We start from the raw sequence: 72,089 nt of genomic DNA on the forward strand, positions 1-72,089 counted from the left end.
CCATATTAGCAGTACTAGCATTATGTGAAGATGTGTCTACTGTTTGCGTAGTACATGCTTGTCTAGATCAGAATCATTATGTCGTTAATTCTGCCATTGCCATGCTAGTGATTTATTTATGGATTAAATTAGTCAAAAAATTGCTATTTACTCAACAATCATTGTCACTTGATGGGGTTTGCGAAAGAGGAGATGAGGTCACGAGTACATACGGAATTGACGTTGATTTCGGCGTTGATTTAGGAGAGTAGAGAGGTGAGAGGGAGATCGAGAGGAAATCATAGAGGGATGTGGATGGGAAGAGGAAGGAGATCAAGGGAGATGGACGAAACAGGGGCAGGACGCCGTCCTGTGGTAGGAAAAGGAACCTTACTCATTTTTTAAGTAGTAGAGATCAGAATTTGTATGTCGTTAATTCTGCCAATGCCATGCTAGTGATTTATTTATGGATTAAATTAGTCAAAAAATTGCCTATTTACTCAACAATCACCGTCACTTGATGGGGTTTGGGAGAGAGGAGATGGGGTCACGAGTACAGACGGAATTGACGTTGATTTCGGCCTTGATTTAGGAGAGTAGAGAGGTGAGAGGGGCGTCGAGAGGAAATCGGAGAGTGGATGTGGATGGGAAAAGGAAGGAGAGCTTGATCAAGGGAGGCGGACGAAACGGGGGCAGGATGCAGTCCTGTGGCAGGAAAAGCAACCTTACTCATTTTTTAAGTAGTAGAGATACAGTCAAGAGAAAATAGAAGGAACGAGAGAAACAGGGATATCGCATAATCACGATGCCATCCCAGGATTATTTGTTGCTACACGGACCACCTATGAGAATAACTACCTACAGGATTCTACGGAAATCTCTCCCATTGTTTTCAATCTAATAACATCCATCCATGATTCACGTTGTTGTTACCTTTTACTTTTCAATCTAAATCTCTTCCTTTGTTTCCAATCTAACTCTCTAAATTTGTTTTGTATGGACTCCATACCGTTGTTTCCTTTTAATCGCGACTAACAAAAAAAAAGGTTCGGCCCGAGAATCACGGTGCCATCCCACAGTTAACTCCACGTCCAATTTGATCCACTCATAACGGCGAGGCTGTACACAGATAATCGTGTGGGCTCATGCACGTGATAGATTGCTTGCATGCAACGAAGAAAAGGGCGCTTATAGGCGCTGCCGCACCGGCCGAAACTTTCGGCCGGTCCAGCCCAGGCCATCGGATGTGAGCCAGGCGGCCGTTGGATCCAGGCAAAAAAAACAGATCGCCCCAGCTTCTTCTTCCTCGCGCAGCCGGGCTGGATCCGCATCTCCCGCTTGGGGAGCACGACACCGCGCCTCCTGTCCCCTTCGGTGGTCGTCCCCGTCGTCAGTCCCCACCCTCGCCGGTCTTCCTCGTCGCCCACCGGACCCCGCCCTCGCCGGCCGTCATTGTCAACGGTCCCCCACCCTCCCGGCCTCGTTCTCGCCTCGACCAATGCACCAGCTCCACCTACGGTAGCAGCTCTTGACGATGAAGGTTGTAGCTCCGCCGCCCTCGCCATTGATGCTCGCTGCAGGAAAAATACGTCGACGGCCGCCGTGAGTCAATCAACACCATTTGAATGGATGTAGCAAAAAATTTCACCGATAGTAGCAAAATCAAACTACGGGTGCAGCAAAACGCCGTCGCCACCTTCGCGAGGTCGCAGCTCCGCCTTACATGGATGTAGCAAAAACCTCCAACGGTAGTAGCAAAATCCTGCTACGGTTGCAGCAAAAAAATCATTGTCGTCCTCGCGAGGTCGCAGCTCTGCCTGATGGATGTAGCAAAAAGCTTTGCCGGTAGTAGCAAAATCCAACAACGGTTGCAGCTTTCCCTTGGTGTGCAGTGCCATTGAAGCTTTCTATGTCTATGGTTGAAGCTTTTTTCAACGGCTGTTGAAGCTTTTCTAGATGACGGTTGCAACACTTGTATACGCGGGAGGATCCGGGTATGGGTGCAGGCAGCCATGGCGGTCGGCGAGGGGGCGCTTGGCCGCCGGCGATGGAGCTTGTGGTGGCCCAAACACAGCCCGGGAGGAGGGGGAGGGGATGCGCGCGCGTGAAAACTGTAGGTAGGGGGTGGACGTGTCGTGCGCGTGGGGAAATCGCCGGCCGCGCAGTGGACGGCGGCCTCGCCGGGGAGATTGGGCTGCCGCAGGTAGAGGGTCGATGCGGGGGGTAGACGGCGGCCTTGCCGGTGAGATTGGGCTGCAGCGGGGTAGGGGCACGATGCGGGGGTGCACGGCGGCCTCGCCTGCGAAATTGGGCTGCAGCAGATGGGGTGCGGATGCAGGTCTCATTGACACAGGAGTACGGGGTAGCGGGCGACCGGCCGAAGCTTCGGCCGGCGCACCGTCTCCAAACGTTTCCCCGGAGAAAATGCTAAGTGAAAAACATGAACGTTCGGCACACGAAGATTGCACACCTCTGTTCGTGCACTACTGTTTCTCCCAGCAGCTTTGGATAAAATCCAGGGATTGGACGAGGACAGGCTTTCAGACTCTAGATGATAGCTTTGGTACTACAGAGGATTGGTGGTTGAATACGAGGAAGCAGGTCCCCAAGCCGGAACGGCGTAATTTTGCCACTATCCCAATCCTGCTACACTGGAGGATTTGGAAAAAACGAAATGCTCGGATCTTTGAGCAAGTGCTAGCAACGTGGACAGGGTGCTCGAACTAATCAGATAAGATATTGCAACATGGAGGGCTGTTGGCTGCGTTGGCGATCTTTGCTGACTTGTTTTTCTTCTTCTTGGTTGTTTTCTGCTTGCCTCTTGTGGCTGGGCTTTGCCTCTTTTTATTCAGTGTGTATTGAGAGTTTAAACTCTGACGGCTGACAGTTCTAGATTGCCTATACTGTCTAGCCTTGCTGTATTCTCCCATTTCTACCGATCTAATAAAAGATCGGCCTATGGCCCTTCAAAAAACATGAATGTTCATGCCTAACATCACTTTCCACGTCACGTCGTCTACCTCTGATTTTCTACAATACATAACACATAAATACAACACAGAGTAGCGCAGAAAGAAGAAACCCTATAATCGAGAGAGAGATGGTCATGCATGATCGAGCCACTTTCCTACTGCTCTCCTACACCACGCACACTACATGCATGTACAAGAAGAAGGAAGGAGGAAAGATGAGAAGATTTTTTTTTTGAAACGGAGCCAAAAGATTTGCCTCATCCATTAAATAAGAGGAGAATAGAGTTTGAGAGTTTGCAAGTGACCCACCAAATAAACCGCATGGCAATTACTCTTGTACAACAATACGCCCTAGTTTCTTAGCACCCGCTGTAACCCATAGGTTGGCCTCAAGCAAAATATTTTGAAGAAGAACCGGCGATGGCGCACTCTTGTGGCGAAACACCCCGAGCGTTTCTCTCATTCCAAAGAGTCCAAGAGATGAGCATGATGAGGGAGGCCATCGCTTGTCTGTCTGGATTTCGATGAGAGAGATAGATGAAGCCAAAAGAAATAGATTTGTGGATTTGGCAATTGTGTGTTTAGATCGGTGATACCTCTGATTTGACAATAGTAGATGGCATATTGATTATCGGAGAAAAGAATAACTACATTACAATGGTTATTTATGTTTAACGGTTTTCAAATATTATAATCTTCATGTCTATTATGTTTATGCATATGCAGTTAAAAATACATGAGGGACGTAGCAAAGCACGTGCATTATGTTAGCACTACTAGGGAAAACCCTAGCAGTAGTGCGGGTATTTTGCCTATCAATAGCGCGGGACGTCGCGCTACTGATAAGGCGCTACAGCTAACGTGTAGCAGTAGCGCATATCGTCCCACGCTACTGCTATACATGGCTAGCAGTAGTGCGCTTTAGGTAAGAGCATTGCTACTAATATCTACAGCGCTTTTTAAAAGTAAGCGCTACTGATAAGGGAGCGCTACTGCTAACTTTGTTCCCCTCGCTACTGCTAGTTTTATTAGTTTCTGTTTTTTATGCATATTTGTTTTGTATTTGAATAGGCTTTATACAATAATCTTTAGCATATCATACACATATAGATGTAATCATAGCATATACATACAAATAGTCTCATCAAATGATGTCATCATCATAATCATCATCCAACACAAAGTGGTCTCTCGTCATCATCTCGAAAATAGCGATACCAGTCTCGATTACTTGCAACTACATCGTCATCCATCTAAACAATGATATACGCGAGAAGAGCTACACTGTGAGTGAGAGCGGAACTATGAAGTACATGAGTTTGTATCCCTCTCTCTCATTAGCGTGAACCAAACTAACTACTGTCTGTCGCTCGGAAACCGAAAACCGGTACACCTAGGTCTGACACTCCGGCCACTCGTCATATACTCCTGGCGTAGCACTTCTTCTCCATCGATGATCTATGCACATGCATCATCACATGAGTCGATGATATGCAACATATATAGTTGAGCAACAGAAAGAGACAGACTTGGCAAAAATAGAAGCAACATATCATAAGCATAAATAACAAAGTTCATTGTATCCAAAATGCCCTAACTAGAGTGATCTTCGCTAGTCGATGAGGAAGACGATTTAATTACATCACAAATAAAGATTAGCCGTGCATAACTCAAAGTTTTGTCATACAGAAAGTATGGACTAAACAGACACACATTGTCATATATCGACAATCACTCCAACATGTCGTGCCATCCATCCATGTCAGGGAGAAAGTCCCTGACCTTAGTGATAGGCTTCATGTCGAGACGCTAAGAGGCTAGGCGTGTTCGAACGTCTTCCCGCGATATTTCTCCTTCTTCGTAGAACATCCCTGTTTTTTCCAGGACCTCCTTCATGATGATTTGTGCAAGTTCGCGCTGGATGTGATAGAACTCAGCTCGAAGTCGATGATCCTCGATATCTCCTATGTGCTTTGCCCATTGCAGAATATGGGCATCGCTAGATTTAGGTGACATGCGAAGTTTCTGGTGATCCCGTCTGTACTCCAGCATGTGGGGTAGGACATAGAATCCATCATTAAGAGAATCACTCGGTTGCTGGATGCAGCAGAAGTTGGTCTTATGGCTGAAGGCGGGCCTGCCGTGCCTTCTCTTCTTGTCGTTGACCTCTCCACCCCCTTTTCCGTAGTAAAAGATAGCACTGTCGGGAACAGACTTGATGTGGGTGTCATACTTTTTGGTAATGTTCTCCGATGAGTCCAAGTAAAGAGCGTGGGAGTATCGGGGGTAGAGGATGATGAGGACGACACGCCCGCCACTGCGCAAAATAAGTACACCTCAAATTAATTAGCCTCCACCGTGCAAATGAATGATTGAAATCGAAGGAAGGATATCCGCGCGGATGACTTACAGGGGATGATAAGGCACGAGAATCGCCTCCTTGTCCTTATTGGCGAGCATGAAATTGACGAGGTAGTCCCTCACGAATTCACGGTGCTTTGTGCAGACTGCCAAGAAGCTCTCGTACATGAAGTACGGGTCAGCGACACAGATAAAAGGTATCTGCTCAACCCCGATGAGGTAGTTCATGTGCAAGGCATAAAGGCGTATGTCGGGGGGATGGACCCGGGCAGGCAATGGAACCCGGATCCTCTTTAAAAAAACGGGGCTGGCACCGCCCATCAATACCGGCACGCGCTTGGCCGGGTCGCTCGACCCGGCCAAGTCCCGCAAGCCGGCCAGACTCGCCGACCCGGCAAGACACGTCGACTCGGCCCCAACGACTAGCGCAAGACAGCCGAACCCGGCACGACCAAAGCTTCCTCGACAAGCTAGTGCCACCCGTGGCGTGCTACGCAATCCAGCCGCGGGTCAGCTCCCGTCCCATCCAGGCCGTACGATGGGGACGAGTCTTCAATCAACGATGACCGAGGCAACAGTGCCCCGCCCATGCCTCTGGTCAGCGGGAACATGGCAACAGTGCCCCTCACCTACCCGCTGACCAGGGCTGGCGTGGCTACAGTGCCCCCGCCCTCACCGCTGATGACAGCAAGCGGCAACCTGATGGAGAGCACTGTACGCGACTCGACTCCGCCATGCCCTAACGATTGAAAAGACGGCGCACAGTCCCCCTAGGCACGTGGGGCCCGCACCTAAGGGAACCCGGCGAACCACAAGCCCTCAGCGGGACCCAGCCCGGGTCCCCGGACACCGACAATACGGACCCATCGACTTGTAACATTACCATTGTACCCCCGGGGGGTTGGTCTATAAAATCCCCCAGGAGACCATGATAATACGGGCAAGCAGAAAACATATACAAGAGAAAAGCAAGTAAGCATAGGACTAGCCACCAAACAGCGACACCGAAGAGAAGGAGCAGCCCAACCCTCGGCCAGCTTCCTTCCTCCTCCATACAGCTCCAGGAGCAACATTGTACTATTGATCATCCAACTACACTCGGCAGGACTAGGGGTATTATCTCTCCGGAGAGCCCCGAACCTGGGTATGTCCGGCATCCCGCGCCTGCTCATGCCAACCTCGCCTTTGTAGCCCACCAGCGCCCTCGAGCCTCCTCCTCTCATTAGCCATCCCTTGGCATCTGCCGTGTGCCCACCACGACAGTTGGCGCCCACCGTGGGGCAGCTCGAGGAGCTGGCCGGGAGCATGCTTCAGATGGGGCCCTTCTCCTACACTGACGAGTCCATCGCGTTGGCAGACGACGTCGTTGGCGCGCTTGCCGCCTCCTTCATCGCGCTGCGCATCTCCGATGCGTTCGTGGCCGACGAGTACCCTAGTGAGGTGCTCAGCTACTCTGACTCCCCCCTCTCGCTCGGCGGTGGCGTTTCTGCCGGGGCAATGGACATCCATGTGGAGGTCTTCGTCACCAGCGATGGCGCATCCTCCTCCTCAAGCAAGACGAGGAAGGCCGCTGAAGCCAGGGCCGCAGCGGAACGGACCGACCATCCGATCCGTTGCACCCTGCGATGCATAGCCTCCGCATCCCCATCGGCACCGACGTCAACGCCACCAACATCGGTGAGGCCCGAACCCAGCTCGAGGAAAGGCGCAAGCAGATGCTGGACCTGTCCGAGATGCTCGCCTCTACTCAGCGTCGCCTGCACGCCGCTCAGCTGGAGCGCAATGCCGCCTATGGATTCATGCCCGCCGCGGCCGAGCCAAGCCAGGTCGCCGATGTGCGTGCCTGGGGAGGAGCGATCGGCCGGGCCCTCAGTGCCGTCCCAACCGTCTACAAGCCCCTAGCGAAGAACATGCGCGCCGCCCAGGCAGCCGCAGCCGGCCTGGACCAGCTCACGGGTGAGGAGCTGAAAGAGCACATTGGGCGGATGCGCGAACTCCTCCATGCCGCCAACACCCAGCAGGACCGCCTCAACCAGCTCGCCAAGCCGGCGGGATCCGGCTCCGCCCACCTTGGCGGGCCCGGCGAGCTTCTGCACACCGCTTCCTCGCCACCCGGTGAGGCACACTCCGGCCGAGCCCAGACTCGGCGCGACCTGGCCGCTACAGCCGCCGGCAGATTGGGCGACAAGCCCGTCCCAGAGATCCAGCGTGAACCCGGCCAGCATGGCCGGCGTCCGGCTCCATCGACCTGGCCCCCCGTGGCCTGGTCGCAAGTCGACTCGGCCCGCGCGCCATCAACGACGCTGATGCTCGCCACCGCCTCGATCATCTCATTCACTCCTTGGAGGTGGAGGAGAGCGGCGCTATCAGGTCGGCGTGCTTCGGCCCGCGCATCCAGGAGGAGCCCTTCCCCAAGGGGTTCATGCTCCCCCGCGACACCCCCAAGTACAATGGGACAGTGAAGGCAGAAGACTGGCTCACCGACTACAGCACGGCCATTGGCACAACCGATACCAATCGTTGTCTCACCGTGCGCTACGCACCGCTCATGCTCCAAGGGATGGCCCGCACGTGGATGAACAGCCTGCCGATGGGCAGCATCAAGACGTGGGTGGACTTTGAGGAAGCCTTCGTCCGCAACTTCACGGGGACCTACAAGCGGCCTGGCCGCCCTAGCCAGCTCGCCATGTTCGTGCAAGGGCCTACGGAGACCGGTCACGAGTACCTTGCACGCTGGACCGAGCTTCGGAACAGCTGTGAGGGCGTCCATGAAGTCCAGGCGATCCAGTACTTCGTCAGCGGGTGCCGAGACGGCACCCTCCTCAAGCACAAGCTCTTACGCTCTGAGTCGGCCACCATGGCCGCGCTCATGGTGACGGCGGACAAGTACGCCAACGCCGACTCCACCATGAAGATCCAGGTGGCGCTGGATGAAGCCGGCAAGGCGAAGCCGTTTCCCCCCTGAAGCCGGCCGGCGAAAGCAGCCGGCAACAGCATCACCAGAACAACAAGTGCAAGGCCGACCAGCTGGCGCAGCGTCACGACAACCGGCTCGTCGCGGCCACCGAGCCCGCGGCAGACCCGGCGGCGAAGCGCCGGCAAACCGACAAGACAGCATGGCAACCCGCCATGAGCTTCGAGCAGATGCTCGACGCCCCCTGCAAGCACCACAGCGGCGCAAGACCCTCCACGCACACGCTTTGGCAGTGTGCCATCACCAAGCGCATTATGAGGGGCGATGTCCCGCCTCCTCTGGCTCCGGCTCCAGGCGCGGGGCAGCCACCTCCGCCTCCACCGCCGCCTCCAGCTGGCGGCACGATGCACGATGACGCCTACCCGGACCAGAACGCGGCCTACGTCATCTTCACCAGCCTCGGCAACGACAAGCGCAGCGAGCGCCTCCTTCGGCAGGAGGTGAACACCGTCATCCCGGCCAAGCCGGAGTTCATGCATTGGTCGGACTGCCCGATAACCTAGACCCGGGAGGATCATCCGGCAGTCATGCCGAGTCCGGGTGATTACGCCCTCGTCCTCAACCCAACCATCATCGCGCGACGCACATGCAAGTTCTCCCGGGTCCTCATCAACGGCGGCAGCAACATCACGATGACCAAGATCGGCCTCAAGGCCGAGGACCTGGAGCCGACCCAAACAATCTTCCACGGCATCCACTACAAGGATTCCGGTCTATTGAAACAAAAAATATTGCTACAACCATCTTTTGTTGCAATAAAATGCTATATTACCACAAAATTCTAGTTTGTGGTAATAGGATCTACATATTGCCACAATTTTGTTTCATCGCGCTAAGTACTTGTTTTGTTGCAATAGAAGCCATGTATTGCCACAAGCTACACCGGCGTTGTAATACGGTAGTGATATTGCAACAATTATGTCCCGTTGCATGAATTGGCCATCTTGTTGCAATAATGGCTAGGTATTGCAACAAAGTACATCTTTGTGGTGATATTTAGACATATATTGCAACAACTCTGACATGTGGCGCTAGTCATAGATACTATTGCAACAAAGCATGTATTGGTTGTAATAGGGTGACTATTTGCCTCACCTTCCTTGTGTTGCAATAACTATTACATATTGCGACAAATTGAGCATGGTAATACATACAACATAATTCAACAATCCTCTAGTGTTGCCAAAAAGGGAGCAGGATATTGCAACGATATTCTCTATAGTGCTCCTGATTTTTCCTTTATTTATTATACTATTTCACAGGATCTGATTAAAGTCACGTACTAGTTTACAGAGGTATTAACACATTAGGCCCCACAACTTGCACCTAAGTTGCATTTTAGTCACATACGTTGCAAAGTGGACATCGGTGGTACCAAAACTTGGAGGAACGCTCGCTTACGCGCGTGCGAAGCGTTGCACACTCGTGGACGCCCTTCACTTTAGTGTTTCTTGCACCACCAAGGTCTCCTCCACTCACCCTACTGACCTACTCCGGTAGCAAGGTTGTCTTCGGCACCCAAAAGACGCCAAGCTCAGTGCCCTTCTCACAAAGGTGAGTCGTGAGAACTGAGCAGCAAATCCTCACGTTCTCTTCCTAACTTTTCTCTATCTTGCTTGATGTGATTGTATGTGTTTATGTGTGTTGTTAATAAAAAAGGAGATTCAATATAAAATTATGTGTTAAACAGAGAAATTGAGCAAGGCTACATACTATCTATTTTTAAACACTCCTAGGCTCCATTTAAACAGCTCTTCAGCCACCAATTGAGCAGCATAACAACTAACTACATCAAGATATATATAAGGACATATGACACACGATTTTAGTAGGATATAACAAACCATCTTAGCAAGATATATACCACATGTTTCAAAATGACAACACACAAATTTCAGCACCCATACTAGTATAGATTGTTCACACAAAAGACCATAAATTCAAGGCAAAGTACTGAAAATAGCAACAACACTAAAACACCACAAGTTCATAGCAACATTGTGTACATAGCATCACTGTCAAAAGGAAAATAGCAACAATACTAAAAGAACAGCAACTACTCTTCTCTTCCCTTCTCTTCATCACCAAATTGTTAGTGTTGGGCACTAGCTTCTGTTCCCATTTGCCACAACATATGACACTATGCAGGCATGCCTTGTTTCAACCTATTTCGTATCAGATTAAACTTCTGAGAGATACTACTCGTAGGTAACCATCAAACAGTTCAAGAACTTATACTCATGGCTTAAACATGTGAAAAGCACCTTACCAAGAGATTAAAATCTATACAAAGAACCCATGGTCATCATCCAATTCTTCTTGTCCCAAAGGAGCAACATGGCCATCATTACGTAAGCCTCATCATCATTCGTATCATCATCAGGTTCGAGTCTCTTTATCACTAAAAGAACAACAACTACTCTTCTCTTCTCTTCATCACCAAACTGTTAGTGTTGGGCACTAGCTTTTGTTCTCATTTGCCACAACAGATGACACTATGCAGGGGTGCCTTGTTTGAACCTGTTTCACATCAGATTAAACTTCAGGAGAGATACTACTCGTAGGTAACCATAAAAAAAGTTCAGGGTATTATATTCATGGCTTAAACATGTGAAAAGCACCTTACCAAGAGATTAAAAACTATACAAAGAACCCCTGGTCATCATCCGATTCTTCTTGTCCCAAAGGAGCAACATGGCCATCATTTACGTAAGCCTCATCATCATCTGTATCATCATCAGATTTGAACTAGACATCTTCAAACTCAATAGGTTTTATATTTTCTATGACCGAAACATCAACGCTGGATCCTTCGTCATCATTTCTACACCAACTAGTGATCTCTTCAGGTACTGTAATTTCTAGCACTGGTAGGAGTAGATTTCCATCGAGACGCATGACAAACAGGGCATTCTTCTGCATCAGCATGTTCATTATGGAATAGCACGCAATCATTAACACACACGTGTATCTTCTTGCAGTCCAGCCCAAGATCTTGAATCACCTTCCTTACTTTTGCGAGATTAGTAGGAATGCAGTGACCCTTTGGCAGCACCTGCGTGAACATCTGCAGAACTAAGTCACATGCTCTATTGGTCATCGCGGACACGCACTTGATTTGGTAAAGCTTCACAATGAAAGATAGCTTCATGAAATCCTTGCAACCTGGGTACAAATCATTTTATGCCTCTTTCAATAGTTCGAAGAAGACCTTGGTTGTTACATTTGGCTCCTGGTTCCTTTCATCACCGCTCGAAGCATCCACATGAATGTCTCCCGCACCTTCACCAATGTCTGCATTACTTCCATGTTTGCGCCCTTTATGAGAGTATTGAGCATGTCACATACCCCAGAACCATCATCTACAGCGTCTTCATTATCAGAATCTTCAGACATGCTTCCCTCATTGGATTGTTCACCATGGTATATCCATCGAGTGTAGGTTGGATCCATCCCATTGAACAACAAGTCGGTATGAACATGCTTTTTATTTTTCGGAGCAATATTGAGACATCTCCTACATGGGCATGGGACTGTTGAGTCTGGGTGAGCACCATCAAAGTCAAAATTCAAGAAATCCTTCATGCCAGTTTGCCACTCAACGGAACCTCTTTCCCTGTCCATCCAACTCCTATCTCGTGTCATTTTTGCCTTATCTCCGTAAAGCCAGTCCTATTAAAAAAACATAATAGCTGCATTAGTAGATGTATTACAGTCAATAGCATCACTAGCTGCATTACAAGACAAGACAACAGGGATACATACATACCAGTATTACTGTCACATGGTAAAGCCAAATTTATCTATACGCTGTAAAGCAAAATTTGGTTGATGGAACAAGAAATAGTATTGTTGTCACATGGTAGTACATGTGACATGAGGGTAAATAAGTTCAGTTTAGTAGTTGGCTATACCGCATCCCTTCCTCTCCCGCCTCGCAGTCAGACCCTCCCGACCTCCTCTACCTCGCGGCCTCTACCCCAGCCGGACGGGATGGCAAGGTCGTCCGCAGCCCAACCCCGACCCCAAGGCGCCTGATGTGTCAATCTTGGTGCCCAAGGTGTCGGATCTGTCGTCGGCAGCAGGTGATCCATCAGATTCAAGATACTTGCTTGATTCTTTACTTGATTCAGTGTATGATACTTGTCATGCAATTTAATCTTTAGGAGTTTCGGTTGAATGGTTGCAGCCTTAGATGAGTTTTTATAGATGGTTTGATTTGAATGATTCACTCAATTAAAGCTCCTATGTGTTTCTGCTTATGTTCCATGACTTCTCATTCAGTGTGTTTTTTTTTAATTTCTCTTTGGTTTGAGGTTCAGTATTAAGAATCATAGTTCTGACTAAAATGTTAGGAAAAGCTCCTGTACTGTTTGCTAATGCATAAATAGCTCAGTCAATGCTACTTTGATTTCTTTGAGACAATTTCTTTGTTTTTAATTTAAGGGATCATTTGATCAGGACAGGGATGGCCAAATCAAAGCCAGAGCAATATTACACTAATCGCATGGCCTGAAAATTATTCCAGATCTATTTTTACCTCTGTCACCCGTTCTTTAGAAGATCTTCTGTCACTTGCATTATTTTTCTAAAGCTTGTCATGTGAAAATCTTGTTCTTATGCCTTCCACATTGTAGTCAAACTGAATCTGATATAGTAATTCTAAGAAGCATTATATTAAAAATATAGAAGTTTAACAGATTTTGGTAGAAGATAATTGATTACCAAAGTCATGACAGCCAAAGAAGAGACCACGTGTGCCTGAATTTAGTGAAGAGGGGCATACTGAACGGTGTGAAGCAACCTAAAATGTTTTGGAGCAACATCACTAAGAAGACACCATCTTAAGCCAAGGAGCCCGAGACAGCAGCTTTGCGATTATACAAGCACATGAGCAGGGAACAAATTGAACTGAACTGAAGTATATTAACGGCATTCATGTTCATCAGATTTAGTTTTGAAATTTGCCTGGGTTTTCTATCTTATTATTTCCCTGAACCATCTTATTATTGAAGATGTGGAAGAGCATGAAAATAGCTACCAATAAAACAGCAAGCAAGAGAAAATTAGTCTGCTACTTTCAGACTAAAATCAGCATACTTATGTTGTATGTATATCACAGCACTAATGCCCATGTGATGTATTTTGAATCTAAATTTGCTGCAGTTGCAATGAAAAATACAGAGGGAAACATGAGGGGAAAATCATACTATTGTTGTTCACGTTGTTGGTCGCAAGGGAGACAGGCGAGCCAGTCCGGGCAGCGCTGAGCAGAGGGACGGCTGACCAGGGGAGAGCTGCTGCAGGGCGTTGCACTAAAGCGCATGGGAGACCCGGGCAGGTGAGCAGGATGGCAGGTCTGTTGGCGCCGGAGATGAGGTGTCGGGCGGTCCAGCCACGCGCCCACGGGCAGGATCAACCAGCCGAGATCCAGGGAGGAGGAGGCCGACGGGCAGAAGGCACCGAGCGGCGGGTGGCGAAGAAACATTAGAGGGAGAGGGGAGCGGCAGGGAGACGTCGGCGTGGACTGCTTCGTCGCGCCGCCATGATGTGTCTGCTGGATGCGGCCAGCGCTCGGGTCGCGCGGCGGCGGAACAGGGGATCGAGGTATTACTTGGGTCGCTCTGGGTAGTTTGACCAGGGTCCGACACGTGAAAAGGAAAGAGGAAAAGGATCGTGGGAAAGATGGAGCGAAGGAAACAGCGGCGCAACCGACCAGACGCGCGTCTGATCCATCACGCGAGTGGGGATTGTCCTTAAATTGGACTTTGAAAAAGCTTATGACAAGGTGAATTTGGACTTTCTCCTGGAGTGTCACAAGATGCGAGGCTTTGATGATACATGGTGCAGATGGATTGAGCAGATCCTGCATAATGGGACAGTCAGCATTAAGCTTAACGGTAGTGTTGGGCCGTATTTTCAAAGCAAAAAGGGTGTGAGGCAGGGGGACCCGCACTCTCCTTTTTTGTTCAATCTAGCTGTTAATGTCTCACTAAAATGATTAAAAATGCCTAGAAAAACAAACTGATTGTAGGCTTAGCTGCCGACCTGATTCCTGATGGGGTGGCGATCCTACAATATGCGGATGATACAATCATTTGTATTGAAGATGATGTGGATAAGGCTGTCAACCTGAAGTTGTTGTTGTATATGTTCGAAATGATGTCTGGTCTGAAAGTTAACTTTCAGAAAAGTGAGATCCTCACTGTGGGGGGAGATGAAAATGTGGTGAATAAATATGCAGAAATCTTCAACTGTGAGGTTGGCAACTTCCCACTCAAATATTTGGGGATGCCTGTGAGTTATGCCAATCTAAAAACCTCGGATTAGGAGTTTATTGTTGATAAATACCTAAAGAGGTTTGATGCCTGGATCGGAAACGCTACCTCAATGGGCGGGAGACACACTCTGCTTGACTCTGTTGTCACTCAGATTTCTCTCTACCATATGTCTATGTGGCTTATGAACAAGACTTTCATCGAGAGGCTAGATAAACACAGACGCAGGTTCTTTTGGCAAGGGTGCAACAAAAAAGGAGATATTATCTTGTTAAGTGGAGCAAGATTTGTAGATCCAAAGACAAAGGGGGTTTGGGCATTAAAGACCTTAGAAAACAAAATATTAGTCTCATGGTTAAATGGTGGTGGAAATTAGAGACACAAAACGGGCTCTGGCAGGATATAGTCCGGGCTAGGTATCTTCGCAAAATCTCTGTTGCTGAAGTTTCTCCCAAATTCTCCGACTCGCCCTGTTGGAAGGCCTTGCTCAAAATCAAGAACATATATATGATAGGCAAGAAAATTGAAACGGGTGCTGGGAACCTGATTAGATTGTGGAAAGATCCGATTAATGGGCTGACCCCATTTCAGAATCAATACCCACGTTTGTTTGAGATATGCAACTACCCAACGAGTACCTTGAATAGAAAAGATAGACTTGATGACACCGATATGTTCAGACGTAGGCTTACCCCTGAGCTATCCAAGCAATGGGAGGATATGCATGCTGCGGTTAATGGAATCCACCTCGATGGGAGGAGCGTGTCTTTTGGGGACTCAATCAGAATGGCAAGTTCACCACTAAATCGGTGTATAAGATGTTGGAGGAGCCTCTTAGTGGATGTCACTATAGATAGATTTGGAAAGCCAAAATCCCTCTTAAAATCAAAATCTTTCTATGGCAGATGTCGCAAAACGCAATTCTCACTAGGCAAGTTATGAGAAAAAAGAAATGGCTGGGGAATCCCTGTTGCTCTTTCTGCAAACAGTTTGAAACGGTACAACACCTGTTCTTCAATTGTCCCGTGGCGAGAATTGTCTGGCGATCGATTGGGGTTGCTCTTGGTACTGATAGATGTTCGTCGAATTACTGGCAATACTTTGTGTGGTGCAATAAATTCCTTCCTGGGAAGCAAAAGTTTTACACAGTAGGTCTAGAGGCTGTGTGTTGGGCCATTTGGTTGGCACGCAACCGAGCTACCTTTGAAAAAAAACATATCAAGACTCCTTTTGAGATTGTGTTTTCTCTGTGTTCCTTTCTGCTTTACTGGACAGGGCTACAACAAGGAGAGGACGCCAAAGAGCTTCGTTCTGGAGCTGAGATGATCAGGACTGGCACGATGCAGCTGATGAAGATGTGTGGCACTATCAAGCAACCAATCCAGGGTGCTTGACGTCTCTCTGAAGATGCGTTGGACTAAAGGAAGACGGGCGCGCGACCTCGATGCTGTTCTTACCATCCGTCTACTTGACTTTGCAGCTGTGTTCTGATACTTGATTCTGAGCTTTTGAGATTGTAATAGGATAGATGTTATGTCGTGCTATCTAGGTTTTCGCCCCATGATACTCGTTTCGACGGCGAGCGAGTATGGTGGGTTTCCTGGTAGTGCTGGAACTCACTTTACTTCTTTCCCTTCCCCTGTCCTTCTCGTTTGAACTGGTTGTATTTCCGTTCTTTGCAATGGAAAGGGGTAAAGCCCGGTTCTTAAAATGTGGAATGGGAGGCCGATGTACCAGCCCTTATGGCTGCATGTGCTTTGGGTGATTCAGCCCAGCATCGTTAAGTTATAAAGTAATGTTTTTTCTCAAAAGAGAAGCTTTTAGTAGATGGACTTGTGCTTATGTTTTACACATTTACACTTGTATAATTGTTCTGATCCCTCAGTTACATGCTTGCTGACATAGTATTAGTCCAGTTAGTTTGGCAATAGTTCTTCTTAACAATGGGGCTGGAATAATTGTATGGCATATGTTATGTTCGACTCATTAACTGGATTTTTTTTATTTCTTGATTGTAGGATCCAAAGAACTAGCTGGACTAGACTCTAGATCACGGGCATTCTACTCTTCACAGTTAATTAGGATGGCGAAATTACATTTGAGTTTCATTTGATGGATATTTGCTATGAGAATTATGAATTTACATATTATACGTATGGTTTTGAATATTGTAATTGAAAGCCTGTATTTTTTTACGGTTGCAATAGGCTATTACCACAACCCACTTTCAGTTGCCACATGCTAGCAGCTCTGCAAATATATTGTTGCGTCATATCTTTGTTGCTACGCCTACTTGTTTTGTTGCACTAGGATGTTGCAACGGAGCACTTTATATTGTCGCAATAGCTTGTCACCACAATTTTTTCACGACGTGATAACTGTTTGGCCACCAAAGCAAGTTTTGTTGAAATAGAGTATCGCCACGGAAAGTTTAAATTGTCGCAATAATTTCTTGCTACAAATATTTTACTTGTTGTGACACCTATTTATCACCACCAAAACAAGTATGTTGCAATTTACTGTTACGACGACTAGAATATTTGTTGTCATAAGTTAATGCCACAAGTGTAGTGGGTCGTGGCAACATGTCTAATGCCAGGAAAAAATGATTGTTGCCATAGTTTATTGCCACAAGTGTGGTGGATCGTGGCAACATGCCTAATGCCACGAAAACAAGGATTGTGGCCATAGTTTATTGCCACAATTGACTATTGCCCCGGAAGAGTATTACGCCACGAAACGGCCGTCGTTGGAATAGGTTGTTGCCACAAATCTCTATCGCTACGAGATATCAGTCACCACGATTCATTACATGTTGCATTAAACCTATCTCCACAAATTAAATTGTGGCATCAGGTGAGTGTTGCGACGGGAAAACATGTGGCAACTTCCCGCCTAGATGTAGCGATAGCACGCTTTATTGCCACAATTGCTTTTTCGTGGTAATAAGCTATTACCATGTGTTCAGTCGCAACGACTGCCAACGAATGTCGTTTCGTGGCAATAGGTACTTATCGCCATGAAACAACATGTATTACAACAAACGGGTTTGTTATAATAGACCTGGATCCTTGTAGTGATCGTGCCCGGCCTCTCCTGCTCCCCCATTGGCCAGCTCTGGCTCGATGTCCTGTTTGGTGACAGCAGCCACTTCCGACGCGAACTGATCTGGTTTGAGGTGGTGGACCTATCCAGCGCGTATCACGCGTTGCTGGGCCGACCCGCGCTCGCCAAGTTCATGGCGGTTCCCCACTATGCGTATCTGAAGATGAAGATGTCGGGTCCCAAGGGCCTCGTCACCATCACTGGAGATTACCGCAAGTCCCTGGAGTGCGCTCGAGACGGTGCCAAGTTGGCTGAGTCACTGGTCATTGCCGAGGAGTGGTGCCAGCTCGACCGGATCGTCGCCCTGGCAGGCGAGGCCTCCACTGCATCGATCCCGACCCCGGACCCGGCCGACGAGGCCGCCTTCAAGCCCTCCAAGGAGACCAAGAAAGTGAAGCTCAACCCGGAAGACCCCAGCTGCAACAAGTATGTTCTCGTAGGCGCACGCCTCGACAACAAATAGGAAGGCAAGCTCGTCGATTTCCTTCGTGAGAATCGGGATATCTTCGCATGGACCCCCAAGGACATGTCGGGTATCCCGAGGAAGTACACCGAGCACAAACTTCACGTCTGCAAGGACGCCAAGCCTGTTCGTCAACCCCTACGATGATTTTCCAAAGAGAAGAGAAGAACCATTGGTGAAGAGGTCGCCAAGCTTTTGGCGGCCGGCTTCATAATGGAAGTATTTCACCCCGAGTGGCTGGCCAATCCAGTCCTCGTCCTGAAGAAGAACAAGACTTGGCGCATGTGTATCAACTACACCGGCCTCAACAAGGCCTGTCCCAAGGATCCGTTCGCGGGTGTGAGCTCCTATCCTTCCTGGACGCTTACTGCGGCTACCACTAGATCAAGCTGGACCCGGCCGACGCCTTGATGACGTCCTTCATCATGCCCTTTGGGGTGTGTTGCTACATCACCATGTTGTTCAGCTTGAAGAACGCCGGCGCCACCTTCCAATGCTGCATGCAGAAATGCCTGCTGCCGTAACTCGACCACAATATCCACGTGTACGTGGACGACATCATGGTGAAGACCAAGCAGCACCTCACGCTCCTCGACGATTTAAAGGAAACATTCGCCAACCTCCGCGAATACAAGGTCAAGCTGAACCCGGAAAAATGCGTCTTCGGCGTCCCGGCCGGAAAGCTACTCGGCTTCCTCGTCTCGGAACGCGGCATTGAGGCGAACCCGGAGAAGATCAAGGCCATTGAGAGCATGCGCAAGCCGGCTCGGCTGCCCGATGTCAAGAAGTTTACCGAATGCTTGGCCTCGGTCAGTCAGTTTCTAAGCCGGCTGGGCGAGAGGGCGCTACCCCTGTACCGGCTGATGAAGAAGACGAGCCCGTTCGAATGGAATGGCAAGGCAGACAAGGCTTTCCAAGACCTCAAGCGCATGCTCTCCACCGCACCAGTCCTGGTTGCGCCGACCGACAAGGAGCCACTGCTGCTCTACACAGTCGCGACCTCGCGGGCGGTCAGCACAGTGCTGGTGGTCGAGCGACCAGAGAAGGGCAAGATCCAGGCCGTCCAGCGCCCAGTCTACTACATGAGCGAGGTGCTCTCCATCTCCAAGAAAAACTACCCGCACTACAAAAGTTGTGTTACAGCGTGTACTTCACCGCCAAGAAGCTGAAGCAGTATTTCCAAGAGCACGTTGTCACCGTGGTCAGCACGGCGCCTATCGGAGAAATCATCGGGTGTCGGGATGCCTCTGGCCGGGTTGCCAAGTGGGCGATCCAGCTAGCCGGCCACACCATCCTCTACGAGCCCCGCACCATGATCAAGTCTCAAGCCCTGGCCGACTTCCTCGTCGACTGGACCGAGACCCAGTACTTGCCACCGCCCCCCGACTCAAGCATTGGCGCATGCACTTCAATGGGTCCAAGATGCGACTCGGCTTAGGGACCGACATCGTACTGTCATCCTCGAAGGGTGACCGGCTCCGCTACGCTCTCCAGATCCACTTCGCCGCCTCCAACAACGTCGTCGAGTACGAAGCCCTTGTGCACGGCCTCCGGCCAGCCAAGGAACTCGGCATCCGGTGCATCCTGTGCTACGGCGACTCGGACCTAGTGGTGCAGCAGTGCTCCGGCGAATGGGACGCCCGCGACTCAAACATGGAAAGCTACCGCTTCCTCGTCCAGAAGCTGTCCGGATATTTCGAGGGGTGTGAGTTCCTCCATGTCCCGTGCGCGGAGACGAAGCAGCCAACACGCTTGCCGAGATCGCCTCGTCATCACAAGCCATCCCGTCCGGCGTCTCCCTCGAGCACCTGCGCAAGCCGTCCATCAAGCCATCGCCGGACTCCGAGTCCACCCACGTTCCAGACGACCCAGCCGCACCTCAAGCCGGCCCGGGGGCTGCTGAACCCGGCCCGGGGCCTGCTCAGCTCGACCCGTCCACCATCGTCCCAGACCCGGCCGTCGCCATCCCCGACCCAGGGGCTACGCAACCCGGCTCGAGGGCTGCCGACTCAGAACCCACCCTGGTGGCCGTCTTCGCCATGGTTACGGCTCCATCTTGGGCCCTCCCAATATCAGAATTTTTGGAGAACGGGGTTCTCCCCATGGACGAGACCGAAGCTCGGCAAGTCTAGCGCCGGGCGTCCGCCTACATCATCATCAACAACGAGCTCGTCAAGTGCAGCTCCACCGGCGTGTTCCAACACTGCGTCGAGCAGGAACATGGCTTCAACATCCTCCTCGACATACATCAGGGCGAGTGCGGGCACCACACCGCATCACGATCCCTGGTGGCCAAGGCGTTCCGCCATGGTTTCTACTGGCCCACGGCCCTCCAAGATGCCGAGTCGCTCGTCCTCAAATGTGAGGGATGCCAGCGCTTCAGCAAACGCAGCCACCAGCCGGCGTTAGTACTCCGCACCATACCGATCGCCTGGCCCTTCGCGGTCTGGGGACTCGACATGGCGGGACCCTTCAAAACCGCTCGAGGCGGCATGACGCACCTGCTGGTGGTAGTGGACAAATTCACCAAGTGGATCGAGGCAAGACCAATCAAGAAACTGGACGGGCCAACAGTCGTCCGGTTCATCAAGGACATAGCGGTGCACTACGGCATGCCGAACAACATCATCACCGACAACGGCACCAACTTCGCCAAGGGCGCGCTCGAGCAATACTGCTCTGTCTCCGGCATCCGCCTCGACCTGGCCTCCGTTGCGCATTCGCAGTCCAACAAGCAGGTCGAGCGGGCCAATGGACTCATCCTATCCGGTGTCAAGCCGCGACTCGTCGAGCCACTCATCCGCTCACCCGGCAGCTGGCTTGACGAGTTGCCGGCCGTTCTCTGGAATCTATACACCACGCCGAATCGGTCGCCCGAGTTCACCCTGTTCTTCCTCGTCCACGGAGACGAAGCTGTCATCCCGACTGACGTCGAGTTCGACTCGCCGCGCGTCGCGATGTACACCAAAGCCGAAGCCAGAGAAGCCCGTGAAGATGGCATCGACCTACTCGAAGAAGCACGCCTCCTGGCACTCAGTCGCTCGGCCATCTACCAGCAAGGCCTGAGGCACTACCACAGCAAGAAGATAAAGCCCCTCGCGTTCCGCGAGGGCGACCTTGTCCTCCGACTCGTCCAAGAGCAGGCAGGCCAGCACAAGCTATCCCCTCCATGGGAGGGCCCATTCATCGTGAGCAGGGCCTTGCGCGACCGCAACGCCTACTACCTCATCGATGCACGCAAGTCAAGGAAGTGCAAGAAGGACACCGCAGGTGAAGAAATGACCCGGTCGTGGAACGCGCAACTCCTCCGTCCGTTTTATAGTTAGCCGCACGAGTGTATGTATCGTCGCCTTTTGTAGAAGCATGAAACTATGGGGTCCCCGAACGACACTTAGGGGCTTCCTTTTGTCGACCAATTTATTGTGTCCCTATTTTCTTGCATCACTATACCACTGAACCCGGCCACCGGTCCGACTCACTCGACCCGGGGGCTCGGGGGCTGGCTGGCTCGGTCGCCACCCCACCGCCTTACTTGGTGATTCCTGATAAAGTTAGGATGCCGCGGTCCCCCACTTCGCCCTAAAGCCATAGATCCAGCTTTGGCTGTCGGTTGGCAAGCACAACGGGCCAAAGCTCCTTTACGCTTCATACACTAAGTCAAAGGTGTCGGGTCGATCAACCCGGCCCGCCATTCATCAAATGAACAGCCGCACGACCAGCTGCTCGCCAACCGGCTTCGCCGGATTGCCGCCAGCCGGCCCAGTGGGTGTTTCGAGGAGCCCAAGTCCTGCACGCTCCTCTCAAAGAACCGAACTCCTTGTCACGGACCGGAGCCTTGGCCGTCTGACTCGCGAGGGGGAGGTTTGAGAAAGGAAAAGCGCATGAAATCGGTCCAAAAAAGGAAGGCAAAAAGCAAAAGCACCCACGACATTTACACAAATATTTAAGAAAGGGCCCACAGCCCGAGTTCATTACACCCTAAAACCCCAAGTGGGTGGGTGGACCTTCTACTTAACAGATTTTACACAAAGTGTCTCAGGCATCTCCAGCGCCGCGTCGCGACGTCGATGGCTCTCCCCTGGCGGCCTCCGGCCCCAGCGAGGTGCCGGTGTCCTCCTCGGCACCCACGTCGCGGTAGACGCCCGTCTCCTCCGAGCTCCCCTCCAGATCGTGGAGGAGCAAGCCGTAGTCGTCGCCGTCCACGGCCCTGCCGTTTTCCGTCCTCTCCAGATGGAACTCGTCGTGGAAGGCAAACTCGGCGATGTAGCTGGCCCGGGAGGCGATCCGGTCGACTTGCTCCTGCAAGAGCTGCTCCGAACCGGTCCGCTGGCCCATCAATGCGTCCAGCTGCAGGTCTGGATGCCAGGACAGCGCGAACTGGAGCGCCATCTCAGCACCGGCACGAGCGGCGGAGATGCGCCACTCGCCAATCCGGTCCGGACTCATCTCCAACCAACGCACCAAGCGTGAGAAGCTACTCGGTTGGACGGAGTCTGGCCATAGAGCTGCTGTCATCGCGGTGCCGGCCTGGGACAACCGCTCCATATGCGTTCCCAGGACCCGCAGGTGGGCCTCAGCGGTGGCGATGATCTCCGGGAAGGTCCAGGCCGCCTGCGGATCCGTCCCAGACCCAACGACGTCGGTGGGGTCACGCTGATAGCGGACAGCTTCCTCCGCCAGCCGTTGCGTCTCCGGGAAGGCCCCTGCAGCAAAGGAAGAAGCAAGTTAGAAGAAGAAGAACAAGGAAGAAAGGTTAGATCCTGACCCGGCAAACTACAAGAAAAAGCACTTGCTGGAGAAGGACTCTTCCAGGTGCTGGGCCTCAAGCAACGTACCATGCCGCTCCCGTTTGATGGCGCGGTCGTGTTCCTCGAGCGCCTTCTCCAGATTGGACGCCTTGGCAAGGGCTGCCTTCAGCTCGGCGTCCTTGTCTTCGGCCGCCTCGCAGCGACGGGCATCGTCCTCATGGGCTCCCTCAGCCGTGGTGACCTGCCCCCGCAGGCGATCCACCTTGTCCTGGAGCCGGCCCATGTCGTTAGCTAGCTAGCCGTGTTGCTGGTCCGCCTCCACCAGGGCCTGCTGTGCCTCCGCCACCTTGGCGGCTTCCGCCTTAAGGAGCTCCACCTCATCCTCGAGACGGCTCTTGTGACCTGGCAGCTACTCATGCAGCCGGTTGGCCTCGTCGAGAGACCGCCGAGCCGTGGCCGCCTCCGCCCTCGCCTGCGCCACCTCGACGCCAAGATGGCCGGTGTCGGCAACGAGCCGGTCATAGTGATGACCGGCCCGGAGCAGACGAGTCCGCCAGGACAACACCTCGGCTGGGAAAAAAGAAGGACTCAGCAGAAGAAAAAAGCAAGACTTAAGATTTGGCCCAACTGTTACATAGTTGGCCCGAATCTTGGGGGCTACACCCAGTGGGTGCGCTGGCGCGCCCCCACTAGAAAAGAGCACAAGAATACCCGCGGCAACATGAAGCTCCTCCTCCTTGGCGGCAAGCTGCTCCATGAGCTCCCGGTGCTTGCCCAGGAGACGATTGTAGGCGGTGACCCGGAAAGCGTCGAGCTGCTGAAGAAAGCAGAAGTCAGAACAAGGCCAAAGCTCTAAAGATTCGACCCAACTACTACGTAGTTGGCCTGAACCTCAGGGGCTACACCCAGTGGTTGCGCTGGCGCGCCCCCACAAAGAAGAAATTGCAAGAAAAAGAAGGCTTGCCAGAACGGCACGCTCCAGGTCGCGCGTCCGCTCCACCTCGGCCTGGGCGAAGGCCTCGAGCCGTTCCGTCCGGCCTCGCAGGCGGCGACTGGCGGTGTCCAGCGCCACCTCCTCCTGGGTCTGAGGCCCGAAGACAACGGCGCCCCCGCTCCGCGCTGGCTCCTGGTCGGCGCCCTCCCTGCCGGGGTACCAAGGCATGCTCCCCGCTGGCCGCTCGCGACGCGGCCAGCACCTCCTCCGACGCCCCTCCGGCGCCAACGATGACCCGGACGCCGGGATGCCCTGCGTCGCCGCCTCCAGTCCGGACGCTGGGACGGCCTGCTGCGCCACCATCGGCCCTGCTGCTGGGTGGCCTCCGGCACCGCCGCCCGCGGTGCCTCCTCCAAAACTGGCGGCGCTTCCGGCACCGCCGCCCGTAGCGCCTCTTCCAAGACGACAACGCCTCCACCGCCATCAGCCCCTGGTCGCTCGACCATGTCGGCCCGCGGCGGGGTGTCATCCGCCACCTCCACGACCTCCCAGTCGAGGATCACCACCTCGGCCCGTACTCCACGGCCGCACTCCCTCACTGACGACGGCTCAAGGACCATCGCTGCCACCATCGTGCCCTCCGGCATCTCGCGTCAGGCCGGCTCTGCGTCGGCTCGCGCCCATGCCGCCGCCGCGTCGGTCCAAGCACGGACCGACGCCGCCTCCAGCTCCGCCTCGGCCCGGTTCCTGTCCCGCCAGGCCAAGGCTTCAGCGTCGTTCGGATCCAGGTCGAGGTCCGAGTCGGCCCGTCCCTCCACCTTGGCCTAATCGGCGAGGTCGGATCGGCTCCTGCGGAACGCAGCCCCTTCAGCGGCCGCGGCTTCCGCCGCCGCCCTCGCCAGCGCGATTGGCAATCTGAAGAAGAAGACAAAATGAGCCAAAAAGAAACAAGACTAGCTCAAAAAAATCTAGGCGCAAACGAGAGATGAAGCTTACCCCGACAAGACCGGGACTGGGGTTGACCTCCCGTGCCCGCTGCCGCGCTTCCTCTTGGCCGGCCTCCCGGCCCCGGCCGGGTCCGCCTTGCGCTTCGAGGCCCGGGGTCGCGGCACGATGCTGTCTTTCCTATGCGGGCGGCTCGGCGCCGTCCCGTGCGAGGACCCGGCTCTGCCCGTGTCGGCGCCTCCCCCACCCAACGCCACTACACCAAGCAACCGGCGTCAGCATCGCCCGCACCGTGCCATGATCAGCAATTCAAGACACATAAAGAAATATACGAGACTTACCCGCGCGACGCTCAGCGCCGGTGTCGGACTCGGCCTCCTCCTCCCCACCATGGGCCGCGGGCTCCTCTGGTACCACTGGCGCCACCTACGACGGAGCCCGGGCGTAAGGATGCCGAATCGCGTTCAGAAGTACCTCCCGCGTCACGTCAGAACGGATGAGGAGGTGCGCAGTAGCAAAGTAAGAAGACCAGACACTCACCTGCGGCGCCGGGTTTGACTCGCTGTACGGCGCTTTGCCGAACCGCCAGTCCTCTCCAAGGTTGGCCTTGGAGATGATATTCACGCCGCGCGCGATCTGCTCCGTGGACAGCCGCGTTCACCCCATACGGTTGGGGTCTTGAAGGCCAACCATCTCGCTGATGAGGCAGGAGCGCCCCAGAGCGGAAGGACCCGGCGCATGATGAATGCGGTGAGGAGGTCGGTGCCGGTGAGCCCCTCCTGCGTCCTCATCACCGTCACCCGCTCGCAGAGATTGATGATCTCCTGCGACGGGCGCCTGGGCGAGTAGCCCCAGTTCATCTTCGCCTGCGGCGGCGCGATGGCGAAGACCGGAAGGTTGATGCGATCCGCACCAAGGTTGCGGACATAAAAGGAGTTCTGCCACTTCTTGGCAGAATCCTCCAGCGGGATCTTGGGGAAATCCGCCCCCGACCGCTTCGAGATGACGGTGGCGCCACAATCAGCGAATTCCCCTACCGACGGGCCCTGCTGCTTCAAGGAGAAGAAGCGCGCCCAGAGATTGATCGAGGGCTCGAACCCCAGGTACCCCTCGCAGAGCATGACAAAGCCGGAGAGCTGGACGATGGCGTCGGCGCCAAGATGATGCGGCTGGAGCCCCAAGAACTCCAGGAACACGCGGAAGAAGGTGCTCGCCGGCAGCCCGAACCTGCGCTCGAAGTGCGTGAGGAAGACCACACGCTCCTGCCCCTTGGGCCGAGGCCTCTGCTCGCCGCGCGGCAGGCGGACGCTGACGTCCGTCTCCCGCGGCAGGAGCTGCGTCGCCCGGAGTTGGGTGATCACTACAAGAAATATGTCAACTAGTGACCTTCTGTTAGTGACCCTGGAAGAATTGGTCATAGATCTATGACCATTTCAGACCAATTGGTCAAAAGCTGTTCGGGGGGCTCCAAACCCTAAACTATAACGACCATTTTGGTCAAAAAGGTTGTAATTTCCTTACACGAAATGGTCATAAAGTAGATAGCACTGGTCTGCTGCCTTATTTCTAGCTGATCATGACCAATATAGATGGTCATAACCTTGTAAATTGTGGTGGGTTGCTATGACTAGGCGCCACCTCATCAGTTTTGCCTATGTGTCATGTCCATGTGGCAGTTTTTGCTCTAGGTTGTGAAGCAACCTATATTTCTGTCATTCCCAAAATTCCCAAAAAAATCTCATAAATTCTTTGGGTCATATCTTCATCAAATATGTAAAAAACCTTCCTTGCGTAGTTCAAAAATAATTCAAAAATATTCATTTTCCTATTCTCTTCAGAAAAACACTTTGTGAAGGAAGTACCACTTTGGCATGTCCAAATGGTATCCATTTTCTACAGTGCTTTCCTCTACCCAAATAACCATCCTCCACTAAATGCCAGCTCAATCCATTCATTATTTTGAGCCCGGCTTCAACATTCGTATTTATGTCCAGTGTGGTACTTTGCAAAGCAAGTACCACCTAGGCTCCTCCTTTTGAGCTGAAAATTTGTGAAGACGGTCTCGGTCTTCTTAGTAATTGATCATCCTCAGCCAAAACTCACATCCATTATCCATGTGCATTTTCCGTACCGCTAATCAAATACTTGGCTGCTTATTCATGTTTGAGGATCGATCGGTCTCCTCGTGAGAATCTTATATTGTGATTTTCTTCCTAGCACCTACCTGGGGAGTGCCCAACCCACTAGACATGTGTAGGCAGCCCAGAACACATGGCAACGCCATGGTCACGCGGTGACCACGCGGCGGGCATGCGAGTTTACGCGCTCTAGAGTTGGGGCCCTCGGCCACCGTCCAAACCTCTACGTATCGCCACCAAACCATGTATTTATGATTAAATAGGTACTTATGTAACTAGAAATGATTTTTGGAAAAAAAAAATACCAAACTATGAGGCAGCTGCAGTTCAAATACGACCCGCTTCCAGCTGAATCGGCGGGAATTTGTCTTTTTCACCAGAGGTGGATCAAAACTTTTTACACCCAACTATTTTGTCAATTGTGCATTAAATATGGCCTAGTATTTTATAAAATTGATTTGGTCCAATTTTGCAACAAATATACGGTAGGTCCTTCATAAAAAAACTCATTTCAGGCACTCGGAAAATGGAAAATGAATTTTCCATGCAAAGAAAATGAAAACTTCCTTAGGCAACATTGTTTGCCATTCCAAGATGCACCCTTGTGCATAATATGAGATCATTTGAACAAACTATGCAATGAATGTGGCCATAAGATTGATCATTTGGCTTGAAAGCCATGAATCTTCACGCATGATAGCTCATTTCTAAGAACATTTTTTTAAAATAATTTCCGTAATACAAGTTTATTATTTTTCTTGGAAACTTGGTCACATATAATGACACAATGCGAAGGTTTTCCAATTTTTTGTTTTTTTTTTGAATTTTTTTTTGCCCGTTTCAAAATGCGGTCAAAACGGCGGGCTTGACCATTCCTAGCTAGTGGTTGAATCTTGGAAAAAATTTGATGTTTCTCTGATTAAATAGATAATTATGTACGTAGAAATTATTTTTGGAAAAAATAAACAGCATACTATGAGGCAGCTGCAGTTCAAATTTGATCCGCTTCCAACTGAATCGGCGGAAATTTGTCTTTTTCACCAGAGGTGGATAAAAACTTTTTACACCCAACCATTTGGTCAATTGTGCATTCAATATGGCCTAGTATTTTGGAAAAATGATTTGGTCCAATTTTGCAATAATTATTTGGTAGGTCCTTCACAAAAAAACCTCATTTGGGGCACTCGAAAAATGCAAAATGTCTCTTTTGTGCAATGAAAGTGAAAACTCCCTTAGGCAACACTGTTTGGAATTCCAAGATGCACCCTTGTGCACAATATGAGATCATTTGAACAAACTATGCCATGAATGTGGCCATAAGATTGATCATTTGGCTTGAAAGCCATGAATCTTCACGCATGATAGCTCATTTCTGAAATAATTTCCGTATTACAAGTTTATTAGTTTTCCTGGAAACTTGGTCACATATAATGACACAATGCGAAGGTTTTCCAATCTTTTGATTTTTTTTTGAATTTTTTATGCCCGTTTCAAAATGCGGTCAAAACGGTGGGCTTGACCGTTCCTAGCTAGTGGTTGAATCTTGGAAAACTTTTGATGTTTCTCTGATTAAATAGATACTTATGTACCTAGAAATTATTTTTGGAAAAAATAAAGAGCAAACTATGAGGTAACTGCAGTTCAAATTTGACCCGCTTCGAGCTGAATCGGCGGAAATTTGTCTTTTTCACTAGAGGTGGATAAAAACTTTTTACACCCAAACATTTGGTCAATTGTGCATTAAATATGGCCTAGTATTTTACAAAAATGATTTGGTCCAATTTTGCAATAATTATTTGGTAGGTCCTTCACAAAAAAACCTCATTTGGGGCACTCGAAAAACGGAAAATGGCTCTTTTGTGCAATGAAAGTGAAAACTCCCTTAGTCAACATTGTTTGGAATTCCAAGATGCACCCTTGTGCACAATATGAGATCATTTGAACAAACTATGCCATGAATGTGGCCATAAGATTGATCATTTGGCTTGAAAGCCATGAATCTTCACGCATGATAGCTCATTTCTGAGAACACTTTTTTAAAATAATTTCCGTATTACAAGTTTACTATTTTTCCTTGAAACTTGGTCACATATAATGACACAATGCGAAGGTTTTTCAATTTTTTGATTTTTTTTGAATTTGTTGCCCGTTTTAAAATGCGGTCAAAACGGCGGGCTTGACCGTTCCTAGCTAGTGGTTGAATCTTGGAAAAGTTTTGATGTTTCTCTGATTAAATAGATACTTATGTACCTACAAATGATTTTTGGAAAAAATAAAGAACAAACTATGAGGCAGCTGCAGTTCAAATTTGACCCGCTTCCAACTGAATCGGTGGAAATTTGTCTTTTTCACCAGAGGTGGATAAAAACTTTTTACGCCCAACCTTTTGGTCAATTGTGCATTAAATATGGCCTAGTATTTTAGAAAAATTATTTGGTCCAATTTTGCAATAATTATTTGGTAGGTTCTTCACAAAAAAACCTCATTTGGGGCACTCGAAAAATGGAAAATAGCTCTTTTGTGCAATGAAAGTGAAAACTCCCTTAGGCAACACTGTTTCGAATTCCAAGATGCACCCTTGTGTACAATATGAGATCATTTGAACAAACTATGCCATGAATGTGGCCATAAGATTGATCATTTGGCTTGAAAGCCATGAATCTTCACACATGATAGCTCATTTCTGAGAATACTTTTTTAAAATAATTTCCGTATTACAAGTTTATTATTTTTCCTGGAAACTTGGTCACATATAATGACACAATGTGAAGCTTTTCCAATTTTTTGATTTTTTTGAATTTTTTTGCCCGTTTCAAAATGCGGTCAAAACGGTGGGCTTGAACGTTCCTAGCTAGTGGTTGAATCTTGGAAAACTTTTGATGTTTCTCTAATTAAATGGATACTTATGTACCTAGAAATGATTTTTGGAAAAAATAAAGAGCAAACTATGAGGCAGCTGCAGTTCAAATTTGACCCGCTTCCAACTGAATCGGTGAAAATTTGTCTTTTTCACCAGAGGTGGATAAAAACTTTTTACACCCAACCATTTGGTCAATTGTGCATTAAATATGGCCTAGTATTTTAGAAAAATTATTTGGTCCAATTTTGCAATAATTATTTGCTAGGTCCTTCACAAAAAAACCTCATTTGGGGCACTCGAAAATGGAAAATGGCTCTTTTGTGCAATTAAAGTGAAAGCTGCCTTAGACAACATTGTTTGGAATTCCAAGATTCACCCTTGTGCACAGTATGAGATCATTTGAACAAACTATGCCATGAATGTGGCCATAAGATTGATCATTTGGCTTGAAAGCCATGAATCTTCACGCATGATAGCTCATTTCTGAGAACACTTTTTTAAAATAATTTCCGTATTACAAGTTTATTATTTTTCCTTGAAACTTGGTAACATATAATGACACAATGCGAAGGTTTTCCAATTTTTTGATTTTTTTAAATTTTTTTGCCCGTTTTAAAATGCGGTCAAAACGGCGGGCTTGGCCGTTCCTAGCTAGTGGTTGAATCTTGGAAAACTTTTGATGTTTCTCTGATTAAATAGATACTTATGTACCCAGAAATGATTTTTGGAAAAAATAAAGAGCAAACTATGAGACAGATGTAGTTCAAATTTGACCCGCTTCCAATTGAATCGGTGGAAATTTGTCTTTTTCACCAGAGGTGGATAAAAACTTTTTACGCCCAACCATTTGGTCAATTGTGCATTAAATATGGCCTAGTATTTTAGAAAAATTATTTGGTCCAATTTTGCAATAATTATTTGGTAGGTCCTTCACAAAAAAACCTCATTGGGGGCACTCGAAAAATGGAAAATAGCTCTTTTGTGCAATGAAAGTGAAAACTCCCTTAGGCAACACTGTTTGGAATTCCAAGATGCACCCTTGTGCACAGTATGAGATCATTTGAACAAACTATGCCATGAATGTGGCCATAAGATTGATCATTTGGCTTGAAAGCCATGAATCTTCACGCATGATAGCTCATTTCTGAGAACACTTTTTTAATTTCCGTATTACAAGTTTATTATTTTTCCTTGAAACTTGGTCACATATAATGACACAATGCGAAGGTTTTCCAATTTTTTGGTTTTTTTTGAATTTTTTTTGCCTGTTTTAAAATGCGGTCAAAACGGCGGGCTTGACCGTTCCTAGCTAGTGGTTGAATCTTGGAAAACTTTTGATGTTTCTCTGATTAAATAGATACTTATGTACCTAGAAATGATTTTTGGAAAAAATAAAGAGCAAACTCTGAGGCAGCTGCAGTTCAAATTTGACCCGCTTCCAACTGAATCGGTGGAAATTTGTCTTTTTCACCAGAGGTGGATAAAAACTTTTTACACCCAACCATTTGGTCAATTGTGCATTAAATATGGCCTAGTATTTTAGAAAAATTATTTGGTCCAATTTTGCAATAATTATTTGGTAGGTCCTTCACAAAAAAACCTCATTTGGGGCACTCGAAAAATGGAAAATAGCTCTTTTGTGCAATGAAAGTGAAAACTCCCTTAGGCAACACTGTTTGGAATTCCAAGATGCACCCTTGTGCACAATATGACATCATTTGAACAAACTATGCCATGAATGTGGCCATAAGATTGATCATTTGGCTTGAAAGCCATGAATCTTCACGCATGATAGCTCATTTCTGAGAATACTTTTTTTAAATAATTTCCGTATTACAAGTTTATTATTTTTCCTGGAAACTTGGTCACATATAATGACACAATGTGAAGCTTTTCCAATTTTTTGATTTTTTTGAATTTTTTTACCCGTTTCAAAATGCGGTCAAAACGGTGGGCTTGACCGTTCCTAGCTAGTGGTTGAATCTTGGAAAACTTTTGATGTTTCTCTAATTAAATAGATACTCATGTACCTAGAAATGATTTTTGGAAAAAATAAAGAGCAAACTATGAGGCAGCTGCAGTTCAAATTCGACCCGCTTCCAACTGAATCGGTGAAAATTTGTCTTTTTCACCAGAGGTGGATAAAAACTTTTTACACCCAACCATTTGGTCAATTGTGCATTAAATATGGCCTAGTATTTTAGAAATATGATTTGGTCTAATTTTGCAATAATTATTTGGTAGGTCCTTCACAAAAAAACCTCATTTGGGGCACTCGAAAAATGGAAAATGGCTTTTTTGTGCAATGAAAGTGAAAGCTCCCTTAGACAACATTGTTTGGAATTCCAAGATTCACCCTTGTGCACAATATGAGATCATTTGAACAAACTATGCCATGAATGTGGCCATAAGATTGATCATTTGGCTTGAAAGCCATGAATCTTCACGCATGATAGCTCATTTCTGAGAACACTTTTTTTTAAAATAATTTCCGTATTACAAGTTTATTATTTTTCTGGAAACTTGGTAACATATAATGACACAATGCGAAGGGTTTTCCAATTTTTTGTTTTTTTTTGAATTTTTTATGCCCGTTTCAAAATGCGGTCAAAACGGTGGGCTTGACCGTTCCTAGCTAGTGGTTGAATCTTGGAAAACTTTTGATGTTTCTCTGATTAAATAGATACTTATGTACCTAGAAATGATTTTTAGAAAAAATAAAGAGCAAACTTTGAGGCAGCTGCAGTTCAAATTTGACTCGCTTCCAACTAAATCAGCAGAAATGTGTCTTTTTCACTAGAGGTGGATAAAAAGTTTTTACACCCAACCATTTGGTCAATTGTGCATTAAATATGGCCTAGTATTTTAGAAAAATTATTTGGTCCAATTTTGCAATAATTATTTGGTAGGTCCTTCACAAAAAAACCTCATTTGGGGCACTCAAAAATGGAAAATAGCTCTTTTGTGCAATGAAAGTGAAAACTCCCTTAGGCAACATTGTTTGGAATTCCAAGATGCACCCTTGTGCACAATATGAGATCATTTGAACAAACTATGCCATGAATATGGCCATAAGATTGATCATTTGGCTTGAAAGCCATGAATCTTCACGCATGATAGCTCATTTTTGAGAACACTTTTTTAAAATAATTTCCGTATTACAAGTTTATTATTTTTCCTGGAAACTTGGTCACATATAATGACACAATGCGAAGGTTTTCCAATTTTTTAACCGGGTTCCTGTCAATTCGTTAGAATTTTGTGAATTTCATGACAGGTGAATGCAATTTTTGTACATGCAAACATTTAGTTAATTGAACATAAAATATTGACTAATATTTTTGAAAGTTGGTGTGGTCGAGTTTTGAAACAAATATTGGCTATGTTCTTCTCAAAAGAGAGGTGAATAATAAACCGATTGAAATAAAGAGAGAGAAAAATGCCAAGGTGTGTTGGATGAGGGGAGGGGTTTGGAGCATTGGATGTAGGTGGAGTGGATGGCTAAGATTTATTCTAGGGGAGGGATCTGTGGCCTCGCATGTGATTGGCCATGACCTTGGTGCTGCCAGAGTCAAAGAAACGAGAGAAAGAAAGGAGAAAGACAGAAACCCCAAGACCCCTCTCTTCTCGCGAGCCCCATCTCTCTCTCCCCCGTGACTCCTTGCCACCGCCGCCACCTATGGCGACCGATCCGGCGAGTTTTGGCGACAATCGGCGGCTCCCAGCGCACCACTGTGACCCCCTACTCCCCGCTTCATCCTCCCCTCGGACCAGATCCGACGCACGCATCCTACAGCGGCCACGCGCCACCCTCCGACGGCTAGGGTTTCGACCTCCTTGTCGCGGGCGAGGCTCCTCTGGTCGTTAGCCGTCGTTACATGGATGGATTCGCGGTGTGGCAGCGAGGGCCTCCCTCCTCTAACCTCCATCGATGGCCATGGCGAGGTGAGCTCTCTTCTTCCTGGATCCCCCTCCTTAATTCTCTCTCTGATTACCATGTTTCCCCCTTGGTTTGATTCGATTCGATCTGGTGATGTAGGTTCGGTTCGATTCGATCTGGGATACATAGCGGCAATGGCAGCAGCAGACCATGAACCCCCTCCCCCGAACTGGCCCTCCCACCGGCCGCCGCGCAGCCGCCGGCCCCCACTGTCCGCTAAGGTTGAGGACACCGGGATGAACCACGGATGCCCCGAGCTGCCGGACCCGGATCACGGACACCATCCTCGTCTCCTCCGACTCGAACTAGGGCACCGCTGCTCCCTCTCCTGTCCCTCATCTCCTCCGGCACTAGTTGTCCCCGCTTCCAGTGCCGGTCCTGGCCTCGTGGGTGGTGGCCTCGTGGGTGAGTTCTTGGAGTTGAATCCTTGGTTCCTGGTTTCCGCTTATACACTGAATCTCTGAACTTGTTGTCTATGTTATATAGTGCATGCTTACTTGCATAGCTTTGTACTGTCAAATAGAGTGCGTGCTTGCTTGCTGTCCATTCAACATGTGAATCGGGCTAGTTTGACATGTTACCTTTATATATTCGATCCTGTAGTTGTTGTCCTGTATAACGTTGGTTCATCTCTTGGTAGTCTTGTGGGAAGTGGGATTGGGGGGTTTATTCTGATTGGGTGACTAGGATCAATGTGCTAATGCTAATCTGAGGCCAGATCCACTATCGTGGCTACACACCTGATAATCGCTCGTGGCTGCCGAAAGAAAGAAATGTGATATGGCCACATTATATATCTGAGATGGATTCGTGTGATTTAAACTGCAACCTTTAAATATACATAATACTATTTCATTATTGGGGGTGCTAATCTGCTTGTGACTGAACAAGTTTTGCTGAAACTGTTATAGTCAGAGAAACAATTTACTAAAATTGTTGTGGTCTGAAAAATAGTTAACAGTTTCTCTGTTTGGTACTATTAAACTGATAGTCAGAGAAACTGTTAAAGTGTTGGTTTCATACTACTCACAATCAAGAGATCAATTTTAGTACTTCTGTTTGGTACTATTTGCCACTAGTAAGAACAATTGTTTGTGAAGCTAGTAAAAATTATGGAACTTAAAAGGTCAAATAAGTTGATTTATCTCTTTTCAGCCTTAACAGAGAAGATGGAGTTATCAGGCGGTTGAAGTGTGCATGTTGCTGCGGCTGTTAGGATGTCGTTGGGTTGTTATCACTAGTACTATTCCTATGAAATTGCCTGTGAGTAGTTCATTACCATGCTATCCAGGGGATATTCATTTATGTGCCTATGAATTCGTTCTTAGTGTGTATGTATGTATATGTGCTAGCAACATGAGTAGGAATTAGCATCATGCTCGGCTTGGATGAATTGCATGCATACATTGATCCAGGGAAAAGTGTATGACTGATACAATCCTCTTTTTCACAAAGCTATCATACACTTTGGGAAATACAGTAATTTGTTCTTTACTAAATGCACTGCAAGTATGGATGATGATGCATGCATGCATCTAGGGTGAGTCGTACCTAGTTGTTCTTTATGCATCTCCAGTCATAGCTAGTATTGTTTTAATGGAATTAGTACAATTTCTGTGTACATTGGGATTGCTCTGTTTGCTTCATATTATGGTGTAAATGTCTTGCTAGCTTATTGTGGCAGCCGGCTGGATTATCGCTCATAGTGTCACTCGTATCACGCATGAGTGGCTGTACGACTTGGGGACTTGCATGGCTAGAATCGCATGGTCTGTTTGGTGTTGTTTTCGGTCATGATTTGGGAAAACGCAGCAGGTTGATTGATTGTGGGAAAACGCTTGCCTTTGCTTAACATATCTAAAATCTAGTCAAATTCCTCAACAACATAGTTGTTTTTTTACAACAACAATCCATTCAAAAATCTGACCTATCTATATACACACTTTGTGGAAGAAATAGGATATATATGTGTGCTTCTGTTGCTTCTATATTATATATATATATACATGTTTCGACATTCTTCAACATTTTTATGTTTGATTTGGTGCAGGAGGATGCCTGAGCTGAGAAGGAGGACACCGTCGTCCACCCCGGCCACCACACAAGGTCGTCCTTCTATTTCTTTTGCTGTTTGTTCATGTGCTACTTTTGTTTCAGTTCCATTGGCTCCTATTGCAAACAGGTCTATACATTAGACTAGCCCAAGTGTTGTGAGTGCTGGGTGTCCTAGATACAGAAATATACCAAGTGCAAGTGGGTGCTTGTGTTGTGCATAGTAGCAGATCTGCTTATGTGAGCTATACAATGGCCTATTTCTTCCTAATGATATGAACATTATCTCATCTTGTCATTTTCCCTCTCTTCTGCAGGGATGGCGCCACTGTGCCCGACGCTTGCCCTGGTCACCGTGGTGGTGCTTCAGCGGCTTCCATACCCTCTCCTGGATGTGGTGATGGTCACAGCACAACCGTGGTGTGGCTGAGCCTCTACTACGGCTACAACCTCCCTCTCGTGAGCTCCTCCCCGTAACTTCTTCTCTGATGTAGCTCCTGCATGGCCTTCTCCATGATTTGGGTTGGATGTGCGGCTCTACTAGTTGCTGCTAGATGCTGTAACGAAGCATCAACTCTTACTGGAGCTCTCTGGTGATAAATTCATGCGGTTCTAGGGTCTGTCAGTAGCTGCCCACGTGTACTTGCTTTATATATGTGCTCCTGTGATGCTCTGGTGATATGGGGTGGCTAATATCGAGATCATGGTGGTGTTGATGCTTATCTTGCGTGTCTCTGGTGGTGGTGGTGTTGACAGCAGTTACACACCTAGCTTGTAACTAATGTCATTACTGCTAATTTACCTCAAGTTTATCTGAACATGGTTGAAATGAGCGCTGCTAATTTTGATGTCTAAAATCAATTTTTACCCCAAGTCCTTAAGTAATTATTTTCATTACATCACGGTTAGCTGAGAATATTGACTAGAATATTATATGTATGCCCTGATGCATGTACACATACGGTTGAGCAAATACCGAGCTGCGGTGGAACAACCTGGAGTTAGAGAACTTCAAGTACAAGATCAACAAGGTGACCGGCGTTATGGCAGCTATGTACGGCGGCGACCACAAGTTCTTCGGTGAGCTGGCAGTATCCATATTGTGTGATATACGATGTTGCTCCGTTGTGCATCTCTCTTTTCTTGTGTGCTGCATCATTGTTGCTTGATAGAGTAAATGATTTCATTTCTGGTTGTGTCAAATCTTTACTATGTACCATGCTTAGTGTTTACTAAACTGAGGCATTGGGCATTGGAATTTAGACATTTATGTATAATTTTAGTTTTGGATGTGTCCAATGCAAACATTGCTGTCAACTGTCAAGTTGATTCTAAAATGTCTCATTAACTTCATTATTCTGTTATTTATTGTTAAATATGCTGTTAGATTTACTTCTATTTTGTTCCTAAACATTTTGTTCTATAACGTGCAGATGCTGGGCTTTCATGTTTCTTCGTGAGCATCAGGACAAAGAAGTCGGAGGAAGCATAGTTCTAACATTGCTGTCAACTGTCAAGTTTTGCATTAATGAAGCCCTTTATACTGCTCCTATTTGTATGTGTGTATGATGTGGCAGAAGCTGGCTCATGTGATTGTACACTTGTGGAGCTTGTTATATGATTGTAAACTTGATGTTGATCACATTGTATGTGTGTTATATGATGTAGCACTTTGATGGTTGATAATATTTGAAGTATTTCATGTTTTTTTGTGCCAATTTAACTACCAGGTATTTATTTGCGTGAAATAAAAAAATGAAGAATATTGCCCTGATGGCTAGGACCCAGTACTAGAACCTGACAATGGGGACCCACCTGACTAGTGAACCCAATTTAGAAAAAAAGAAAAAAAATGAAATTGTTGAGACAAAAAGGCCATGGCCCAAAAATAAAAAACTGCAATTGGGCTTGGTCCATTTAGCTGACAAAAAATTCATAGGAAAAAATATATAAATGGCCTGAATTAATGGGCTCGGCCCATGTAAAACACCGAATTGGACCGGGCTGATTCTTGTGCCACATCAGATTGCCACGTCGGATGCCTACGTGGCCCGGGGAATCTGCTAGTGACCAAAACAAAACAGTAGGCATATTTTGGTCGTAAACGTCTACGACCTTCTCACAGAGAAGGTCGTTAATTTCAGTTTACGACTGTCCGCTTTTGACCATCTATTTTTGGGCACAAAAAGGTCAAAAATGGGAAATAATGACCATTCAGTGACCAATAGTCAAGGTCACAAGTTGACATATTTCTTGTAGTGGATGTCCTCAGTGGTGACATTCGAGCCCATCTAGGAGCCCGATGGCAACGCCATGATCAAAGGAAGAAGAAGGAAGATGGACAGCGAAGGAGTTCTGCTCGAAGCAGCGGGCGCCGCAGTGCGTCAGTTGCAAAGAGCGGAGCGAGAGCAAAGGGACAGGAGGGCGCGAGCGAGAATAATGTCCGTCGCCCCCGCCCCCCGATTTATAACCTTCTGTTTGAACGTGGGAAGTGGGATCGTCTGCACGCGCCCGTTCCACTACCCCGCAATAAGTGCGCACGTACACGTGCAGTAACTGCCCGGGGAAGAGCAACCGGCCCCCGGACGCCGCAATAAATCTACGCGCATGGGCCGAGGGCGTGCGGCGGCGGGCCCCAGCCCGTCGCCCAGTCCCGTCACGCGCGTGGCCTGTCAGGCCCCTCCGACTTCCGGGCACCACGTGGCGCCTGCGCAAAGCCCGAGGGATTGCCCCAAGATTCGACGGACTCCTAGTTCCCGCCACGACTGGGTTGCCCTGATCCGGTTTTCGAGAAAACCGGCACACAGTGGGTGTTGCCGGACCCGGCGCTCGAAGAATCTGCCTTGCTTAAGGAGGAAACTGCGAAGGCCCACTCATCCGAAGAGGACGGACCTTCACAGCTTCGGGGACTACTGTCTTGAGGATGGACCCCTGGCAGGCAACGGAACCTGGATCCTCTTCAAAAACAACAGAGCTGGCACCGCCCCTCAATACCAGCACACGCTTGGCCGGGTCGCTTGACCCGGCCAAGTCCCGCAAGCCGGCCAGACTCGCCGACCCGGCAAGACACGTCGACTCGGCCCCAATGACTAGCGCAAGACAGCCGAACCCGGCACGACCAAAGCTTCCTCGACAAGCTAGCGCCACCCGTGGCGTGCTACGCAATCCAGCCGCGGGTCAGCTCTCGTCCCATCCAGGCCGTACGATGGGGACGAGTCTTCAATCAATGATGACCGAGGCAATAGTGCCCCGCCCATGCCTCTGGTCAACGGGGACGTGGCAACAATGCCCCTTACCTACCTGCTGAGCAGGGCCGGCGTGGCTACAGTGCCCCCGCCCTCACCGCTGACGACAACAAGCGGCAACCTGACGGAGAGCACTATACGCGACTCGACTTGGCCACGCCTTTACGATCGACAAGACGACGCACAGTCCTCCTAAGCACGCGGGGCCCGCACCTAGGGGAACCCGGCGAACCACACACCCTCAGCGGGACCCAGCCCGGGTCCCCGGACACCGACAATACGGACCCACCGACTTTTAACATTACCATTGTACCCCGGGGGGTTGGTCTATAAAACCCCCCAAGAGCCCACGATCACACGGGCAAGCAAAAAACGTATACAAGAGAAAAGCAAGTAAGCATAGGACTAGCCACCAAATAGCGACACCGGAGAGAAGGAGCAGCCCAAGCCTCGGCCAGCTTCCTTCCTCCTCCATACAGCTCCAGGAGCAACATTGTACTATCGATCATCCAACTACACTCGGCATGAATAGGGGTATTATCTCTCCAGAGAGCCCCAAACCTGGGTATGTCCGGTGTCCCGCGCCCGCTCATGTCAACCTCGCCTCTAGAGCCCACCAACGCCCTCGAGCGTCCTCCTCTCTTTAGACATCGCTTGGCATCTATCGTGCGCCCACCACGACAGTTGGCGCCCACCGTGGGGCAGCTCGAGGAGCTGGCCGGGAGCATGCTTCAGATGGGGCCCTTCTCCTACACTGACGAGTCCATCGCGTTGGCGGACGACGTCGACGGCGCGCTTGCCGCCTCCTTCGCCACGCTGTGGGAGAAGTAGATCAGGCTGACGGACTAGGAAAATAAGTGAGAGCGGTCGACAGAGTGATTCATTTTTTTAAAAGTTTGACAGGCGAGATATAATGACTCGGTTGCATGTTCAGCAGGTGAGGTCAAGAGCTTGTAAAAATGAGTGATAGCGCTCATGTTTTGCTTTATTTTGTTTTCTGACCACAATAGAGTAACTGTGTACACGTGCTCACTACACCACGCCCACGTTTGCCGACACATATGTCTGGTGGCATAGATGTCCTCAAAGATTCTGGGAGAAGCTGGGTAGGGGTCGGATTCCGGGAAAATCTTCAGATTCTGACAAAAGAACTGGGACTTGATTCAACTAGCACGTGTATGTATCCATCGTGCAAAGGGCGCAGGCCTATATGCACTTGCATGCATGCTAGCTGCTCTAGCTTTCATTTGTTTCTTTTATTACCGTACAGCATGCGTGCATGCACTGACCCCTCCATCCATTCATCGTGTACTGCACAATCACACACACACACAAACTAGAAAATGTAGCTAGGATGCAGAGTGAGATGTGGTAAATGCCTACTGCCGGACTCTTTGGCGGTAGGGTTGCATAACCTACCGCCAAGGGCCCTGGGGTTAGGGTATTTTTCACGTTAAACAATCATGATAGCGCAGTTAAGTCCTACCGTCAAAACCCACGACGGTAAGTGGTTATACCCTACCGCCGGACAGTCTGGTGGTAGCAAAAAGGGTCAAATCCTGAAATTTTATTAAACCAGGGTCAAATCTCGTTCAACTTCTACAAAAGGGTCAAAACACCAAATTTTGCCACCGTCGGAAGCTGGTCGTCCTCTAAAATAAATACCATCAGACTTTTGATATGCTGGCAGACATTGCGCCATCTTTACATGATCATGGCGACAGACAGTGTGCCACCATTTTTAGTACACTCGTTGACACACAGCATGCCAACTTGTCAGTACAGGTGCCGACAGACAAGACGTCACCACTAGCAGTAGTGGTGCTGACAGACTGTTTGTCACCTTTTTGGCATCAGCAATGCCAACAGACTTGTTGTCGTTTGTTAACATCAAATAGGCGATAGACGGGCACAACTCTCTCCCTTCCCTGCCCTTTCCTTATCCTCTCTCTCTACAGTAACTCGAAGCAGAGGTCATCCAGGTGTTAAATTCGGCACTCCTCTTCCTTCTCCCTTCGTCGGCGCTGCTGGCCTGAGTGGGGGAGGAAGGACCGTTGGAACCGCACACGGAACACCCTTTCCGTGTGCAATGTCGTGCCTTAATAGGCCCGATCTGTACTAGTTTGCCTTCATGTCATTGGGTTTTTCCTGGCTTGCAGACACTGTATGTTTACATGGATATGTCAAACTGTATATGAGTTGTGAGACATTAATCTCTTCTCCCGTCCCGCTATAGTAATTGTGTATTGTGTACTTAATATATGATAACTTTAGAAACAACAGTGCATTGTGTAAAAACACGCTATTCTCTGCAGTGGTATACCGTTTCAATTCAGAGAGTGAATTTCATGTGCACAATGCTCCCTGCTACTGCTGTCAGATTGGCGTTGAGACTCGGTCCTTGGCATATGACTTGTTGACCGTGTCCCGTGAATGCTCTTTCATTTTATTCCAACCGTGGATTGTTGCGGGCCCCATAACTCTAATTATTGGTGTCGGTCATTATATTTGGCGCATGAGTATATGGTGAGCACCCGTGAAGGAAGTTGATAGAGTTGCATGCGGCCGGCATGCGCGCAACTGCTCCTAGAGGAGCATGCAGGGTAGGCATTTGAGTTTGATGTGCATCGAGGTCAAATGAATAATTGATGAGTTCATAATATTGTTACACGAAAGTAGTTAAGTCGTAGTTAGCACTATCATGAAATTTAATAGGGCTTAAGCAGTAGAGCGTCGCGGGTCTTGCTATGCTCAGTTTGTTAAGGGTGAGATCAATTTTCCAACAAAAAAAAAACATGATTTGAGCAGGTGGTCAAACCCATCCATGCATCCTGCATGGTTCAGATATGTACTCCCTCTGTTCCTAAATACTCCATATAAGTTTTCGGAAAGATTCCATTATGAACCACATACGAATGTATGTAGATGCATTTTAAAGTGTAGATTCATTCATTTTGCTCCGTATGTAGTCCATAGTGGAATCTTTACAAAGACTTATATTTAGGAACGGAGGAAGTAATATGCAGCCAGAGATCGACATGACCGTGTTTGATAACAGCTTGATATGCATTACATCCGTCCCTTCTTGATCAACAATATTCCTGGTCTGTACAGCTCGATATGTGTGGAAGCTAGGGCGACGGGCAGTGACGCTCGATGGATCTCTCGTCGAAACGCTGGCTGGATCTAAGTTTGGATTGTCGATTTGGTCTGTATAGGCTGTATATTTAAAGGCGTTCCACCCGCCGAACGATCTGGTCCCGGTCTCCCGATCCGATACAGTTATCAATTAGTCTAGCGATTAGACTACCGATCAGAGAAAAGGGTCCCTCAAAAAAAAAAAAAAAAAGGGTCCGCCTGCGCCGTGCGAGTTGCGACGCGAAAGGTTCGCCAGGGAGCAGCGATCGAGACCTCCTCTCCGGCGCCTTATGCGCCCGTTCGCTTAGGGGGCGCTCGCGCGCAGCCTCGAATGGGCCGGCCCAGCTAGCACGCTCTCTTCCTTTCTCCGCTTCGATCGCTCGCTCACGTTTCCTTCGTTCGTTGTTTTTTTTTTTTTTGCTGTTCGTCCTTTCGTTCACAAAACTGAAAACACATGAATCTGAAATTTACGATCTTAAAAACAGTTCACAAATTTCCGAAAGTTCATCAATTTTGAACACAAAAAAAGAGAAAAGTTCATCGGATTTGAAAAAAGTTCAATGGATTTCAAAAAAAGTTCATCAAATTTGAAAAAAAGTTCATCGAATTTGAAAAAGTTCATCAGATTTGAACAAAAGTTCAACGAATTTGGAAAAAAGTTCATCGGATTTGAAAAGAGTTCATCGAACTTGAAAAAAAACAGTTCACCCAATTTTGGAAAAGTTCGTTAAAGTTGAAAAATTGTTCGTGAAATCCAGTGAGCTAATTAGAAAAAGAACAAAAGGTAAGAAGAAAAGAGTTAAGAAAATAAACTTGATCACAGAATGGCGCGTGGCGCGGTGGTTATGGCGTGGCACACTTAACCGCTAGGGCGCGTGTTCGAATCTTCGTCCCCGCACTTGATTTTTTGCATCAGTTTAGGAAAATAAAAGGGAATGTGGGCTGGCCCGTTGCGCATGGGGGGTGTACGGTTAACGCTGTATTCGGCGCTGAGGGCGCCAAATAGGATCCAGCGCAGCGATCCGACCGAACGAAAACGGTCGGTTCGATTCGCCTGTAGCCCGAACTGCCATGTCAGCCAGCCCGTTGTGGCCTCCAGGCCCAAAACAACCACTACAGCCCGAACACCCTTCCCATCAACAGGCGTTTCCCCTATAAAAATGAAAAAGGAAAAAAAGGCCCAGTAGCAAAGCCCAATTTTTTTTTCCTATGACAAGTAGAAGTCCAGTTTTTGTTGTGCTATGAAGAAAAGCCGTCAACTCTAAACAGCATAAAATTGCCATGGTTAAAAAATGGTACATTTTTGCGATGATCCATAAGAGAAAGTCATGGCAATTTTCATCTGTACATACATGGTGTTGGAAAAAATGTTGACCAAAATTGCCATTAACAATTATATTTACATGCATGTAAATGTTATAAATTGCCAGGGAAATATTTATAATTTTGCCATGGAAAATATAGCAAAAATTGCCATCAAATTTTTAAAAGTAAAAAAAATCGCAGCAAAACAAGAGGTAAAACAGAAATTGCTATTGCTAGGGCATTGTAGGTAATTTTGGAATGTCAGTAAAGTTAAAATTGCCATTTTTTGATGTGACAAATAAAAAGCCCACTTTTTGTTGTGCTACGAAAAAAATTACAACAACTTTGCCAAGCTTAATAATTAAAAAATGTTCATGGTCCATGCAAGTTAAATTTGGCATGACAAAAAGAAAAACAATAATTTGCCATGACATACCAAGAAATTTGTTAACATGTATGAAAACTAAATTTGCCATGCCAGCATAGATAATTTTGCCATGGCAATAAACTAAATTTGCCATGGCAATAAAACTAAATTTGCCATTGCAATAACACAATATAAAGAAAATGTTAAAATTGCCATGGCAATAAAAGGTAAAATTTGTCATGGCAATATAGCTAAATTTGCCTTGTCAACGAAGGTGAATTTGCCATGGCAAAAAAGAGAAGCAAGTTCGGTTTGCCATGATAAACTAAAATAAATGATTTGACTAAAATAAATAATCTTAAGTTGCCATCACTACGAAGTTTGCACTGCGGAAAAGTTGCCATCACTACGAAGTTTGCACTGCGGAAAAGTTGCCATGATACAAGATGGCAAAATATATGGAACTTACACTAATTTGTAATTGTCATGGCAAAACATTCTTCGGGTGGACATGGCAAGAAAGACACAACAAACCATGGCAAAAAATTCTTTAGTTGCCATGGCAGAAAACACATCTATAAAAATACTGATTATAGTTGCCATGGCAAGTTTGCCATGTTTTTGAACAATCTTAGGTTGCCGTGCCTTTGAATATCTTAAGTTATCATGGCAAGTTTGCCATGTTTTTGAACATCTTAATTAAGGAACGTTGCCATATTTGACATGTTTTTTAACAGCTTCATTAAAAGAAGTTTGCCATATTTTTGAAGATCTTAAGTTTGCCATGGCAAGTTTGCCATGTTTTTGAACATCTATAAACTTTGCCATGATGGACCATGTAAAATTTTGACAGGTATGGAAACAGAATTTGCCGTGTCACTATAGATAATTTTGCCATGGCAATAAAATAAAATTTGCCATGTCAATATAGATAATTTTGCCATGGCAATAGAAAAATTGTCATTATAATAAAAACAGTATAAAGAAAACGTAAAATTGCCATGGCAATAAAAGGTTTGACATGGCAATATAGCTAAATTTGGCATGTCAATGAAGGTGAATATGCCATGGCAAAATAGAACAGTAAGTTTAATTTGCCATGATAGACTACAATATATAATTTGACTTGTATGTATAATTAAATTTTGTCATGGCAAGTTTGCCATATTTTTGAACATATTAATTTGCCATGTTTTTTGAACATCTTAATTTCCCATGGCAAGTTTGCCATGTTTTTTTAACATATTAAGTTGACATGGCAAGTTTGCCATGTTTTTTAACATCTATAAATGTTGCCATGTTTCTGAAAATCTTATGCTGCCATGGCAAATTTGCCATGTTTTAAAATAAAAAGGTGCTACGGCATATCACGTGAAATTTGTCATATAGAGCCTTATATAGTATAAGTTTGCTTCTGTTTATGAACAAGGACGGGGATGAAAATTGCCACGAACTTTGCAAGTATCAACTACATGAATGATCTGCGTTTGCGACAGAAAATAGGGGAAAGGGGAAATGGTGGCGAGCAGATGGAACTACTCCGACGCTGTGGGGAATGTCGGGTGGTGGCAGAGGGGGAAACTATGGCGATATACCTTCGGTAATATCCTCGTCGGTGGTTGCGTTCACCTAGAGCGTGACGGCCTGGTGCTCGCCGCGGCGCGCGAGGACCAATAGTAGAGAGGCGGCCCCGAAGACGGTCGTGGTAGTGTGGGCGAGCAGACGGCGCTTCGGCTCTCTTCCCGTGACGGCACCTTGAGTCATATAAAAAATTGCCATGACAACTATTTACTAAAAAAAAAGATGATAGGTACCAAGAGATTGTAAGTTTGCCATGTCAATTGATGATAATTTGCCATGACAAATGATCTCTTATTTCATAATGATTTGCCCATGGCAAAATATGTAATGACCATGAAACCATGTTTCAAAAAATGTAAGAAACTGTGATCATTTCGATGTAATGATTTATGGATACTTATGCGATGCAAGCATGCTATAGGGTCAGAAATGCCATGATATAGATCCTTTTTTTTTAATTGAAATTGCCATGGACCAAAAACTACAAAGCATTTTCAACTAATTTTCATGATCTATATAAACAGGCATATTATACGGTCCCTGTCCACTGCATTTTTGCAAGCCACTGTCCAATGCATTCTCATGGCAAAATCCACTACAAAAATTGCCATGGCTGCAAAATCATCACTCGACTGCATTTCCGGCCCTACAGACCTGCTGGATCGTATTCATGGGGATCAAACAACAAGCTGACTAATCAATCTAGCTAGGAAAAATCACAAAAGTACTGAAACGATCAACTACTGAAAAAAAGACAAAATGTACTAGCGCAGTGGACTAGCTAGCTAACCTCATGTCACGGCGGGAGGGGTGGTTCAGATTGTGCTTGCCGGCGACCCTGGTGGTGAGGAAGGAGGCTTGATGCGAGTGGAGGCTGTTGGCGTTGCCGGCGGCGACTCGGTCTCGACGCCGGCGCTGTAGGTGAGCACGACGCGCATGGTCCCTCGTCCACTTCTTGGTTGCCCTCCGCTTCATGCCGTCGGTGAAGCACGGGGGCTCATCATCGACCTCCGCCTCCCTCCGTGGCCTCTCCCTTAGCTCCCTCCGCTTCCCCCGAGAACAGCTCCCCGACGGCGTAGCGCATGAAGACGGCAACATCCCTGGCGACGAGCAGATTAGCTGCGAGAAGCACGACCTCGTCCACCTCCTGGTCGAGCTCCGCCGCCCCCGCCGCCGGTGAATCGCTTCAGCACCCCGCCACTGGATCAAGAAGAGGACGCCGGGGACGAGGGGAGCGCGCCGTTCCTGGCGACGTCGTCGTTGCGGGCAAGGTAGAGGTGGAGAAGAAGCTGAGCTTGGGGACGCTCGGCTCGGACCCGGAGCATGCCGGCCTGGTGCTCAGCGCCGGCGAGCTGTGGCAGTCGGCCTCCGCGGCTCCGCTCACCCTCTGTGGGGGTGTCAGTGTGTGGGGTGAAAGGATAAGAGAGGAAGAGAGCGTGTGGCGTGGGAGGAAAAGCATCGTCCGGGGCGAGGATCACTTTCACCGAACGGTTTCACTGTCTCACGTGGCCGTGAACCTCTGCTTTAAGATGTGTGGTCGAATCCAACAGTGAAAAGAGCGTTCGGCGCCAGAAGTCAGAATTCAGACGTTGGGAGTTATCGTTTCCGATATTTAAATATGTATGCTTTTAGCTGATCCTTGAAAACCATAATATGTTGATCGTACGTCTATCCTAGTCTCTCCCGGGTTTGTGCATCGTAGACCAAAAATGTCGTCCTTAAACTTTACGGAAATGTTAACGCTCACACGTGTGGGCGTTAACCATCTTGACCACACGCCAACATCACCGTTGGGTACATTGTGCACGAATCTTGGCATAATCCGGTCGTTTTTCTGCGCCACGTAGGACGAGTCGCGTGTGCGGTATGCGAGACAGTTCGCCCGCACGTTGGTTGCCCTCCCGCGGTCAGTGGTTGCCACTCGGGGACGTGCGGTGGAACTGCTATGCGCCCGCATGCCACGCGCCGACCGCGGTTGACGTCAAACACGTCGCACACCTCTGCCCCCTCTCCCTCACGATTCCATTTACTCACACCCGCATCCAACCCACTCGCACTTCAGACCATTGGAGGAGAAGGCGAGGGGAGAAGGCGACGGCGGAGGCGGAAGAATCGACGGTGTTCGCGGCGTCGGTGGTGGTCGCCGGAACGGAGCGGCTTCGCCGGAGCGCCTGCGGGGTGAAGGTAATGCTCGCTACAACTCTTGCAATCCCTTCGTGCATTCCCCCCCCCTTCCCTCCCTGTTCGATTCCTCGAGCGAGATTCGTAGAGATTCAGGCGATTCGGCGATGCGTCGGCGTTCCCGCCGGTGGCGAAGTCGTCTGCTAGCCGTTTTTGGTGGCACCGGGTAGTTTCGTCGTCGCTGCCGCGGCGGCCTCGTCGGTGTGGTTATGCCTATCCGGAGGCACGCACTAGTCTTGCATTTGGATTGGGCAGGTGTCTCCCGGTTTGTTTGATGCGCATTGATTCGAATTGGTGTTTGCAATCAGTTCGGGGGAGAACTTTGAGGTTGAATTTGAAGTCACTGTAGTTGCCATTGAACCCTAGATCTAGTTAGTTGGTTTTTGAAACTGTAGTATGAGGCAAACTTGGTAGTTTGATTAACTATCATGATTATATGGCAACTAACTTCCTGAACAAATGTGATAGTTGCCACAAATGTGTTCTCCCATGCGGCAACAAACTTACTGAAATGACTGTGATAGTTGCCACAAATAAGCTTCCTCATGCGACAACTATTTTATTGAATGACTGTGATAGTTGCCACAAACACGCTCTTGCACGTGGTAACTAATTTGGTGAATTACTGTGATAGTAGCCACAAACATTCTTTTTCATTGTGGCAACTAATTTGGTGAATGATTTGTGATAGTTACCAACTGCACTGGACGGCAACTAATGTGCACATCAAGTGTGCCTGTTGCCACTTGGATAGTATATTCATGTGGCAAATGGAATGTGAACACACCGTCTGTTGCCATAATGCAGATAGGACAGTGTGGCAAATTGGCTGCATAATGTGGCAACCAATTTTGCATATCAACTGTGTCAGATGCCATACATACGCTTTGTATGTGGCAAGTTTTTGGCTTACCACATCATGTCTGTTGCCATGTTACAGTCAGTACAATGTGGCAAATTCATTGTACTGCAGACGCAATTTTTTTGTTTTGCCACAATGACTTTGTGATATCTGAACACAATGTGTCGATTTTCAGGTTCTTGATTAGATGTGGGTTCATTGCTTTTTTTGTAGTATGTGTTGCATTTCAGCACGGCAATTTCACCCTAGCACATTTTTGCCGCTGAACAGGTGGCATTTGATTGGTGTATTTTTAGGACAGTGTGTGAGCTGCCACATCTTAGTTTTTGTGATGTGGAGGATTTTGTGACTTTCTATCGTACTATCTTGGGCTAACATGACATCTTCAACATTTTTGTTTTCAAGTGCATTTACCATCAGTACACTTTTTTTTACTTGATAATGCAACCAACGCGCTTACTTGCCACGTTTATGTTTTCGACAATCATAGGAGGGGTGCTTGTGTGTTCATGTTATATTTTTGCATTCACTAGTTGACATTTTCTGTTAGGTGGCAACTTCTTACCTCTTGAATTTACATTTCCACCATGTTAATTTGGTCTGTTCCTATCTCAGCAGAATGGCTCGTGGCGATCATCAAATTGATGGTGATGATTTCATGGATCCACCACAGCGTAATCGGGCAACTGGACGGAGAAAAGAGGGTGATGAGGTAACTGTCCACACATCCTCGCCCCTCCTCCTGCTTTATGTTACTGGTTGGCACCTCGAGCTTGCAGTCGTCTGTCATGAACTAAAATTACATGACATTGCAAAACATGGCAACAACTGATCACTTCTTGTCTGTTTTTTGCAGAAGAAGAAACGTATTCGCAACAGAGCCTCCCAAGAACGACTGACTGCGTTGACTGACAAATTCACCGATGATCAGAAGGGAGCTGCTGCTGAGATGGGTATGCAGGCTCTGATGGATGTCCGGTGCATGAACCTTGTCAACCCTGTATGCGACTGGCTTGGTGAGATCTACCACCCCGCCTCCAGGGAATTCGTGATTCCGGGATGTGGAAGACTACCATTGAACGAGGAATCCGTGTTCTGTACTTTGGGTGTGCCTCGTGGACATATCAAAGTCTCGTACGAGGTCAATAATGAGATAGAGGAAGCGTTGTCCCCCCGTTTGTTTCCTGGATTGGAATCCATGCCGAACACGTCTGCACTCGCAGATTCGCTGCAGGCCATGACGACGCATGGAGATGTTTTCAAGATGAAGCTACTCATGTACCTCATCTCAGCTGTTTTCGCGCCGACCACTTCTCTTCGCCCAAGCAACAAATGCTTCCCCATCATGGTGAATGATCCATCTTTACTACTTTATTTTCCTTCAATCTTTTTTGGCTCCGATGTCATTTGTAAAGCTAGTGTCTGCCAGTGTTTTCGATGTTTTTTTCCAGTTGATTTCTGATGTGGCAACCTTTTTGCCCTGAATTTTTGTGTCGTGCAGGCGTATCTGAAAAATGTGAAGAACATGAATTGGTGTAAGTTTATTGCCGACTTCCTGCACGATGCATTCTCAAGCAAGATGTACCAAAAGGGTTGTCGACTGCATTTAATGGTATTTTTACCAGCTCTTTCTGTGAACATTGTTTTTTAACATAATTTTATTCATGTATGGCAACCTGATCATAACAAGATGGCAACTGTCATAATGACAATATGGCAACTGCCATCATATTAGTATGGCAACTGCTATCACACTATGATGGCAACTGCCATCTTAGCAATATGGCAATTGCCATCACACTATGATGGCAACTAGCACATACAGGAGGCAACTTCTTCTTTTTATTCCATTCTTTTCATGCACATCAACTTGATTACTATGGGAACATAGATTATCATGTTTTTTTACTACAAAAGTACCCATGATGGCAACTGATATTTCTTTCTTTGTAAATTTGTTTTAAATCAGCTCATGTATGTCGACTGTCTTGATCTGTCCATCGTGGATTTCACTGGGATAGGAGGCCCGCCGCCTACGCACAAGTTTGCTGTTTCTGCATGGACTATCAACACTGTCAAGGCTGTGCTTGTCGCAGACAATGTGACTGATACCAAATATGGAAAACTGCAGGTTAGTTTTGGTTTCTCTCTCCACATGATATGTTTACAAATTTGACATGAGGCAACTGTCCGTGGTTCATAAGGGATGACTACCTTTTTTGTTATCCATGGATGTCTGCATATTGTATCCATGTTTGACTCCACATGGGAACTCTTTCATTCATGCTGAAACTTACCTTCTAACTCTTACATACTTGCTATTTTTTTTGTTTTTTCTAGCTGATGGCCAAGCACGCTATAGACTACAGCGTGTTTGGGGGGCCTCAAAACTTTGAAAAGTGGATGGACGTGCACTCAGCTCCGTCTTGCCCTACTGAGGTAATCAAAATATCTACATCTATGGTTTGCCGTGGGTTATTTGTTGATGTTGCGCAAGTGACTACAATATGGGTGGTTGTTGATGCTTCTTGTTTCGTGCACATGCGAGTGAGCATCTAATTGGGCAGTTTGCATCCGGAATGACCGGCTTGCTCGGGAAGTTGGTTGAGGGGTGGACGTCCCTCAGTGGCTCTGACAACGACGCGGTTGCCAGGAAGTTCACTTCATTTGTCCCAGAACATACACATTGGCCAACCGGTTGCCGTGGCCGGTATGACTACAACAGTTCCCAAGAGCCCGGTGACACACAATGATCTAGATGGAGACGCTGGCCTCAGCAAGGATGACGACGATGACATGGAGAATGTGCAATAGGACTCTGATGATGATGAACATGCTGAAGTTCGCGTAGGTGATAACAAGGGCAAGGATGCAACAGATGCCCCCCCATCAGAGAAAGTCAAAGAACATACGGCTGCGAGAGGCGAGGGGGTGTTGCCATCAAGGAGGGGGAGGGCTCCAGAGGATGTTGGGCAGGGTTCTCCTGGCAAGAGGTCTAGGACCGATCTCGTAGCTGCCAGGAGGAGGTTCGACTTTAATTTTAGTTTTTTGCTTTGTCTATTTTCTTGAAACAGACTCCTCCCTTTCCTCCACTTGTTTTTTGTCAAGCGCGGAAATGAGTTTGTTGTCTGACAATTGCCACCTTTTTCCCCCCAATCTCATACGTGCAGCGAGCCGACTGCCGGTGGACGAGCAGTTACGAAGAAACGGGCGCCAACGCCAACCCGTGTTTCTGCTCGGTTGAACAAAGGTGCCCCCACTGCCGGTGACACCCCTTCCACTAGGTCTTCTCCTCGTACGACGACGACCAACACCGGGGATCCTGTCGTGTTGCCAGACCTGAGGAAGCCAGTCAAGAAGTAGGTTTCTCCATGTGCTTTCATTGACATAGTGCTATTTCTTCTTGATTTTCCAATGCAACTGTTCAGCTTGTCACATGGTCTTCTGTCATCGTCCCCCACGTGGCAATTGTTGTTTTTCCAAATGATTTCTTCCTTCATTTTCAAGTGTATGTCAACTCCTATTGGTTTTTACATGACAACTGGCATCTAGGCCAAATGGCAACTCTTACTGTACCTAATGGCAACTGCCATATTTATCATTGGCTTGTGTGCTCATCCCATAGTGCTCAGTCATTTTTATCATTCTTCAAGTTGGCTAATATGGCAACTACTGATGGATTTTGTATGGCAACTGCCAACTATGTCACATGGCAACTCATGTTCCCCTTACATGGTAACTACCAGCTTTTCCACTTGTTTTTCATTTTTTTTAAGATTTCTACCATGGCAAATATATTTTGTTCATTTTTTTAATACCTTTTTCATGTGCTTTTCTTTTTTTGCAGGGTGAAGAAGACCACTATGCGCGGGTCCAAGCATATCATTAAGGACCCACTCGAACGCCTGCATTCAAAGTTGTCAACAGGGGGCAACTCAGATGTTCACGAGGCGCCAGGCGACAATATTGCTCCCACTAACTCTGATGCAAGTGGTCGACCATCTCCGCTGGCTGCAGATGTGCAGGCCAGAACAACAGGCATCCATACATCGGGGAGTGACGAGTCGGTATCTGCCAGGACAGCTGAAATAGTGCCAACTCTTCTGGCAATGAAGGATGCTGCTGTGAGCCACGCCACCCCATCAGCAAGCGTTGAAGTGGACGCTCCTGAGACCAACCTAAGCAAAGAAGATTCCCGCTCATCTGACACTGATTCCAAGCGCGTGCATGGTGACACTCATGTGTCCACGACAGAAGCAGCTAAGGCGGCAGTTCACAATGATATGCCATCTACAGGTGAGAGTCTTGGCACAACAGCTCCAGCTCCTGTCGGTGTAGATACTGCTAAGGCAACCGTTTCGCGTGCTGGTCTTCCACCTAGGCGTCGTAGCCCCTGCAAGCAATCAACAGCCATACCCAACGCACCGGTTGTAGCTAGGAGCAGAAGAGACGATTCTGGTTATGTCCCTGCGTCCACACTGTTCCCCCCACCTGCCACAAGCAATGCGATGGAGAAACCGGAAGACCGGAGCACAACTGATGCAGGTGTCAAGCCGAGCACGAGTAACGCAGGTGAACATCCGGATCAGAGTGCGCCTTTACCCGCAGTGGAAATCCCTAGCTTAAATCTGCGCACTTCCAAGCTCCCAGTCAATGTGGGTGTCCCATACAGCCCAAACAAGAAGATTGTCAAGAAAGCTGCGGCTGATACCGCTGACAATATGCCCCGCCCTACAAATAAGCCTGATCATTCTGTAGCGGCCGATTCAGATATGTTTGTTGATCTTTCACCTTTGGATTCTGCCCCACAAGTTGTTCGTGGTCCGGCAAGTAGGCATGAGATGCACCCAATGGCCTTCACCCCATCGAGCTTCAGTCTTGGCATCAGTCAAGATGAACCAGTGGTGCCAGATCCTATGCCAGTTGCATTTGCTTTCCCGGGAGGCATGCCCGCAATGATGGCGCAGCCAATGGTCGAGGGCAGGAAGGCTGTCAAGTTTGCAGAGTCGATAGTTCAAGGTACATTTATCATGTGCTTATATCTTTTTCTTGTATACATCTTTGTAGTTTGACTATCGTCGCAATCTTACAGTGCAACTACATGGCAACTGCAGTTGCCACACCATGGCCACTCCAGTTGCACCACACATGGCAACTCCCCACTTTTTTGTTCATAAATCTCACATAATGCACCCTACCTTCTCACAATGCATCTGTTTTTGATTTTCTACGCATTCTAATCCACTTTTTTGATACTTGCAGCCACCCCTAAGGAGATTTCACCGTCACTTGATGAAGCTTACCGCAGGATCGAGGAGGCAGCATTGCATAGGAGGACCTCACGAGGGCAAGGCCAATCAAGTTCCAACGTGCCTGTAGATACGGTATCTGAGGATACCATCAGGAGTGCCACCCCTGGTTCTGTGAGGCAGCAGAGGGTAGTTCACCCACCTCCCGCGAAAGACTACGAGCCCGAATTCAGGGCCACTAAGGAACTGACCCAGCTGTACGATATTGTCAAGCGTTTTGGAAATGCGAGGTTCAGCAGGAAGCACATAAAGGAGCTAAAAGCGTAAATGGCCACACCCCCATAATCTATCATTTTGCTTTGTTCCTTTTTTTACCATTCATCTTCTTTTTTGTACTTTCTATACATGATCCGCTTACGTTTTACTTCTTTCATTTTTTTACTTAGTAGGCATGATTCTTTCATGTTATATCATTTTCATACAGCTCATGTTTGGACAGAACCAAGGTCATTCAATGCGGAGCGACGTACGTCGACCTGGGTGATCTTGCCGAGTCCGTGAGGCCAAACGGTAAAATGTCGATGAACATAGTTGCATGCGGGATTGACTACATCACCAATCATATGGATGTGTGTGATGACAAAACAATCATGCATTACAGTGTGACCTGCGAAATATGGGATGGTGACTTCCACCACAAAATCCCGAGGAAGAATTTTGCACAACACGGTGAATTTAAGCTCACAATGAAGAAATATGTGAGTATCCTTCCCTGCTTGCACTTTTTTTTCACATGGTATGGTTTTTTGCCATCTTCTGCACTCTGTTCATGTGGCAGGTGTTTCATGTGGCAATAGCTGCCATGCAAACTGACTTTTTGATTTCTTGCATCTCGTACAAACTGTGTGGCAACTTCATAGAAAAATACACGGCAAAATTTGTTCATACATGGATGGCAACTTTCTTTCAACTACCCCCACCCATAACCAAACAGTCTACATGATTCTACTTTTTTTGTCCCTCTGCGGTTCTTCATGTGAACTCTGCTTCTCATTTCCCTCACTTTTAAATGCAGGTCATGTTCCCCATGTTCCAGGAGCTTGCACCACATGACCAACACGACAAGTGTGGTCACCATTATGCGATCTGTCTTGACCTGAAGAACCAACGCTTTGAGGTGCTTGATTCAATGCGTTCGACAGCTGATGCAGACCTCACTACGCATGCTGAATTCTTCATCAACAACCTCAAAGAGACATGGAACCGTCACTATGAACACTCAAAGGTCCAGATCAGACATTTCCCGGTTGAGTACGTGGCGACTACGAAGCAAGGGAACACGTAATTTCCTACCCCCATCCTCCATGTGCCATTTACATCCATCCAACCCATCTTTTTGTTGTTACATCTGAATTGAAGTCTATCACTACTATGTATGTCCTTTTTTGCGAGTTCACCTGACTCTTTTTATTGTGCAGGACGGACTGTGGCTTTCACACGTTGGAATACGTTGCAAAGTGGGAAGGTAGACTTTTCCCCGCTGTCACAGCTCCAACGGTCGTTGAGCTCCGGAAAATCTACATGTGGAACTGGTTGACGAATGAAGATTTCAACAAGCGCGCGAGTTTGTGGAGGATGCTGTCAATAAAGTCATCAAGAAGTACAAGTGATCACGCGGCGATACACACCGTACGCATACCTTACATTCTGTTGCCGAGGAATGTAAGGTACTATCTCTTTTGTTCTCGTCAAAAACTATGGCCGTGTGCTATGTTATGACTGCAACCCCGCGTAGGCTACTATGTAGTGGTGGTGTGTGAGCGACATTTGAATAGATTCTTTAATATATGTGTGGATGTGAACCTAGTTAGGCGTGACAGCAGATATGTTTTTTATGTTTATCATTATTACCATGGTTTCATCGTTTGTATCGCCCGTTTGCTGTTTCGAATGCGTCATGATGCTTTAAAACATGGCAAATGTAGTTCATCAGACATGGTTAGCGAAAGTCATCGTCTTTGTTCATTTGGACGTTTTGCTTCTTCTATTTCATCACTAACTTCACCGGCTAGCATGGTAGGTTGATCATGTAGCCACAACCTTTGCTGTGGTTTACACAACACAATATGTGTCACTAAACCGCGTCGATTTTTTCATGTAAATATATGCGATGCAGAGTCATTACAAATACCATGGCATATTTTCAGTACAGCTAACATGACAGATCCAGTACAAACAACACGACAAATCCAGCATAATTAACATGGCAGATCCAGCATAACTAACATGGCAAATCCAGTACAACTAACATGGCAGATCCAGTGCAACTAGCATTGCATATTTTTCAGTATAAAATAATATGGCATATTTTTAGTATAAAATAGCATGGCATATTTTTAGTATAAAATAGCACGGCAGATTAACTACACATAACATGGCAGATCAAGTACCCATAACATGGCAGATTAAGTACCAATAACATGGCAACTACATTTATCCATTCAATGCATTCTCCTTCAACTTCTGAAGCCCCTCTAGAGTCATTATCCCAAATTCAAAAAAAGTTCACAACATATAGGGTGCAAAATAAAATGTCCACAAGGACCATGTCACAGTGCCCCAACTTTTGCTTACGGATTGCCCGTCCCTTTCTTCGTTTTCTTGTGTTTTGCTTGAATCTCCAATCCCAATTTGTACCTTATCTCTCTTGGACGACCCTTTGTGATGGAACGGGGTGGGTTCCTGACCTGGGTTTGTGTTCTTGCTGTTCCAGATCCCATCTCAGAGTTTTTAGATGATGGCCCCGTGGATGAAGGCACACTTGATGTGCGGGGGAACCGGTGTAAGGCTTCCTCAGCTTTCCTCTTCTTGATCTCATCAAGCTCTCTTTTCAGGGACTTCCTGTGTTTTTCTGCGACTCTCGCTGTCTCATCACTCTTGCACGCTTCATCAATTAGCTCAGCATAGTTCTTTGTCAGCACAATGTGCCTCACGGCTTCCATGGTTGCCTCAGGTCTCTCGTCATGCACAGCCAGAACTGCGTTTGTTGTCTGCGGCGCAAACGTGTCGTCAGCGTCCCAAGTCCATCGCCGCCTTATGAAATGGCGGGGCATGCGTGTCACAGCGTTCATGTCCATTACTTTCAGTATGTGACAGCACACAATTCCGCCCCGTTCAAACTTGCAGCATTGGCAGTAGTATTCGCCTTGTTCGATCAAGGCTTTCACGAAGTAGTTCCTTCCTTTGTCCGGGTCTTCAGGTTCTGAATCCGACATGCCCAAAATGGAACACACCTTGACGTATGTTCGTCCACCTGGAAAGCCGTGAACATGCTGGCACGCTTTATTTCTTCCTGGAATCTGCAAGTTTTGTTTGTTTTTCTGTTACACATGGCAACTGTAGTACATAACACATGGCAACTTTAGTACATAACACATGGCAACTGTAGTACACTAAACATGACAAACATAGTACACTGAACATGGCAAACATAGTACACTGAACATGGAAACTGCAGTAAAACATGGCAATTGTATTGCATTTTCAACTGACCATTGTCATTTCCACACCAACACTCCTCACTGCAAGCCCTTTGCATAAAACATGGCAACTGAATTTTTATTGAACATGGCATCTACAGTTGAGTAAACATGGCAACTGCATTTTTCAACAATCATGGAAGTTTGCATTTTTAGTAAACATGGTAACTGCATTTCATGAAATGTGTCTAGAATATAACGTTTTTCAGTTGACATTGGCATTTGCATACCAACATGCCCCTATGGCAGTACAGTGCATTAAACATGGCAACTGCACTTCATTGAACATGACAAACAAAATTTTCATTGAACATGGAAACTGCAGTTGAGCAAGCATGGCAAACAGTATTTCATTACACATGGCAACTTCATATCATGGCAACTGCATTGCACCCTATAAGTCACCTACTGCCTTAGTGCTTTTTGTGCAAATAAGACTATAACGCAACTGACTTACTTGTTAAAGATCTTGTTTGTGTATATCTTGCTCATTTGCCTCTCCATCGGTAAATACGTTAGCAATTTCGGCTGCTTTAGCGCGGTGGTAGCTTCTTGCTGTAGCTCAGATCCCAGAATTGTTTGTTGCAAAGCTGTGTACTACTTGGCAAACTGTAGCAATGAGTTGCCAGGGCTCACGTACCGCTTCAAAACAGCATTGAACCCCTCGCTGCGCTGCGTAGTCTGCAGAAAGGGAAAGAAACACTGCATGAAGTAGGCTGGTACCCAGTACATTCGCTTCTCCCACAGGTTAGCAAGTGTCTCGTTGTCTTGGACTTGATATGTTTCAATCATGGCCATCCAGCTCCTTTCAAACTCCTCCACCGTCAAGCTGTGGTCCACGCACAGCTCGAACGCCTTGTGGAGCTCTGGACGGTCAGCAAAGAACGGTCCTAGCGTCTCTTCAGCCTTCTTTATAATGTGCCACCTGTAGTGCCTATGCACTGCCAACGGAAATACCTCCTCTATGCCTGCACGCATGCTGAAATCCTGGTCTGTTATTATGTTCATCGGAGCAAGTCCATCCATGCACTCCAAGAAGGTCTTGAACAGCCAAACGTACCCATTCGTATCTTCGTTCCGAACAAGCCCGCAGCCAAACTGCAACGACTGATTGTGGTTATTTATTCCTATGAACGGAGCGCATGGCATCTTGTAGATATTAGTCAGATACGTCGCGTCGAATGAAATGCAATCTCATAAATGTTTGTAGGCTCTCCTTGCAGCACCATCCACCCAATACATGTTCCTGACACGGTCCTCATCGTCCAATCTTATCCTGTAGAAGAAATCTGGATCTTCCTTCGCTTTCTCATTGAAGTAGGCCATTGTGGCCTCAATGTCAGCCAACTTGCTCTCTCTATGGTACTTGGCCTATAGGTTTGTGACGTCAGCTGGTATGTACGGCATACTACTCAGTTTTCCCTTTTTGCTGTGGATGAGTGATAGTATCTGGACCATTCTTGATGGACCGATGTTACAATCATGTAGTAGCTTTACGAATTGCCTTTCGACTGGGGTGAACCCTTTGTGGGTGGTCAGAAATTTGACCAGATCGAACTTCTTTATGAGTTTGTGGTTGTGCTCATCAAAATACTCAGTGACCACATACTGTGTTCCATCTACGTTTAGCTTACACCGGACAGGGCAACCCGTCTTGAGAATGATCCCTCTCTTTCGTTCCAGAACAACAGGCGCAACACCTTTCCCTTTCTTGTTCCTTCGTGCCTTGTGTCACCTCATCTCACCTCTACTATACTCGTTAGTTTTCTTAATTTTTCTATGGTATTCGATGTTGACGGCAAACCCATGGAACTTTGCATATGCCTGGTAGAATTCCTTTGCTTCTGCAAACGATTCAAATCTCTGCCCAACGTACGGTGGCTGAGGTACCATGATATCTGGTTTCCCATCATCTTCATCCCCTTGTGCCTCGTCGTCAGTTTCATCATTCACTTCAGTATCAGCAGCAATTTCATCGATTTGAGTGTTGCGAGTGCTTGCGTTCAAAGGGGTGGCTGTGGGAATTGCTGGAATGATTGCCATTTCTGACACTGACTCGACATTATTTGCGGCGTGATTGTCTGCTGGCTGGGGGAACGCGTCTTCTGTGCGCTCAGAGCTTCCCGCACTAGATGTGCCCGCGCCGCTGTTCACTGTAGTTGTAGGCCCTGTAATCAAAAAAACAGGTATGAGAGTAAGATTTTTTTGCTTGAATAACATGTTTATCGCAACGGATGACATCAACGTCGAGTGATTTGGCATTACATCATTCGAACAACAAGATTTCAGTTTGCGCATGGACATGTGTGGCAAATGTAGTTGTCCAGTCATGGCAGCTACAGTTCAACAAACATGGCAACCACTGTTTGCCAATGCACGACAACAAGCTCCTTTTTTAGTACGAAAACTTGGGTTCTATTTGCATGGCAGTTGCAGTCCTGCATTCATGGCAAACACTGCTACCAACAAATGGCAACCACTGTGTTCTAGCAACAAAACTACTGCATTATAAGATTGATCTCACTAGGCGAAATGTGTTCAACCATTAGTGATGCATACATGCTTTTAGTAGTTGGCAATTTTTCAAAGACAATACATGACTCATTTGCACGCAACCACTTTTTAGTGTTTTATGCTTCGTTCTTGTCCACCATCACTGCTTCAATTCTTTTTTTTAGCACGTGCTTTTTTTGCCACAAAAACAAATGTAGTGCTGTTTTGTGGTTCAGTTTTTTTCCTTACCTTGTTGTGCTGCATGTGACCATCTTGTGTGGTCTGTGACACCAAAATGATGTGCTCCACCTGCAATTTGTGAATCTTGCCACGAGACGTTTGCCCGGTTACCACCACCGTAATAACATGTAAGCATAGTAGTGGTTGGTCAATTCATGGCAAATGCAGTTTGTGCTAGCACGGAAAACTGTAGTTGCCCCTGATGTGGCAACTGCAGTTTTCCTAGCATGGCAACTGTATTTGCACTAGTATGGCAACTGCAGTTGTTCCTCCATGGCAACTGCAGTTGTCATGGCATAGCAACTATAGTTACATTGCCATGGCAACTCCAGTTGTTCCTCCATGGCAACTACAGTTGTCCATGGATGGCAACAACAGTTGTCCAGGGATGACAACTGCAGTTATTTAACCATGGCAATTGTAGATGTCCAGTCATGGCAATTGCAATTGTCAACTATGCTCCTTCTGCTAATTGAGCATCCGCATCTTCACTTTTTTATGGACTCACCTGTGTATGACGTCGATGGCAGGTACATTGGTGCTGCCTGATGCCACGTGCTGCATGAAGGCTCTGCATTTACACTCGTGATAACTCGTGAGTCCTTTTTGCCATTTTTTTGCATGTTCATTTTTCATGTCCAGACCAGTATGTGCTCTTTTTTCGTATGCATTACCTTGATTAGCCACATTAGCTAGTTGAAGTTGGCTGCCCGTACATTTGTCAGTGTTAGCACCTTGTGACTGAACTTGCCACGGGGCCCCCCTGAGAGTGTTTTGGTCATAAGAACCTGCGAAAAAATGATAGTGTACGACATAAGTAGGATGGCATCTTCATCGTTGCGAAGATGGCAACTGTTCTCTTCTTTTGTTATCACGCATCATACCAATGCCTGCATACTGTTCTAGTAGTGGCAGCAACGGCCCTGCAGAGATGAGTTGACTGTACTCTGATGCATCCCAAGGGGGCGTTTCTGTCCTTTGAGAACCCCAAGTATCAGCGCCATCTTCGTGATTCATTCTTTCCGTGTCTCGCTTCTTTCCAGTATGTTCCCAATCACTGCATGATCAAGAACGGATCAACAATCCACAAGAATTGTATTCTTCTGCTGCTTGCACATAGAAGATAAGGATGGCAAGCAACTGGTCAACTAGGTGGCAGCTACTAACAACGAAAGGTGGCAAGTGTCGTTGTACACAAGTGGCAATTAATTTTTCCCACCCCTTTTATTCCAAAGTTGTCCTTCCTCTACTTTTTAGGGATTCCTACTCATCCATTTGCCCACCCAACTACTTGCGTCAATCAAACTAGGAACTTAAGTTAATCTCAACACGTAGATCACAAAACTGCCGGATCTCAAAACTACTGGTGTTGCCACCCCCCCTATAGCATGGATCCAGTACAAGATCGGGGAGATTTTCAGCCTCAAGGATGAGAAGGATGAGATTGGGAGATTTTCACCTGATTTTAGCTGATCATCTCTGAAAGGCTGGGTTGGAGTGGGGGGCTGGGGGTGGGGAGGGTTGGGGTGTGGTTTGCGGTGGGTTTGCCCTACGGATCTGCTCTGGTTGCCATGGCAACTAGAGAAGGCCGGCGACGGAGGTAGGGGTTCGAGAGGTGGGGGACGATGGCGGCAGTCGAGAGAGGCGATCGAGCGGAGGCCAGGAACGGCTGGGTCGTGCGGGCAGTGGATCGTGTGGCCAGGACAAGGTAGTGCGGGTGGGGTTACCACACATCGGACGTGCGGGCTATGCAATTGCGCGCCCGGACGCGGTCGTGCGGGCGAGTTCCTGTTCACGCCACACGAGGCGTGTGGGCAGGTTCGTATCCATGCCACATGTGTGGTAGTTATCGCGACCCAAACTTTAATCATTGTGGTGTTAACGGGGTCCTGGGAAACCGGGTCCCTCAATAAGAAGGAAAGTCAGAGCGGGAGGCCTTGACCTTCCTCACGTTGTTTCGTCCTGCTTCCCATAGAAGTCGGCCCACATCAGGTGACCAGTCCCCATCATGTGACCTTGACACAAGGCAAGGGAGGGTTTAAGGAGATGGGTACCACCAGTGTGGTCATCCAGCCATCACGACCTACATGATCGACAAGACTCTTCACTGCCCCCTTACATCAACCCAAGGCAGTGAGGTACATAGGAGAATATGCCCCCTGCGAAAGGCGTCACCATGAGGCAAAATTTCGTGTTTTGACCCTTTTGTGGTCTAAATTCGGGATCTGACCCCTCTTTGATTTTTTTTTGAAATCTGACCCCTTTTCCTACTGCCAGGGGCCTCGGCGGTAGGCTTACATAGCCTACCGCCATGGGGCTTGGCGGTAGGACACTAGTCCACGCCAGTAGTGCAAATGGACGTCGTCCCCCTCCGCTTGCACCTTACCGCCGCTGGTCCTGGCGGTAGGATGCGGACAGTTATTGGGTGCGGCCGCCCGCCCCACTCCCTCCCCCCCACACCCAGCAGCCCTCAAGAACAACATTTCTTCTCTCGCCCCTCTCCCATCTCCTCCACTTCTTCCCTCGGATCTTCTTCGTTTCTTCATCGTTTTTGCGGATTGAGATGACCCCGAAAAGAGAAAAGTAAGCTCCTCCGATCCCTCCAATTAGTTTTAGTTAAAATAGCTTCCAATTTGTCGCATTATTTGATTCAAATCACCCCCCCTTTGTGAAACTATGTGAAACTACTCGAGTGTGATACGTGTTATATTGTGTGAGCTCTACATATTTAAGGTTCTCAAATACATATTATATTGTATTCTTTGCTGTGATAAAACTTTAAAAAATAAACAATCACTAAAACTTGCAAAAATGCAAAACCATAGGATATCACAACCTACTGCCAGAGATCTGTGGTTTTCGGTTACAGCAAATTTGCAACGCAAAACCCCCGAGATCCTATCGCCAGGGGGCTCGACGGTAGGTTCCCATAGCCTACCGCCATAACCTGTGGCAGTAGGGTGGTGTGCTGGCCGTTTGGTGACGGTTGTGGGCCGTCTATGCTACCTCTAGTACCCCTGGCGGTAGGTTGCCTAAACCTAGCGCCGAGCCCTGTGATGGTAGCAAAAGGGTCAGATTTCAAAAAAAATACTGGGGTCAGATCTCGATTTTGTTTGACAAAAGGGTCAAAACACAAAATTTGGCCTCACCATGATGGAGGTGTTCGCGCACCATCCCGCGCCTTGTACTACGATGCTACCACACGTGGGTCGCCATACCATGACCACGTAGGCATGTACAAGAAGGGACGAGACTTCACCCTCTCCAAGGGCGAAACCGCCTTCTCTAGCTATAGAAGGGCATCTACATCCATGCAGAACGGGTCTAGACACGGAAGCAAGCAATCCAGATAACCAAGTCCAATCACCAGAAGAGATCAAGACTCACCACATTTTACACTTTAAGAGTTTTATAATCATTTCCGCCAAATACTCTTAGCTATTCTTACTCCCGAAGGAAGAACAACTCCATCCGACTTCCCATCGGAAGACGGCACCCCACCAAAAATCGAGCACCTCATACTCGAAGTCTAATATAAGACAACATGCCTACGACTATTACTGGGGAAATCACTCCCCTGGCCCGAGTGTGTATAATTTTCTGTGTGCCTAAGGTAGTTAGCCCGTCAGATCATGGTCCCAACCCCCCTTCCAAACCTACATACATATTTACGACCGGGAATCAAAACCCCGACAGATGTAAAACTTTTTGGTTGCGTTGGGAGCCTCAGTTTATGTTTTTGGGATTGCCACACCGTTGTTTGTAAAGATTCGGCCGCCGCCATGAAAGGCAACGCTTAGTGGTTCATGGAATCTTGCATTATGTGAGAGCACAAGGAGAATAGGGTAAACCTTTATGGGGCTTGGTGGGTTTTGTGTGGACAACACCCCTCCAACGAAAACATACTTCCCCATAAGGAATAAACTTTCAGAATTACATCATCGTCTCCATATTGTAACTATTTATATCCCTTTCTTACTTGTTGTATCTATTTTGTTCTTTATCTTATGGTTGCCATATGGGTTGTCCACCTAGATGTATATCTTGACAACTTACTTTGGTGTTAAGCCATAAAATTGATAAGAAAAGTAAAAATTGCCAGTTGCCTATTCAAATTATTAGTCACCTATTCACCCCCCTCAAGTCACCTATATCGATCTTTTCATAACACCATAGACACATTGGATCATGAAAAAATAGGTAAATAATCATCCTATTTGTTCAACTAAAACTTAGAAGTGTTATAAATATCCGTACCTAATCATTCTCTGGAAACTACTTTAATGTATATGTTCCAACATACTCTTTAGAGATATTTTTCATAAGTCTTTATAGAATATATACTGTATGCAAATGAAAAACATATTTCAAATCACAAACTTCTACTAGAAAATATTGTCTAAATTTAGCACAATACAAGCATATTTTCATTAATAAGCATTACAGTTGCAGAACGATGAGACCAATCACTATGTACAGAGTATGCAAAAAATAGAAAATTACTACCTTTTATTATGGAAAATCAAATATTATAATTTTATGAAAAGATATAAAAGTTCAGTACAAATCATTTTAATCATTTTACTTTAATATCCCATATGTCTAGCTTTTGCTGGACCGACCCTTGTGTATGTAATTAGAATGCTAATTGGCTTTGCCTGAAAGGGTGTCAAGTGGAGAATTTGGGACCACCCCGTGCGGAATAGTAGAATACATTGGTAGTTGGAGAGTGTGGCAATTTTTATGTTTCGATTCTACTTAGCGTATAGGAGATAGTCCAGGATATGCACAGACCAAAATCGGGTCAATGTTGTATGATGTAAACTCTTTAGTGGTCTTAAACCTTTCTTTTGTCATGGAGTGGTAGAGACAAAGAAGAGACAACTTAATGTTAGCTATGACATCTTCTATGTTATTAGTAGTCATTGGAAACACTTCAAATATCTCGGCATATGTTTTTTATGTCAAGGGATTGATATCTCCTCAAACTGTAAGATTTTGATAACTGCTCAGTTTGCTGGGTGGACGCATAAGTACCACAAGATGTCTATAAAAAAATTAGAAGTGGATAGGACTGAACAACTTATGTTTGAAACAATGGACATTGCTTCACATGGGACATAAATAGACCAACTGGACAAATCAATATTGAGATGAAGCTAGAAAGCACCATGGCCCTGGATCTCAATGACATTATCATCCTTTTATAAGTGAAACAGTGGGAGAGTTTTCCGCTATAGTATATTTAATTAAAAAGTGTATAATATTTACATAAATAAAAAAATCTGATGACATGAATTTTCAGTTTGACCCAAAGTCAATGCAAATTTGAAAATATGGCATGTAATGCCACCATGTTCATGCTCATGAAAGATATCTATGACTACGTTAACCGAGTAAAGCGCCACCCCAGAAGAGACACCCCCTATCGCAATATTCAACGAACAAGGAGCAAGTACACGGCGGCCAGGTGCACAATGCGCCTCCCCAAGCTCCACCAGTGGCCCACTAATGACCCTAGCAGCTCCCAATGGCACCCATGATGAGTGGGTCCCATGAGGGACCGTGCGTCTTGGCCATCTCGACAATGTGATACTCACCGACGGGGCATAGGAGGCGCCCGACGTGTCTCTACCATGACATGCCACCGGTAGCTCCAAAAGGCCACCCACTTGGCGGTCCGATGGCGCTTTCCCCGACCAGCCTAGATACTCCCTGGAGAGAGTATACTAAGCTCCCAACCCACTTGAGAAGACGACTGATGTCTATTACGCAACTTTATTCTTGTAGACTCGCGTTGGGCCTCCAAGCGCAGAGTTTTGTAAGACAGTAGCAAATTTCCCTCAAGTGGATGACCTAAGGTTTATCAATCCGTGGGAGACGTAGGATGAAGATGGTCTCTCTCAAACAACCCTGCAATCAGATACAAGAAATCTCTTGTGTCCCCAACACACCCAATACAATGGCAAATTATATAGGTGCACTAGTTCGGAGAAGAGATGGTGATACAAGTGTAGTATGGATAGTATATATATAGGTTTTTGTAATATGAAAATATAAAAACAGCAAGGTAGCAAGTGATAAAACGGAGCACAAACGGTATTGCAATGCTTAGAAACAAGGCCTAGGGTTCATACTTCCATTAGTGCAATCTCTCAACAATGTTAACATAATTAAATCATATGACAATCCCTCAACGCGCGACAAAGAGTCATTCCAAAGTTCTTATCTAGCGGAGAACATAAGACGAAATTGTTTGTAGGTACGAAACCACCTCAAAGTTATCATTTCCGATTAATCTATTGAGCTATACCTATAAGTGTCACGAAGAGCCCTAGAGTTCTTACTAAAATAACACCATATGATACGCATCAACCAACCCTAATGTCACCTAGATACTCCAATGTCACAACAAGTATCCGTGAGTCAATTATATGATACACATCAAACAACTTCAGACTCATAATATTCAATCCAACACAAAGAACCTCAAAGAGTGCCCAAGATTTCTACCAGAGAAAGTAGGACTAAAACATGCATCAACCCCTATGCATAGATTACCCCAATGTCACCTCGGGAATTCGCGAGTTAAGTGCCAAAACATACATCAAGTGAATCAATATAATACCCCATTGTCACCATGGGTATTCATATGCAAGACATACATCAATTGTTCTCAAATCCATAAAAGTATTCAATCTGACAATAGCGAAACCTCAAAGGTAAAAACTCAATTCATCACAAAAAGATAGAGGTGAGAAATACCATAAGATCCAACTATATTAACAAAGCTCGCGATACATCAAGATCGTGTCAAATCAAGAACACGAGAGAGAGAGAGAGAGAGAGAGAGAGAGAGAGAGAGAGAGAGATCAAACACATAGCTACTAGTACAAACCCTCAGCCCCAAGGGTGGACTACTCCCTCCTCGTCATGGATGGCTGACGGGATGATGAAGATGGCCTCCGGTGATGATTTTCCCCTCCGGCAAGGTGGCGGAACTGGATCCTAATTGAGTTTTTGTGGATACAGAGGCTTGCGGCAACGGAACTTCTCATTTAGGGTTATTTCTGGGGATTTCTGAATATATATGATTTTTTACGTTGGTGTCACGCGCCCTAGGCCCCTGGCGCACCCTAGTGCCTAGTAGCCACCTATTTCACCTTCTGGTCCTCCCACAAAGCTTTTAGTGCCTCTTTTGTTTCAAAAAAATGTCAAAAGGTTTTCTTGCATTTGGAGAACTTCTATTTCTGCACAAAAACAACACCACGGTAGTTTTGCTGAAAACATCGTCAGTTCGGGTTAGTTCCATACAAATCATACCAAAACCATATAGAATTGTTGTAAACATGCCATGAATACTTCATAAATTATAGATACGTTGAAGACGTATCAGCATCTTCAAGATTAATTGATGCTCGTTCTCGAGTAGGTAAATGATAAAAGAAATAATTCATGAAGTGTGAATGCTAGCATAGTGTATATGTTTGGTCAATGATAATTTCAATCAGTTTTACTAGTATCATAACAATAACTCTTTCTCATAAAACTCATAATAATAAAGTAGCAATCGGTTCACATGTTTATGGTTCAAACAATGCATTCTCTTGAAACTTGACAACCTGTGTTCTTAGTCACCAAACAGTTGCAATTCAACTTATTCAACAAAGTCTAAGTAAGAGCTCCACATACTCGATCATCATATAGTATTCTATGATTGCTAGTACTCAAAGCATATATTTAGAACAAATGGCATCCATCAAACACAAAGAAAGATAGGGGCTTAATGTTTCGCCTCCCAACTCATTTATCATAGAGATAATTATCAACAATAATAATTCATGATCAAATATATTTGACTATCCATATGTGTCTAGATCTTTCCCCACCATATGATGCTTGTCAACTAGAGAATAATTGAGGTTGAAACGAGAATGCATACTATTGACTCTTGCATAAAAGTAAACACATAAAGTAAAAGATAGACCCTTCACAGAGGGAAGCAGAGGTTGTCATGCACTTTTTATTTTTGGATGTACAAGCTCTTAATGCAAAGGAACGTCACGTTATATAGCCCCTTATGATAGCAACCTTTATTATGCAATCCATCGCTTTTATTACTTTGCCATCATAAGTTTGTACAACACTTATTTTCCCTTACTATAAAAGATCAAACATAGTTAGGAGCAATTTTTATTGCTCTATGCACCGACAACAACTTACTTGAAGGATCTTATTCAATCCATAGGTAGGTATGGTGGACACTCATGGCAAGAAACTGGGTTGAAGGGTTTTTGGATGCACAAGTGGTATCTCTACTTAGTATGAATTTTTGGCTAGCAAAAGTGTAGGAGATATGCCCTAGAGACAATAATAAATGCTATTTTTATCTCCTTGTTCATAATTATGTTTATGTTCCATAATATAACTGCTATGGTTCTCGAGTCTGCAATAACACGAGGCTCGGAGGAAGACTCATATGCACGTGTGGAATAATAAATGGTAAGAAGTATTCCTAGTCTGGCCTCGAAGACTAGCTCAAGTGTTGCATGATAGTTCTATTTTCCTGATCATGGGCATGTCTATGCTAGCAACTTTGAGGGCACAATGTTAAAAGAACATTTGTGTTGAATCGACCCGGATTGATGTTATGCTATGAGAGACATTCGTCACAAGTTAATGGTTTATAACATAGAGGAAGTTTACGTTTGCATAATTCCTTAGACCATGAGAGTATCGAGTTTCTACATGCTTGCCTCATGAACTTTGGGGTTTGTTAAATGTCATCCGTAAATGGGCGGCTATTACGGCGGCTTATGGGTTCATGGAAAGGTATGTCAAGTAACTTAATAGCTCAAGATTGGGATTTGCTCCTCCGACGATGGAGAGATATCTCTGGGCCTTCTTGGTGTTACAGTATCCATCATCATCTGGCCAGACACAATGTGATTTGATCACGGGGATGCCGGAACATGATAACAAGAAAAGATAACAATATCGGTAACGAGGTAACTGGCATAGTGGATAAGTTGTTGATCCACGGGAATGCCAACATGTCTCACCTCAGGTATTTGTAACATATTGCGAAGCAACAGGAATAGCACACAACAATTAGAGGTTCACTCAAATATTCATTCATGTGGGTATAGGGGTCAATATGGGTGTCCACGGCTCCAATGTTGATCATTGATCGGAAAGAGTTCCGGCCATGACTATACTTCACCGAACCTATGGGGTCACACGCTTAAGGGCCATCTATTTGCTGAATACCGACAAGGAGTCTGAGAGAAATTCATTGAAAAAGATTCGAACACACCGGAAAGGTTCCGGAGAGAGAACATCAGAATAGTTTCGGCGAGACCGAAAAGTTGTTTCGGGGTATTCCATTAAGTCAAATTGGTCCCGGGACATGCCCGATAATTCTTGGAGGGTGCCAGAATTATTCTGGAAACTTCTGCGAATTTTCCGGGATAAAAACCGGAAATGTTCCGGAGCTGCCGAAACCACTTCATATGCTTTTCGCAAATGAAAATCACTAATCCGAAATTGTTCCGGAACACATTGAAAATTATTTTAGTGGGTACTGGAAATGTTCTAAGTCCACATAAATATTTTCAGTTCGAACGGACGCTGAAAAATGTCATCATGAATAGTGAAAGTGCCTTTTGGATATTTTTATGGAAAGCCACCTTTTAGGGCTTTTCCCAAAAGGCTTTTAGAAGAACCTGGGGATCAAGGAACCCCCTTTTGAGGGCCCCCATGAAGGTGGGACGTTGAAAGGTGTAGCTCCTCCATGGAGCTCCACTTGTCATCTCTTTATGCCCTTTATGCCCTTTATGTGTGACATAAAGTGTGGGCAATTTGGGTTTTTCGTGTTTCCCCCTACCCCTTGGGTTTTTGTATAAATAGAGGTGGAGAGGCACTCTCCACACACACTCTTTTCTCACATACAAATGCCATGCATGATCTGGCCTTCTCTCTCCCTCCCAGCGAAATAGTTTCGTAGAGCCGAAAGGCTATCTGGGTTCTGGCAGGAACAGTTCTGAAAGTGCAACTATCCCTAGGTGGTTTTGGTAATTCCTAACAACATATAGCTCATTGAGCTAACATCATTTCAAGATGAACATTTCAGGGAAAAGCTCAATGAATGGCATGGCATGGATGAGGAAAGTGGATCCCTCAAAATACTAAGGATAAAAGGATTGGCTCAAGCTCAAAAGCTCAAGACTCTACATTTTACATTTTAGTGATCCAAGATCACATTGAATCTATAGGAAAAGCCAATACTATCAAGGAGATATGAGGTGTTGTGTAATGAGTTTCTTGCTCCACAGTGGTTAGTGATATGCTCAAAAAACCCTCAACTACTTTCTCATATCCACATATGACCCAAACCAAAAGTCAAACTCGGCCCCACCGATTCTTTTTATCCGGCGCCACCGAGTTTAGATGTCATAGCCACTGCCACAAACCCTAGGCAAATCGGTCTCACCGGGGATCTCGGTCTCACCGAGATGGGATTGTAATCTCTCTGTTTCCCTTCATAACGTTTCGGTACCACCGAGATGAGCGATCGGTCCCACCAAGATTGCAATGTAAACTCTCTATTTACTTTTCGTAACATTTCGGTCCCACCGAAATGAGCGAACCGGTCCCACCGAGTTTACCTGACCAACTCTCTGGTTAGCTTATTACCAAAATCGGTCTCACCGAGTTTGTGTAATCGGTCTCACCGAGATTATGTTATGCCCTAACCCTAACCATATCGGTCCTACTGAGTTGCATGTCGATCCCACCGAAAATCCTAACGGTCACTAGGTTTACTAAATCGGTCTGACCGAGTTTGTTGATTCGGTCCCACCAAGATTGGTAAATTGTGTCTAACGGTTAGATTTTGTGTGGAGGCTATATATACACCTCCACCTCCTCTTCATTCATGGAGAGAGCCATCAGAACAAGCCTACACTTCCAACTTACCGTTTCTGAGAGAGAACCACATACTCATGTGTTGATGCCAAGATATTCCATTCCTACCATATGAATCTTGATCTCTAGCCTTCCCCAAGTTTGCTTTCCACTCAAATCTTCTTTCCACCAAATCCAAATCCTGTGAGAGAGAGTTGAGTGTTGGGGAGACTATCATTTGAAGCACAAGAGCAAGGAGTTCATCATTAACACACCATTTGTTACTTCTTGGAGAGTGGTGTCTCCTAGATTGGCTAGGTGTCACTTGGGAGCCTCCGACAAGATTGTGGAGTTGAACCAAGGAGTTTGTAAGGGCAAGGAGATCCCCTACTTCGTGAAGATCTACTTCTAGTGAGGCAAGTCATTCGTGGGTGACGGCCATGGTGGGATAGACAAGGTTGCTTCTTCATGGACCCTTCTTGGGTGGAGCCCTCCGTGGACTCGCGCAACCGTTACCCTTCGTGGGTTGAAGTCTCCATCAACGTGGATGTACGATAGCACCACCTATCGGAACCATGACAAAATCATCTGTGTCTCCAATTGCGTTTGAATTCTCCAAACCCTTCCCTTTACATTCTTGCAAGTTGCATGCTTTACTTTTTGCTGCTCATATACTCTTTGCATGCTTGCTTGAATTGTGTGAAGATTGCTTGACTTGTGCTAAGATAGCTAAAATCTGCCAGAGACTAAAATTGGAAAAAGGATAAGTTTTTAATTGGTCAAGTAGTCTAATCACCCCCCTCTAGACATACTTCTGATCCTACAAGTTCTGGACGGTGAAGCCCTACCGGATAGATGGCACTGTATGTATGCAACTCTGTAGAGAGATCGTAGTTTCGGTCTTAGTTCGAGAGTGCCTCCCAAAGGGTTGTCTGTGTGACCATTCAAGTTTCAAAGGTCCTCTCGAAGGGTTGTCCGAGTGACCGTCCGAGTTTCGAAGGTCCTCCCGAAGGGCTGTCCGTGACACCGTCCGGGGGACTGTCCGAACGCCTCCCGGAGGGCTATCCGAGGGGCAGATGAGGGTATATATCCTTGTGGTTGGGAGGTTGTAAATCCTAGCTGCGGGGATCTGCACCACCGACCGTCATCGACTCTACTTCTGCTATGCTACAAGTCGGTTACGAAAAAGATCAAACCTTGTATGCAGTCTCCATAGTGGTCCTGGGCTGGTCCGT

At 46.9% G+C, this 72,089-nt stretch overlaps 1 long non-coding RNA gene across 1 annotated transcript; it reads right to left on the reverse strand.

The window, feature by feature from the left end:
* Positions 1–45,171: 45,171 nt before the first annotated feature.
* On the reverse strand, positions 45,172–46,859 carry LOC123129185 (uncharacterized). The gene is made up of 2 exons (XR_006463634.1): positions 46,176–46,859; positions 45,172–45,558 (listed from the first exon to the last, which is right to left on the reverse strand). It is a non-coding gene; the product is annotated as an uncharacterized lncRNA (long non-coding RNA).
* Between the last annotated feature and the right edge of the window lie 25,230 nt (positions 46,860–72,089).

This window comes from Triticum aestivum, chromosome 1B, assembly GCF_018294505.1.
Source record: "Triticum aestivum cultivar Chinese Spring chromosome 1B, IWGSC CS RefSeq v2.1, whole genome shotgun sequence".
Classification (NCBI taxonomy): domain Eukaryota; kingdom Viridiplantae; phylum Streptophyta; class Magnoliopsida; order Poales; family Poaceae; genus Triticum; species Triticum aestivum.